General features: G+C 50.0%; 1 protein-coding gene across 1 annotated transcript; it reads left to right on the forward strand.

The window, feature by feature from the left end:
* Positions 1–2,272: 2,272 nt before the first annotated feature.
* Positions 2,273–31,008, forward strand: MINDY4B (MINDY family member 4B; the record flags this gene model as incomplete). Its single annotated transcript, XM_081301901.1, has 12 exons — positions 2,273–2,379; positions 2,611–2,638; positions 4,314–4,481; positions 11,471–11,590; positions 12,260–12,351; positions 14,847–15,012; positions 15,494–15,559; positions 19,080–19,150; positions 20,502–20,574; positions 21,112–21,273; positions 29,537–29,717; positions 30,866–31,008. The coding sequence occupies 12 exons, from the start codon at positions 2,273–2,275 to the stop codon at positions 31,006–31,008; spliced, it is 1,377 nt and encodes a 458-aa protein (XP_081158027.1).
* Between the last annotated feature and the right edge of the window lie 40,857 nt (positions 31,009–71,865).

Genomic DNA, 71,865 nt, shown 5'->3' on the forward strand with positions numbered 1-71,865 from the left:
AGCACCCAGACCAAGGGGGGGGGGTGGCTTCTCACACTCAGGAAATCCCAGCTCTCTCTCTTTCCCTCACTTTCCTAAGTAAATCTGTTTGTACCTTTATTCCACACATGCTTAAATTTCTTTCCACAATGTTTGTCAAAAACCCCACTAGTTCTGATTCCCCTGGGGACTCCTCAGACCTCCAGTGACAAAACTATGATTCAGACCCAGCAGTGTGGACCAGAGGCCCCCTGCCCCCTTGCCTGTCCTCTGTGCTCCTGGGGCCCAGGACACATCCTCACAGTGTGTTCCCTGCACTGCCTATGTTTCCTCCACCACAGAAGAGTGGGAATCGTACCTTTTCACCTTGGCATCTCCAAGTGCCCAGCATGGAAGGAACATGCAAAATATGCATATTGAACCCAACAGAATGGACTTGTCTAATCCCCAGGGTTTACGCTCCAGCCTTTACAGAATTCTATGTGAATTAGGACCCAGACATAGGCCAGAATTCACAGATTTAATAATGATTCTTAAGAAAAATGGTTTTCTTAGCTGTTTCCCTTTCCTGGTTTGGGGTTGTTAAATAATTTAAATGACAGATCTAGAATTTATTTTTTAATATGACTTTCTAAATAGGAAATGCCAGAACATTTCTCATCATTTTATTATTTGAGAGTAAGGATCATGTAATTTCTTATTTCCTTTTCTACACCAGGGGTGCCTAATAAATATTAAATACTGATGCTATCATTACAACTAAAGAGGAAAACAACAACACCTTCTCTTTAAAAATAGGAGGATTTATGGTTAGAAAAAAAATACAAAAAGATTTATTCATGCCCCTTATGTTTGCAACAAAAATCCTAAATCTGAGAGAGCTTTATGAACCTGTGAATATGAAATAGTTAAACCATCAACAAAAATTAGCTTAAGAAACTGTTGTCACAGGAATCCCAAGCTAGAGTGTGGACACTTAGGTCCACCTTGGGTTATTTGATACCTTTCTGTTTTAAGGTATTTACAATATTACAAATAACCAATCCCCTAGTCCCTCGCCACTGCAGCTAAAATACATCCAAGTCACCTCTTTGCCTCTTGACTTCTTAGCATTCCTGGGATTTTATATAACTCACATCAGAAATATCTATAGAGAAAACAACTTGCCACTAAGGAGGTTCAATCATGAGGTTCAAAAAAGTCAGAAGAGATGAGGAAAGTGTTCTGGTAACCAGTAGTGGCTTTTTATAAGACCCATCATTTTGGTCAAAGTCCCCCAGAGAAACAGAATCAACTGGACACACACACACACACACACACACACACACACACACACACACACTGGCTTGCAGGATCCAAGGAGTGTTTTTTGGGCGGGAGGGGGATCTGAATTCTGCAGGTAGACCAACAAGCTAGAACCCCAGACAGGATGGGTGTTGAAGACTTGCTTCTGCCTGGTCAGAGTGATGTGTCTTCCTGCTCAGAAGACGGCAGTCTTTTCCTGAGAACTTCAGCCGACTGGGGGAGGCCTGCCCTGAGATGGAGGGTACTCGGTCTCACTCACTAAGAGCCTCCTGATTTAAAAGTTAATCACATCTTTAAAAAAGCAAAAACCTTTACAGCAACATCTAGACTGGTGTTTAAGGGCACAGATGTGGGCACCACAGCCCAGCCCAGTTGACAAGCAAAATTAGCCACCACGGCCATCAATATTCCTCATTGTGCCAATTACTGCAGCTACAATTCTTTCAGCCAATAGGAAGATGATAACCTTTAGATTTCTCCTGGGACAGAGAAAACTAGTTCCTTCTTCAACCATGTGAAAGCTGGTATCTTCCTTGGCTTATGGAGTACACCACGATAGGTGATAAAGCTTTGGGGGCGAGCAGGGTGGCTTTCTCTCCCTTTGGCAATGTATTTCTGTCCCACAGACTCTTCCAAGGAGACTTCCAGGATAAGGAGCTATCACATTCCACCACAAGGCATCTCTCATCAACTAAATTGTCTCAGGTGCTTTGAGACAGTAAGTAATTGGAATCCCTTCATTTATAAATCTGTGTCCTGGATTAAACATTCATGGCACCCAGACAGTGCACAAATACACCGTGTTTGACCTCCAATGAAAGTTTCATCAGGATCTGACAGCAGGGGTTTCATGAGCCCTAAGCAGCAGGTGTACTCTCTGTGCTGGCCAAAGCAGGGACATCCCCACAGTCCGGCCTTCTGCTCCAGCCAGACCTCCCTCCCATCTAAACAACTCCTGCTTCCACTTCTTCACGTTACCCAAACAGATATGGAAGTCTCCAGTGGGGAGCAAAGCCCTCCAGAGCTGGATTTAGAGGAAATAACAAGGAAGATTGTATTTCTTGATAAATGGAGGGAAATCTTTAGTTATCACAGGTAAGAGGTGTTGTTCTCCATTTCTCCAGAGACAGAGGGGCTCGGGGTGTTAAATAATCAACTCTGATGCTTGCTGCATGAGGAGTTTCCATTAGAGATGCACGTTTGGAATGCTTGTTGGGGAGCTGTCGACAAAGACTTCCCCAGCGAGGCTGGGGCTTGGGGAGGTTCCGGAATGTGAGCTTCGGATGCAGTGGGTAATTTACTCCATGTTTTCTCCTTCACTTATAGGTTGGGAACCAATAATGCAACTCTGCAGGTAATTACTTTCCCCGGGCCAATGTGTTTTCCTCTAGTAGCTTCTTCAAACAATCACATTAACAGCACAATCTGCATTTATTCAATGCACATAATGTCACTCAGGCACTAGCATTTAATGCGTGAAAGCTGGAGAGACTAGAAAGCCTGTGAAGATTTTATCTGGTGCTTTCTCCCTTCAGAAATGTCTTCTTACTGTTAAGAGCTACTTTTCATCATTAAGAGCACCATATGGTTATTATTTTAGAAAAAAAGTAATAGAATTTGAAGTTCCTACACTTGTGAAATAACACTAGAATCTGACAAACCAGCGCATCCAATGTCCCTGAAGAAAAGTAATTTTGAAAATAGTTATCATCTTTATTCAGCATCTGACAAACTGCTTTCCTTTACCATTTTCAAATAAGGGAGAGATGACTGAATTCAGGTGTTAAAAAAAGGTGTTTTGTCATCAGTATATTAAAATCTCTTACTCAGTATAAGATGAAAGATGTTTGTACCTCACGTAACCTGCAGAGGTTGAGAGGTAATGGACTTTGTACTGCAGGCAGTACATCAATTTCTGAGCCAACACAGCATAAAATATTTAGGTGATTTTCCTAGCACTAATACATATAACCAAGCAATTGGATTATTAAAATTTTAACTGTAATGCTAAAGCATCTTGCTTCAAGTAACCTGTGATCAAAAGCCTTATTTGTGCTAAAGCCTTCTTAACCATAGTCTAAATTAGAATCTGGGAGATAATACTTCTATTTTCGTCCTGAAAGTATTAAATGGAGATAGCTACATTTGGGGGGATAAAACATTCAAAAGATAAAACAATCTCTGAAAGGAAAAAGTAAATAAGTGTCAAGTTATGCTCTACACAGGGCGGGGAAACCCCACTGGCACAAATGTAAAGATTTTCCATTTGATTTACAAAATGCATCTTCTCCCATCAGTAGCCTGTGCCTCAGATGCTGCGGTTCTGAGATAAGAGAGCATCTTTGCCTCTAGGAATACAGAAAAACGAAGAAGGCCGCATCCTTCACATTTTAGCTCCAATGGGGAAGTTCCTTTCAAGGTGTTAGTACCCATGTTGAATAAATCAGAGGAAGCGTGGAGGCTAACTTGTGCTGAAATGCCAGCGAATCAGTCAAGAAAAGTTAAAAGAGATTTTTTTAAAGGTGGGGGTGAGCATTTAAAGAAGAAAATTATTATGCTCCCTTATGGGACAATAGGAATCGAAAAGAATTGAACAGAGGAAACTCGATTCAGTTATTGGCCAATAAGCATTATGATGGGGGTGCCCCACGGACAGAAAAAAAGCAGCCCATGTTCCTAAGATGCTATCTTTTCCAAACAAGCGACGGTGACATTTACATTCTTCTCTAAACATAATTTCAAGTCAAGGCCTCGATAGCATTAATTATGTTTCCATAGTTACATTTCACCTCTCTGAGTCTCATAAAACTTACAAGAAACTCCTTTGACACAGACCCTGGGATTTTTAAAAAATATTTCCATCTCTTTTATCGCTATTTATTACAAATTTCAGGCATCTATAAAAGTGAGACAGCATTTTCTGAACACTGGTATTTCAAAGAGAAAGAGAAGACGTGGAACAGGTTATCCTGTCTTTCATCTTTATTCTGTTTGCTTTGTCTCTTTTGGGCGGCTGGCATTTTATACAGAACCATGAGGGGAACGCTGCATCTGCTGATGGAACTGGAGATGGGACAGGAACACCTCAGCCCAGAGGACAGGCACGTTGGCCACCCAGGGGCCTTTGTCCTATTCCCAGGCCCTCCGTCATCTCCTCAAAATCGGGCGGCTGTCCTATCTCCCTGACAGTGGCCACAGTAAGTATAGCTGGTCAATTAAACATGAAACAGGTCTTGGCAGAACCAGACTGGGAATCTCACCCGCTCTCGGGAGAGTGTTGTTGAAGATCAGACTACAGACGGCTGGGATTGGTGAAAGGAGAATTGAACTTAAGCGACTTATTGAGGGCATTTCCCAAGGACACGGGTGACAGTAGCCTTTTCCTCATGAACTCTGAAAGTCTCTCTTTACTGACTCCCTCAAAATGACAGTTATATTTGAGAGAGGGAGTTGCATTCAAATGTTCTCTCTGGAAGGTAGACTGGGTCAGTCCTCTAAGGAGCAGGCAGACCACGGAGCACTGGGAATGCATGAGTCTCTGGGCAAAGAAGGGGCATAGGAGAGGACCCTGCAGGTGTGGGGGCAGGAGGGGGCTCAGTCCTGGGACAGGAGCTGATCTCAGGAAGGGCTTCTTACTTAGGACTATTGATTAATATATAGATTTAAAAAAAACCCTGGAATTTGAGGATCCAAATGGATCTGGAATATTGGTCCCAGGGACTGTTTGTTTGATTCAAGTCTTGATCAGGATGAAAATGAGGCTGATGCAGAGAAGTAGCCAGGAGGTGAACCTAGAGATATCTCAGGGGTCACATAGGCCGAGTTGGAGGTAATGTCTTGGCAGATGTCCAAAGGAGCAGCTGTCGTGGTTGAAAAGACACAATTGGAAATGGGAAGTGAGGACAGGGTCAGATCAAAATAGAAGTACCAGGCGGGTGAGAGATCCCTCCAATTGGGTTCCTCTCCAAAATGGTGCTTTAAGTCGTAATGGAGCTCAGGCTTCCCAGGACAAGCCACCCAGGTTGGCGCCACCCCTCAAACCCCTATGACACTCTAGAGCCTCAGGCAAGGACCTTTCCTTAGGACCCTAAGAAGAAGTGTTGGAAGAGGCACTTCCTTCCCAAGAACATGCTCCCACACACCTGGCACACCTGCAGAGATGCCCCAGGACCTGCTCAGTCATTTGGACAAAGACCAGCAGCATCTGCCCTGCGCCAGGCTGCCATGTACGTGAAGTCAGGCATTCTGTGTGTTGCACACAGGGACCCGCTGAGAGGAGTGGGTGGGGCCAAACCCCTCAGAGAAACCACACAGAGCCTCAGGTAGGGCCTCTGGCTGCTGTTGGAGCTATGGCTGGGTGACCCCAAGTGCAGCATTTCAGTATAGCCTTTCCTGAAGCTTCCCAGATACACATGGGGACCAGAGCCCCGGAACTCCTTGGGATTGTGTGACCTCTCAGGCTTCCCGAGCCGCTCTCCACTGCCACACTTCTCTACAGATGTGCTGAGCCTCGCTCCCTTTCTCCTGTGAACACGCTGCCTCCATCCGCCTTCCTCTCCGGCTGGCAGGGGAGACAGGCAGACAGGGGCTCTCTGAGAGACTTTGCTGTGCTCATTGGCCTTGACACCCCTGGTAGGAGGGCGTGTCTTGTACCCTCCTTCCAGCAGTGAAGATAGTGACTCTAAGTCCTGTCAGTGCCCAGTTCTTGGTGGGCCTGCTGCCTACATGGTGCAGCCAGGAGGTCAGAGCAAGTAGAAACTCCAAACCAGAAATCCAAAATGCTCCGAAATCCAAAACTTTTCAAGGAATTGACATGACAGATGGACAATTCTACACGTGACCTCCTATGATGAGTCACAGTCAAAATGTAGGTGCATTAAAAATATCATATAAAATTACCTTTGGGCTGTGGGTACAAGGCCCATCTGAACTATAAGTGAATTTCATGTCCAGACTTGGGCCCCATTCCCAGAGGGTCTTACTATGTATGCTCAAATATTCCAGAATCCAAAAATCCAAAACACTTCCAGCCCCAGGCATCTTCTTTTTTAAAATTTATTGGTGCATTACAATTATAGACAATATTGGATTCATCATGACATACTCATTGTACACGCACATAACATGACTTGATCAATGTCACTCCCCAGCATGTCCACCTTCCCTCTCCTCCTCCCTCCCCTGACTCCTCCCTCTGCTCTACCCAGGCATTTTCAGTGAGGGATAATCAGCTCGTATGTGCATTTTACTTGATAATGTTTTAATGAAAAATCTTTCATAAAAATATATTCTTTGTTTATGTACAGATTTCTTATGGAGAATATCATTTAAAAAGTAATACACCTCTGAAAAATAGGCTACCTTTTATATGAAAAAAGAAAAACTATGATTCTATTTGGTATTTGCCTGTGTATTAAAAAAAATGAATCCCAGAAGATTTCATCAAATACCACAGGGGCTCAGAGGGTACAGGAGACAGGGATAGGAGGGAGTGTGTTCACAGCGTACGTTCTGGACTCTGGAATTTGAACCATGCAAATGTACTCTCTATTTTTAAAAACACACAAATCTTAAAAATAGAAAAGCACTCACAGATGTTTGTGAAGTCTTTTCTCTCCGTAGGAGAGCAGACACACACAGAGAGGTGCCTGGAGACCTCCCCAGTGGCTTTTCCAAGGTGATTCTCTCCCTTTGCAAAAGACAGGGAGACAAGATCCAGACCACTGCAGCCTGAATCAGGGGGATGTCCCAGAAGTAGAGATAATTAATCTTTTTTAAAAAATGAATTTGGACTTATTCCCATCATGTGGGCCAGATGATAGTATGTCCTTTAAATAGCAGCAGCATTAATTAAACACGCCCTGGACTCCCAGATGATGAGCTTGGGGTTCTGAATGTTTGTCCCGGGCGGGTTTGGAAGCTTGGCTGATTCTGATCCACATTTCAACAGCACAGCCACCTGGCAAGTTACAGAGCTATTGGGTCCTCCTGGTCCAGGAGAGACCTTTGTCCTTCTTCCCTTCTCCGAGGGGAGTAGGGGGACCTGGGACACCTGACCCTGGCACACAGTGGCCACTGGGACCCACTCAGATGCGGAGGCTGCATCAGTGGGCCCTGTGCCTGCACTGGCCTCATGGCTCCTACCTCCTGCCTTGGGTTGCCCTCCTGAGCTGGGCAGCTTCCTTCTGTCCCTCAACTCCTGGTGGAAGGAGCTCTGGCCAAGGCTGCTGGCCCTGTGAGATCATGGAGAGGGTGCGCCTGCCCCGCCAGAAGCCCTTTCTCCCCTCCCACCTTCCCTTCCCCAGCCTCCTCCATCCCCAGCCCTTCTTAGAGACCCAGCCTGGGATTTCTTTCCTCAGACTCTTATTGGCAACCAAGGACCAGATCCCTCATGAGCTGCAGCACCAGCCCATGGCAGTATCATGGTAAATCGCCAAGATGCCCAAAGATTGACTCCGGGAGACCCCATGAACAGAGCTGTCATAGAGGGAGGTCAGGCAGGAGTGGCTTAGCGGGCAGTGAGACAGAGCCTAGTGCCCTACACATGACACCTGGCTACCAAGTGGACCTCAGAGGGTGGTAATCAATCAATACAGGACAGAGGCTCTTCTTGCGCTTTCCACCTGCCTCAGCCCAGGAGGCTGACCTGTCCTCTCCATCAATGCAGTGCCCTCCTCCTCTGACCTCCTGTTGAGTCTGAGCAATGGGGAGCCCAGCAGGGAGACTGAGGGCAGGTGGGAAAGGGAGCCAGGTTGCCTAGCGCTGGCTTAGTCCCTCTGCTCTCCTGGAAGTCCCTTCCTGCTTCCTGTCCCCAGGCTCCTTCAGGTCTAGAGGTCACGATGACTCCCAACTGCTGCTAGGAAACCGCATTAGCACGGTGGTGTCCCCATACCCAGCCCAGCCTTGGGGAGGGTCCCGTGTTAAACTTCCCTCTGGCTGACCATCCTGGTTGGAGAGTGCCACCTGTCTGGCACTGGGATCCTGCTGGTCTGCACCAGAGACCTGCCCTCTCTGTGGATGTGAACTTGCATGCCACTCACTGCTCTGGGCCTCCAGTCCTGGAGCTGTAACATGAAAGGGCAAAATGAGATGCTTTCATTCAACGAATTCTTACGGCAAGCCCTCCACATTCCAGGGGTGACCTGGAATCTGAGAAGCCACAGCAAACGTGACAGCCAGGACTCCACCACACAATCAGATGGCCCAGCGCACGACTGGCTTAGGACTCGGGAATTCCAGAATCTCGGATTCTGGCAGTCCCAAATTCATGAGGCAAAGAGAAATCTAGGGAAGAAGCCTCCACGAGGGTTATTCTAACTCAAGTTGGGACTGGATGGGGACAGGTGGCCGTGGGAAACTCTCACCCCAGGGACAAGGGACAAGACTGTCAGGGTAGGAAGTTCAACCTCTTGGGAAGAATGACTTGGGACCCGTCTTCTGTGTGTGTGCTGGTGTTGTTGATGCCGATCACTGCTGTTATCATGGTCATCTAGACAGTGACGTGGAAGGCAGAGCCAGGAGAGGGGGATGTGTCACAAAGCACAAAGGGGGAACCGTGAACTGTCCCTGGACATGTTAAGCTGCAGTGATCGCTCCAGTCACTTACAGGCAGTCACCACACGCCTCCAGTTCCCGGGCAGCAGGCAGGCCTGCCATCAAACCTGTGCAGGGCGATCTTCTTGTGTGATGTGGAACAATGTCCTGCAGTGAGAGGGCTCGCTCTTGCCTCTGGTGGCCTGGCTGGGGAGCCTCCCAGAGGTGCAGCGGGCGGGTGGAGCTGAGTGGAAGGCAGCAGCTGGCAACCGAACAAGGAGTCTGGACGGCTTGCAGGAATTTTCAAATTGGATCCGAGTTCTCAGGCTTCCAGTCTCAACAGTCTTAATCTTTCACACTTAGCCTGGTTTCTCCTCCCTGCTTCCTGCCAATCTCTGGTCTTTCTCCATCTGTGTTGGGACTTTCTTCCACACAGCACAAGATGTCCCCGCAGAGACAGGCTGTGTTTTCACGAAGGCAACGACGCTTACATTCACTCAGCACTTGGGTTTCCAAAGCCCTTTTCCATACTCCTCCTTCAGTCCTAGCCATGAAGTGGACCAAGAAGGAGTCCCCACTTCTGAATTAGCAAGGAAGAAAGGTTTGGCAATTTCCCCACGTTCCTGGGGCCAGTAAGAAACAGAGATGGGCTTCTCGGCCCTTGGAAGTCCTCCCGAGCTGTTCCATCATCATGTCAGGGAAACCCTCCTGTTATCTTCGAGGCCCTCCCTGGGGCATTGGAGGCTGGTGGCCCTCTCCAGCCACCGTACACGCTGCATCTCTCCTCCCAGAGCCTCTCCTCCAACACCCTGGGCCCAAGACCGCTGCGTGGGTTTTCTGCAAGCACACGACCCGGCCCTCCTCACACTGAGATGCGCCTGCCTTGATTTCTCTGGAGAGACCACCTTTTCTTTTGAACTGGAAGCAAAAATGATCAGGAAGAAACCTGCAGCCATGAAACCAACCTGGGCCCGGCTCGGGAAGAGCGTTCTAGATGCATGTTTCTTTGTTTCCCCTTTTGAGAAGCAATCAGAGCTGCTCTCAGGCTCTGCTAGGAAGGTGGCACAGCTTGGACCACCTGGGCTCTGGGCTCCATTTGTTCACGCTCTTCAACTGGCTTTAGGGTATGGCTACAGGGACTTTCCATTCTCAGTGTCCACTCAGCTGTCCCTACCCCACCCCCACAAGGCCCTAGTCACCCTGAACTTCTCATTCCCCATCCAGGAGGCCCCGGGCACCTGCCTGGGTGTCTGTAGAGCCTCTTCCCATCCCCCTCCTTCAGACTGCTGCGTGGTCTGTCTCAGTGTGGGGATGTGTGCCTCTGCTGGAACGTGCACTTTAGGGATGTGACATACGTAACGCACCTCAGAAGATTTTGGTTCCTGGGGAGGGTGTCGTCCCTTGTGCATTGGGGCAGACCAGGGGAAAGACTGGGTCAAGGGAAGTCCTGGCTGCACCCCTTTACCTTTTCACCCCCCTTCCCAGTGGTGACGAGGGCCAGAGCTTTCACAGCAGAGGTTTCTTGCTGTGATCGATAAAGTTGCTTGATTTCCACTGGGTTCCTTATGGATGGCAAGAGAGCTTGACTTCCATGTAAGGAAGTGGTATCAAGTGTCCTTTTAAAACAAGGTTTCTAAATCACAAGAAGTCACCAACCTAATTACAGGTGTTGATTAAGGAGTAGTTGGCACACAAAAATGGTAGAAAACACAAAGTCGGCCCATGTAGGACCATGGTGGGAAAGATGTGGGACACGGTGGGAACCCCTGCTGTTCCCACCTAGGGCGGCCTGAGGCCAGGTGCTTCCCTTGCCTGGTGGGAGGAGGCTTGTACCACAGCTACTTCACAGAATCAAGTGAATGCAATGAGTGTAAAGGGCTTAGCCCAGGTTTGGCATGGGGAAGTCTCAACAGGTGACAGGGGCCGTTCACCAGCCTAGTTCAAATAACACCTCCTCCCTGAAGCCTTCCCGAGCAACTCAGCCTAAGGTCTCTGTCCCTCTGTCTCAGGGTTCTGTCCTGTACAGCACTTTGGGTGTCAGACTTTGACCTGACCGCACTCCACAGTAGCTCGTACCTGTTAAAGATGAGTAAGTCTTCAGCTGTGAATGGACCCCTCCCCCCCCCCGGCCCTACCTTTTTTATTTTTCATGAGTTTCATTGATAAAGACTTTTTCCTACTTTTCTGGGAAGATCTAAAAGGGCCTCTCAGATCTCAGTGTGTGGTTAGCGCACCCAGGACAACTTCAGAGATCCTAGCGGGAATGCTTGTTCACATCACTGGAGTCACTACTATGCTGAGGCCACAAACATGAGGTCCCATCCTGTCCTTATTTATTTATTTTTCCTGGATCAAGAAAGAAAACCCCAGAGATGGGAGAGGCAGGGATTATAGTCAGGGCTAGAGGGACCAGAGGCCAGGAACAGAGCAGCAGCACGTGGTGGACTCTGAGGGACATGACCAGCAGGGGACGTGAGACCAGGGACACGGCATGTTGGACACGCTGAGTGGACCCTAATGTGAACGTGCTGCCCCCACTTGGTGCCTGGAGACCTGGTCACGGACTGTGGGCGGGAACAAGGCCACTCCCAATTCGCCTGGAGAGGTGTATGGAGGACTCTTTTTGCTGACAGTTTATTTCCTCTACTTTCAGAAGCTGAGGCAGAGCCTCTTTGGAAACACCATCCACATCTTCAGCTATGACTGGAACAAGGCCTATTTCAAGTTCCACAGTCCTTTCTCTGACCTTGCGTTTGCTTTGGAAGTGGCAAAGGTAACAGCCAGATGGCGGTCTTGTTAGATCCCTAGTCTCTCTCCTTCCTTCTGTGTGCGCATGAACCATTACGACCATAGTGGAGACGCGTGCACAATTTGAAACGTAACCTCAAATGATAAAAGACTTCAACATCACCACACACTGCCTGGTTATGATAGACTCCTCACCTCCTCGTTCTCCTGTCTCTTCTTTCCAAGTTCTAAGCATCCCTGAAGATTCAAAAGCAGAGGAAAATCTAGAAACTTCCCTCTGGCTTGTTTGAAGTCTCAACAATTCCTGTGTGGTCACAGGCACACCAACGTTCCCAGGCCAGCTAGTTGCTTGCCTGCTCCAAGTCGGCAAGTCTGACTAGAAGCAGGGGCAGAGTGATGGGAGGATGGAGGGGAACAGGTTTCCAGGAACCCGTCTGAGGGTTCCACAAAGAAGCTAGTCATTGCAGATTCTAGCCGGCCACGGTACCCTGCTACAGCCAAGGGCAGGGGTGCATAGGGACAGAGCAGCGTCCCTTCATGAAGCCCTGGGGTACCAGGAGGGGGTGGGATGCAGAGCAGGGTGGAGAACCAAGTCCACTCCCAGGGCTCTTTGTCACGTCCACTCCGTGGTTCTGCTGCGGTGGTAGAGCCCAGCACACAACTTCGCCCTCACTGCTCACCCTCCCCATCCCAGGGAGGCCCCCGGAGCATTCAGATGGCTGTACAAGGGTCCATCATCAAACATCTCTTGTTTACCAGGAAGGACAGAGACTGCCACCTTCGCAGGTAAGAGCACTGTGAGCAGTGCGGAACAGTGACCAGCTTCATGGAGACCTTAATATGCTAAATAAGCATACTGGACAGGGCGGGTGGCCTCAGGAAGGACTTGTGCTCCTAAAGCAGAAGGCAGACGTGATCAGGGGCTGGCCTGCAGCACTGGGGTGGGGGGCCTCCTGCCGTCCCTTCAATGTCCAGTGGCAGGAATGAGGTTGACAGGTTTCATGCTCCACTGCGGACCACCCTGTCAAGCAAAATTATGCCCCAGGTCTCAGGTGAGCTCACCTGTCCATACTTGATGGGAAGCCGTAACCCAACAATTCTAGGGGGAACCACGGAGGTGGTTCAAACCTGTGAATGAAGACTCCATCCTCCTACTTCACCAGTCTAACAAGGGACCGTGTTTGGTGGTTCCCTATTTGCTAAAATCAACTCAAAACTTGTTCAAACTGACTTTATTCTTAGAGGTTAACAACTGCCCCCCATCATGTGCAGAGCCCTGTGCTGTGTGTCAGAGGAAATGAAAATCAGTAAAAGGCAAATATCTGCCCTCGGGCTAGATAGGTCATCCCCACCAGGAATGAAATGTATAATGTATTCTAAGGTCATGGATTGCCAGGTCCTGCGGAAGCACGGTGCACAGTGGGGATTTTTATGCCAGTGATTTATTCCGGGTGTGCCCTCCAGAGAGCCCTGTGAGAGAGCAGGAGAAGCAGGCAAGAGAGGAGCAGCTGAGGAAGAGCGTGGCTCCCAGGGAGGCCAGCCAACGCTGGGGGAGCTTGGGCACAAACGCAGCCTGCCCCACCTTCAGATAAGGAGGGGGCGCCTCCTGCCCAGCCAACCCTGGCTCCCGGCCAGCCACAGGAATGGGCACCCCTCCCAGTTGTCTGTGGACCAAGAGGCTCCAATCCTTTGGAGGAGGGTGAAAAATGGAAGTCACTAGAGTAGGACCCAAAGTGTCTGGGGAATGCACCCAGTGCCAAATGGGGGGACCCAGGGAGCCAAGATGGGACATGTGGGCACATGAGCACACACATGAACACACACACATACGCACACAGCACACACATGTGCACATGTGTACACACGCATGAACACAGGCACACACATGCACACTGTACACATGTGCACACATGTGTACACATGCATGAACACAGGCACGCACATGCAAACATGCATACAGCACACACATGCACACTCATACAAACACACACACAGCATGCACATGCACACAGGCACACACATGTGCACACATGCATACATGCACACATGCACACATGTGCACATGCACACATGAAGACACACATAGCATGCACACACATGCAATCACATGCATACATGCACACATATACACATGCATGTGCACACACATGCAGACATGTACACCCATGTGCACAGCACAGACGTGCGCAGACGCATGCATACACACACACATACACATAGACATGCACACACACAGCACCACACACGTGCACCCAGGCATGCACACATGCACACATACACATACACAGTTGCTACATGATGTAAAGCACTTAGCACAGCACCGAGTCTGTGGCAAACTGAACAACTGTGAAGGGTCACTTTCCAGGGAGCTGCTGCCCCCTGCGCAAGCCTCTCTCTCCCTCCCCCTTAACTCATAGCACTTTGTCCTCTTCTCATTCCACTCTGTGCTAGAGTTTTGGGCCCTCAGACTCCTTGTCACAAATCTGTGCCTTGCCACAGAGCTAGAAGGATTGTGTAAATCATCATCAAGCTCACTGTAGCCATGGCTGTGTGTCCCTCTATAGAGGCCACACTTGTCAATGTCACACATGTAGAAAGTAAGCAGAGTGACGTCACACAGAAGATTGGCTCCCATTTCCTGGGAAGGTGTGTCCTCAAGGGCACTCAGCTCAGTGGAACAGTGAGAAGCAGGGATTCAGGACCCCAACAGCCTGAATTCAAGTCACTGCTCCCCCACTTTAAAAATGAGGGAAGAGTGGCGAGTTACTTAACCTCTCTGTGCCTTTTTGTGGGAGCAGCAGTGGTATGTGCCCTAGAGGCTTAAGCAACCAGACAAGGTGACATACGGGAAGTGCTTAGTGCAGGAATACAGCGAGTGCAGGACCATCTGGGGGAGACCTCCTGTGCCACTAGGACGGGACAGATGAAAGTGGAGAGCAGGTCCAGGCTGGCCAGTCCTGGAAGAGGCTTTGCAAAAGAGAGGTTATGGGGGTTGCACTTGAAAAAGGCCCATCAGTGGGCTGAAGTGTTCAGGCTAACCCCTGATGTCGCTCAGGACAGAGGACAGCAGCGGCCCTACTGGGTGAGACGCAGGAGGTGAACTGGCTAAGATCCCTAGAGAAACCAGACCCTGCTGTGAGGACTCCAGTTGCAGCCACAGCTCAGGAGCAGGCTGGTGAAGGAACCCAGGCGATGCCGCTGTGTTCAGAGGGGGCATGACCATGGGGGCCCCACACACAGCAAGGTGCTGTTCCCTGTGCCTGTTCCCTCCCCTCCTGCAGTTTACAGGACCTGAGCAGGCAGCAGCAGGAGCGAGCCCTGGCCACCGTGCTGACTGACATCCTGTGGGTCTCAGGAGCCGCTCAGAAGGCCGTTGTCTGCCTGGTTACCGAGGACACCTATGTTGACTGGACTCCTGACTACTCCAGGGACAACTTCACCGAGAGGGTAAGTGCAGTCCCACCACGCGCAGGGCGTCCATGGAGACCAAATGGAGCCCTTCGATGCCCCTGGACATGCCTGCTGTGGCAAGAGGCACCCCAAAGAGGAGAGTGCCCAGAGCTATAATGACCCAAGCGGCCAAAGTGGAAGGTCCCAAAGAGAATTTCCTTCCAGATAATTCAAAATCACCATCCCTGAATGTCCATATCCATCATCCTAAAGATAGCTGAATCCTTCCTATGGGGGAAAATCTCTTTATTGTCTTACTGCTCGAAAATCACATGGGCTTAAAACTGAGCACTCCGAGGGCAACGGCGGTGGCCACCCATCCCTGCGTGTGTCTCGTGGCCTCGTGTAAGAACATGTCCGTAGGGCAATGTGATCTCGCTACGAAACAAAGATCTGCCTCGAGGAAATGACAGAGAATTGGCGTCCCTTGGAGGCACCTTCCTCTTCCTCATTATTATCTCCTGTTCCTGATTTGTAGCTCCAGCTGTTTGAATTTTCAGAGAAGGAAGCAGCTGAGAAATTCATCGGTGATCACTTGGAGAGTGTAAGTGTCTGAGGGCTGCGGTGGTGCCTTTGCCTTGGACCACCCTACAGAGATCCTCTTTCTCTTCTGAGGCGCGTTGCTAATGATGCTCGTTAAGAAAACCAGGTCATTCCTAGGGCTGGAAAAGGGCGGGATGAGTGGAAGAAGCCTGTTTCTCCCTCCCCACAACCTAGAAAGAGGCCAGATCAGACGGAGCCCCACTCACTACGGCCTCTTTCCTTGGCTAATCAACCCAGAGCACAGTACTGTAGAGGGCACAGGCCAGGATGTCTTTTGTTCAGACAGTCTTTCCTTATCCGAGGGGTAAAAACAGAAATGGTAGAAAACTAGGGAAGGCCCTTGTCTACGCTGCCTCCACAAGGACTTCGGATTTCGGGTAAATGACTGTCCTTAAGGTGGGAGGGCGGGAGCACAGACCAGGAGGCAGCAGGAGGAGAGGGAAGGGGCCTCTCAAAGACTCCGCAGAGAAAGAAACGAAAGCCGATTTCCTGAAGAATCAGAGACCTACCGTGTGCGGGAAGCAGGGAGTCAGCAGGACAGCAATGGAGCCTGAGGCCTGTCGGGTGAGCGGTGAGGGGACTGTGGTCTCCGTTCCCTGGAAGGCTGAGGAGGCCAACACGGGAGCTATGGCCATGTGTGGCTCATAGCTCTAGTCTGGATGACCAGCTGCTCAAGCCCACCTGCCCCCCTTCTCATGGGCCTGCTGTTGACTTGTGTGACTGGCAGGATGGTCCCAAGAAAGGTGTCTACTCCCTGCCCCCAGAGCCTGTGAATATGCACATTACATCACAGAGGAGAGTGACCGCGGCTGGTCGGATGGCTTTAAGATAGAGGGGTCATTCTGGATGACCCAAGTGGGCCCAGGCAGCCACAGGGTCCTCACATGGGAGAGGAAGTCCGAGAGGTGCTGAGAAGAGCATCGTCGCCCACGCTGAACGTGCAAGTGGGGCCCCAGCCAAGGCATGTGCACGGGTGTCCAGGAGGACAGGCCAGGGCCAGGACAGGACAAGGGATTCTCCAGAGGGAGTGCTGTCCTGCCAACACCATGATTTCAGTACAGTAAGACCCATTTCAGTGACCTCTGCAGCTATGACACAAGACATGTTAAATATTTTGTTTTGTTTAATTTCACATTTTGTTTTATTTGGTAAGGGGCATTGAGCATGCACGCTATCACCAAACTCCATCCCGAGCCCTGATTTAAGCTGTTCCATTTATGGTAATTTGCTAGAGTAACCAGGAAAACCTTATGATGGACTTTGACTCCTTGACATGAAATGTTGATCTAGGAGCCAGCTTAAGGACACTGGGTTGAGGACAGGAGACGGAGATAGAGTTATATAAACACAAAGGACCCACGTAAGAAGGGAACTTTTCAGCAAAAATCAGTAAGGACATTCCTTTGTGTTGCTAGCCTCCTCCGCTGACCCCTGGGAGACTTTCAGCAGGACCCACATCTGCTGGGAGTCCTAAGTGTGGCCTGGGTGGCATCCAAGGAGCACAGCTGGAGCTCTGTAGACTGGCCCAGGGCCCTTAGCAGAGGGGACTTTGCCCTGCAGGTGGGCATGGCAGGAGAGCCACCTGTGTGAAGCCCGCCTAGGCTACGGTCACCTCAGCCACCTGGGGAAGGGTTGGCAATATTTTCTGGGTGAGGGGAGCTTGGAGGCAGGCATATTGCCTTCTCACTGTTACCAGCACCACTCACCCAACCAAACCCATCACTACCAAAATGCATCCATCCTCTGTCCCAGTGCACGGGCCTGGATCTCCAGCTGGAGGCCTGTGGCCTACTGTCACCAGTTGGACTGTGTCCCCTCCGAAATACATTGAAGTTCCAACCTGCAGTATCTGGGAATGTGATCTTACTGGAAAATAGGGTCTTTGCAGATGTAGTAGGGTTCAGATGAGCTTGTTCTGGGTTAGAGTTAGGGTAAATAGTACTCCAATGACCTTGATGTTTGTAGGATTTAAACTTTGGATACAGATAGGTACACAGAAGACACCACAAGGTAACCATGCGAGCGCTTCCTAGGAAATGTCACACTTATTCCACACACTTTGGGACGGCCCAGGGCTGTGCTGCCGACTTTTGAATCAGCAAATGTCAAAAACAATCAGGAAATCCCACAGAAGAACTTGGGTTTTGGCTTTTCCTAGAAAATCTAGCCACACTGATCCTGTATGGTTTTCAGTTGGTGGAGAGGCGGAGGCAGCCCGCCCTGATAGATGAACTGCGACAGGTGAGCGCTGCTCACTTCCAGGCTCCAGAAACCTCCTGAATGTCCCCTAGATGGTAAAAGGAACTGTGCAGACGCGATTAGGGACCTTGAGATGGGGAGACTCTCTGGGTCCCAGATGGGCCTGACTCATTGTAGGCTTCCTCAAAAGGAAGGAGGGAGACAGCTTCAGAAGGCCAACGAGGCCAAGAACCCGCTCTCCCCTATAGCATCCCAGGGAACGCAGGCTTGCTGTCACTACGACCGTAGCCACTGAGACCCATGCTGGACCCAGGGCATAATTCATGTGGCTTAAAGTCACCGTGGCAGAGGTGGCAGCAGAAAGCTAATACACGGGTCTTTCCAGCTTGCCTCAGGCCCCACCCTGCCCACTTCTCCCACACTCTCGTGGTACGGTCATAGGAATTCCTGTCTGACTCTGGTAGCGCTGGAATTTGTTCTCCTGCCTGAGGGTCCTGGTCCCTGCCAGGTCACAGATAGCAAGGTGAGCAAATTAATCCACAGAGGGGAAGCACGTGTGTCTCATCAGGTCCCTTCTTGAGACAACGGCTTTACGAGGGGGGGCCTGGACCCTGGGCACCTGGAAAGCCAGCCAACAAGCAGCCATGCTGCAGGCAGAAGATGGACACTGGCCAGCTCAGGAGAGGCCCTGGACGTTGGGTAGGCAGAGGGATGTGATCCCAGAGATCGCAAATGATCTTCAAGGAGTTCTGAGCCGAACAGTAATGCAGCCCAGAAAAGAGAGAAGTGCCTTAAAGAGGGGCAAATACTGACCTCTCTATGGAGCTAGAATGACCCAAGACAAAGAGAGGCACGTGCACTCATTAGTTCACTTGATCTTTGCAACAAACCGAAGGAAAGGTTTTTGGCTTTTTTTTTTTTCCTCTTATGATTGCAGACAAAACTAAAAAAGACTGGAGCTCAGAGAAGTCAATACTTAGGAGTAGGTAGTAGGAGAGAGGCCTGTGTGACTCTGTTTCTGCAAAGAGGGACACGGCCAGAGAGGGCAGGGAGGCAGGCCAACCTGGACAGCACTCAGGGCCTGGGCAGGATTAGAAGAGCATCACCTTGGAAAGGTGGGAAAGAGAGCATTTGGGGCTGGGAGGCTGGTGGTACCATGGTTGCTGCAGGAAGGAGGCTGAGGAGGGAGGCTGCCCCTGAGAGTGGAGTCCCAGAGCGGGAGGCCAAGGGTGCCCCTGTCTCAGCAACGAACATCACGCCTACAGGGACACAAGGCTGCTGTGTTTCTGGACCAAAGTGCTTCTCTTTTGTTTCCCAAACAGTTCAAAGGGGAAGGAAGTCGCGGCATTGTCCTGTTTCTTTACAGCCTGATCTTGTCCAGGACGTTCGAGAGGTAAATGCTGCCATGCCCCAGGTGTTGGGTGCAGAAGCGGGACCATGTCACTGTGCCCTTGGGGTGGAAAGCATTCCCACGAGCACCACCATTTCCTAAGGCTCACTCTTCTGTGGACACCTCGTTCCAGAGGCTGGCTCAGCCGTGTGGCAGGGCAAGCAGAGACCGTCAGTCGAGGACACGGGTTTTATTATTTAGATCCACAGTAAATATGCCCTCGGATATCCACTCCATCTCGGTGGCATGCAAAGCCTTGCTCGCGGCACTGTGGGCAGCACAGATAAGAAAAGACGCAGCCTGACTTCCTGCAGGCTCCCCAGGAAGGGCAAAGCTAGGCTTGGCGGGTAGCAAAGTGGGTCCTGACAGGCGGCACGGTGTGAAGACAGTGTGGGTGTGGGTTCCAGAGGGGAGGCCTGCTGCCAGGGCACCAGGGAGGCTTTCTGGGTCAGAGAGGAGAGGCCCAGGAGGGAGGCTGATAGCCCGGAAGCGGTGTTCTTGAAACTTGTCTTTCACTTTCCACTATCACATTTTTGTGGTCTGTGCTATTATTTGCTTAACAATTTTATTTAAATTAACACCCATTTAAATATTAACCTGTTCCTAAACATTAACATTCTATCCACTAATATCTGCCTAGACTAATAAATAAAAGATAAAGCATTAAAATAAACACATCACTATTAAATGTCTTAAGTGCTCATATCTGTACCATCTAAAAACACTGCCCAGAATTATATCTGGTGCCACAGAGACACTGGCCAGCCTTGACCTCAGGTCCATTCACAGCTGGACATGACCTCCAGTTCCATGAGTAGCTTCATCTAAGGACACATGCAGCTCCCATATCAGTACTCGGTGGCTCCTTGGGTGACAGCAGGAGCCGCATTGTACCTGGACCCCTCCCAGCCCAGATCCCTCCCAGCCCCGACCTCTGCCCTTCTACAGCCAGAAATGGGCTCCCCAGCCCCTCTGGGGCGGCACTGGGGCGGCATGTTCAGCCCTGCCTTGGGCCAGCACTCTCTGGCGTGGTCATGTGTCACCACCTAGAGCCAGGAGTCCTTGTCACACAGCGCAGACAGCTTCCCTAGTGAGCCCAGCATCCACCCAGAGCCCGACACAGGGGTTCTACAGTGCCGGACATGTGTGTCTGTTCTCTTCTCCCCTGCCACTGGCCACACGCCCCGTCTGCACCCACAGCTCCCCGACTTTGCAGTCCTGGCCTAGGATTTCCCTGGAGGACGTTGGAGTGTGCAAGGCACATGGGAGGGGAAGTGACCAGGGCCTCATCACTGCCGCTCTGCCCGGGGCCGCTGTCGATTAGCCACATGCTGATGGCTTCCCCCTCCTGTAGGCTTCAGGAGGACCTGGACTCAACCACCCCACACCTGTTACAGCCCAGCGCTGGAGGCTTCCTGTGCAGGCAGGTGCGTGGGTAGACTCTGCCCTTTTATTGCAGAATCTGACAAAGGCTTGTTCTCCAAGTGAGCCCGTTCGCTCCTTCAGCAAAGAGACATCACATCGTTATCTTCTGGAGCCCAAGAAGATGGTGAACTGAGTCTGTGTCAGGAGCTGCCGTCCAGTTCCTGTTTCAATCCTCCCTAGTTACCTTGAAAGCTCCAGGACCCCGTGATTCTAGAAACATCAGAAAGGGTCTTAACAGGAATCACCAGGAATCCCTAACATCAGAAAGGAAAGTTTAAAATCAGTTTAAAAGAAATGTAAAGGGAGGAGGTTAGTAAGTTCAGAGGGGGCTCCAGGTAAGAGGGGGCTGGGGGGTGAAGGCAATGGACTATGGCTTTAGCTCTACCAAATGATTAAGACATGCTTATCTAGAATTATGTATTGTATGGCTTCATTTTTCAGTAAAAAATGCTTATTTTTAATAATTTTTAAAACTAAAAATTTAAATCCTTATTTCATTGCCACCTAAAATGTGTTTGTGAATCATGCCACCTCCCCAGGCCATTCTGAACATGATTCTCACTGGAAGAGCAAGTCCCAACGTATTCAACGGTTGTGAGAAAGGGGAGGCTCAGGAACTGCTTCACGGAGTCCTGGCCCGCAGTGACATTGGCTACCTGCAGTGGGGTCAGGATGCTTCCCAGGATGACAGACTCTCAGAGGTGGGTGCCCCGGATTCTCAGCTTTGCAGCTAGCATGTCAATAGTGTGACAATGTTTAAAGTCTCTCTATCAAGGCAGCTCTGAGCTCTTCCTTACTATACTGTGTTTCTGTATACTTCTGACCCCCCCACACACACACACACAAGGACACACACAGGACACATGGACACACACACACACAAACACACATGGAACCATGGACACACGAACACACACACACACAGACATCCAGGGTCGGCATGGAGATCTCCAGGTCTATACTGGACATAAAGACTGTAACCAGTCTACACAGTGGAAATGGAACTATAAAACCCTGTATTGGATACATAATCTTGTGTAAGATACTGTATGCATTTTAGTGTACACAGCGTACAGGTAACCTAAACAATACATGTAAACATTTTTTTAAACAATGTTTGAAGTGTACAGATAAGAGGACAGCCCCTCTTATCCCCAGGAGCCACAGATCCCTTCTCAGAGGTAAACACCTCAGCCATGGGTCCTCCCTACCCTTTACTTATGCAAATGGACATTCTGTTCTACACATCAATGAGAGCCTTCCTAGAGACACTGGGAGAAAGGGACCCCACTTAGGGAACCCTGTCCAGCCTATTTCCAGGGCTGGGGGGCTGAAAGGCGCAGCCCCTCAGGGGTTGAGTGGGACAGGATTCTGCAGCGCCAACAGGGAGGAGGCGAGCTGTCGCCCACCACCCATCGCTGCTGCTGTGGGACGCCTCCACTAATGTGTCCATCCTAAACCCAGCAGCCAGGCCAACTCCATGACGCGACCCTTCTCTGGGTGGTCCTGGGACAGCGGGGGAGCCTCAGTGTAATGCTGCCTGTCCTCCAGGCCACCCTCTCCCCTGCTCAGCACTGCCTGCCCTTCAGCTCCCCTGGTTGCCCACGGCATCTTGACGTCCATTACTTCACCCTCTCTGCCCCCACTGAAGTGTCCAGTTACCTTGTCTTTCATGAAATAAGCATCTGGTCCCGCACCCAGTGACATCAAGAAAACAGTGTCCGACTCTGGCAGAATTGGCATGTTTTGGGTGCAAGTGTGCTGTGAAGGTTCCCTTATAGCTCCTGAGTTGGTCATCTAGGCCCACCATACAGAAGATGAGAAGTGACAGACGAACTAAGGACCTAGTCCAACCCCCCCCCCCCCCCGAGTCCCTTCAGACCCGCTTCTTCCCCTCCTCTTCCCCACACGCCTCCGTCCACTTGGAGCCTACTCTGCACACTAACAGGGACATCTCCGCTGGTCCACGAGCCTCTCGCTTCACTGCGTCCAACAGGCAGCACCCACGGCTCCTGGGACACTGCACTTCGAGTACGTCCCCGGCAGAGACTGGACTCATCATTGGGATGAAGTCCCAACTCATTGTTTCCAGACAACTTTGGAACTCACCTTAAAATCTCACAAATACAATGAGAGGAAAGCTAAGCCAGAAATAGGGGATATGTAGATCCCGTTCCACACATTTTTCTTCTCTTTCAACCCTCTGTGGCCTCCTGGCATCTGGTACCTACCAGAGCCCAACAATACGCCAAGATTTGGTTGGAGAGAAATGGAGGCTACATGGGGCTGAGTTTCAAGGAAGGAGAACCCAAAAATGACAGCAATGATTTAGCATTTTGTTCAATATCACAAAGCTTTCAAAACACTCTTAGATAATCCTCGAGTTCTGTCATGTCTTTCCAAACCCTCTGCTGTTATTTGCTTGATGTTTTTTCTTTAAATCAACTCACTTTTAGAATTTGGGTCTAACCTTTTCTGCAGCTGTATTATAAACCCCGTGCTTGGTGCACTCTCCCCCCAGTATGTATTTAAATAAGTAAACAAATATTTTAGGCAGGAGGATCACAAGATTGAGACTAGTCTGGGCAAATTAGTGAGACCCTGTCTCAAAATTTAAAATGAAAAGGGATGGGGATGTGGCTTAGTGGTAGAGCACCCCTGGGTTCAGTCCCCAGTACCGTAAATAAATAAGCACATACATAAATAAATAAATTCATTCCTGGTGCCACCAGTCATGCCACATGCCACCAACGGACACATACACCACATTTGGAACCTGGTATAAAGGTGACAAAGCTCCCACCGTGTGTGGGAAATCATCCTGGCTTGGTCATCAGCAGACTTGACCGCAGGCCTTGCCCTGCCACTTGCAGGGATGTGCCGTGGACCAGCGCTGACCCTCTCTGAACCAGTTTCCAGTTCTGCACACACCTGCCTTGCAACCAGAGAACTGAGTGAAGAGCAAGTGCTGTCATGAACTCAGAAGCCACTGGAAAGCTTCATGTGCTCATGTAGGACTTCCTGATAGATGACATAAGGTGTAACGTGGAAGCTGGGACCCTCAGCCTCTCCTAACTGGGAGCTCTGTCCAGAAACAGAGGGGCCATCCTGGGCCGTACGTGGACGCACACCGGCCACTGTAGAGGGATACAGGTGACAAGTGCCGCAGGACACAGATGTGGACCTGGCTGCACACTGGACTCCCCAGAAGAGCTTTGGAAACTGCCAACACCTGGGGCATCCCCAAAACTGTCCACTTCAAGAGTGCGAGACTCGTGCAGCCCCCCAGGGCCCTGCGTTACCAATAACTGCTAGACAAGGACCCTTGCATTTTTATTTTGCACTGGGACCCATGAAATTTGTAGTCATTTCTGCCCAAAGACAGTTTTTTTTTTGGTCTGGAGGACACTGGACACAGGAGATACTGATATGTGCCAGGGTCAGACGTCTGTTTCTAAGCGGGACCTCGCGACCTCAGCACTGGAACGCCCAAGCACCAGGCTTCTCTGCCTGGGCGTGGCGGGGGGGCATCCTGGGCTATCAGCAGTGTCCTCGCCTCTAGCACCACGCCCAGGTCACCACCAGAAATGTCTCCAACATTTTCAAAAGTCCCCTGGGGGTCAAAGTTGCCCTGGTTGAGAATCACTGCTCTGAGAAGGGCAGGGCGGAGGGTTCAAATCCATTTGGGCTGGGCAAGCCTGACCCACGGGCAAACCCAACCCTCGGTGGGAACCCGACCCACAGTGCAAACCCAACCCACAGTGTGAAGACCCGGAAGCTAGCATCTTACCTGAGCTTGCTGTCAGCTTCAGAAGGCTGCCAGGTTTTTGCTCCTTTTAACATTTACCAAGCCTCGGGAACAGCCTCAGAACTTATCCTAACTGAAAACTGTACAGGTGTTTGCAAAATGAGTTGCTCTGAGAAGAGGGAGAGAGGACTCAGCCAGAGAGTCAGCAGTGCCCAGGGACCAGCCCTGGGTTTTTCTGGAACATATTTCTTTCTACACAAGTCAGCTCAGACCCATGGAGCTGCTGAATCTTGCTCTAAAGAAAATCACCTGCAGTCTAAAATACCCTCTAATAATAAAGAATAAGCTTGCCAGGACCTTAAAGTCATAGCACAAGATCAAAAAAAGGAGCTTTCCTGCTGGCACAAGGGCAGGATGTGCCAGACCATGGGTTCCCCGGGGAGGTTTATCCAGTCGTGTCTGTGTGCACTTGGGGTTTGGTTCCAAAAATACGGAATTCAAGAGCAACCATAGGCTGATGGTTTGCTATCTTACAAACATGTTAAGCACATGCATGTAAAGTTGGTTTCACCTGCAGACAATTTTTTTTTATTCCTTACATATCAGTTCATTATTTGGGATAAAACTGATCCCTAACTCATATGTAGTATTGAAGTAGCTCCCTACACACACGCATGTGTGTGTGTTCTCTGCCTCACTGACACGTGGCAGTTAAGGGAAGTCTATACGACGGCATTTTATTCATCCTGGGGACAGCCACATGCATAGAGACCTACTGTGTTCCGGCTTCCTGGGGGCCATCTGCAATGATCTCCGATTTCCTTTAATCCTCACTTCCACTCAAAACTATAATCATCGTTACTTCAAGTCCCAGCGTGGTCATTCGCCTTAGAGATAAGGAAGACCAAACTGTAGGACGTGCAGGAAGTTGCCCAAACTCACTAGCCAGGCACGCGGCACAGTTAAAACCCCATTAGTTCTATCTTCATTCAAAGCCCCAATTCTGTTCCCTCTTTCGCGGGCTGTTTTCTGGTCAACGATAAGCATATGCCTGCCAGTCCCTAGAATTCCACTTCACCATCAGCCCTTTCACAGTCCCTTCTAAACACAGCTCTGTATTCTACAGTCTGTAACACGTCATGTGCACATGGACTGGTGTGGGCCCAACCTTGGGACAGTGGTCAATCACGGCTAGGTTTCAGAGGGCATGACCGTCGTGCTCAACCAGCAGGGACTTCATCACTGGCTTCAAGGCTAATGCAGTTGTGAGTTCACCATGATCGTGAACTTCAGGGGCCTGTGTACAGGCTCTGCCTCCGTCAACTCCGGTTTGATGGGTCACACCTGTCAGGAATGTGCAACTTCTAACCACAGGACAAGCTTGGTGGTACTCAGAGATGTGTTAACCAGAGACCCCAGTGGACCAGACGACTAACACTGCACAGTAGCCCAGCGTTGGCCTGAGACACATTGCCCAGCCAAAGTCTACCCAGGGAAGACCGCAGCTCCACGGGGCTGCAAAACAGTCTCCCTCACATGGCAGGATTGAAGACCCTCCATTGCAACTGCCCTTCCTTTCCCCTGAGGCACGGTGACTCCACCCAGCACCCATGATGTGCAACTGGGCAGGTAGGTGCTTTATGGGTATGTAGTGGCCTGTCGAGGGGAGGTGTGACAAACCTGAGTGTGATATTTATGTACTGTACTGATAACAAAAACCTAACGTAAGAAAGGTCTCTGAGTTTGAGAGGACAGCTCGTGCTCTCTGTCATCGGGGCTGTGCTGCCTGATGGCCTGTCCTCCCCCACCTCTGTCTTTCCCAACTCCATCTCTTCTGATTCTGCAATCCAACTGCAGAGACTACAAAAACACTTGTCTTTCAACCCAATGTCACAGTCCAGTGGGTGACATTTAAAAAAAAGAGAGAAGATGGAGCTGTCATTTGTTGACATGGCAAGCCCCCCAGAGCCCACCAGACTGACAGTTCCTGCAGGACGGGGCCAGCTCCCTGCAAGATGAGGCTCTATTTTGAAGCTTCCCTGTTACTTTCCTATTGGAGGGTACAGGTTTGTTTGTGAGGTTCCAGTACCTAAGCGAGAACATAAAGCAGTTTGAGTCTAACACCATCTGGAAAGCCTTGGGAGGTTCACATTATCCTCACACCTGCCGCTGAGAAGAGAAATCAACTCTCATTTTTGGAAGGGACTGAAGCCATTTAGGTCTGGCCCGAGTTAGTCCCCAGCACCCTGGCAGCACTTGCCACGGTCCCAGCGGTGCCCTTTCCCTCTTTACATTTCCCTTTAGAGAGTCTGGTAGGGGAAATCCAACCCTGAAAGTACCAGCTGGAGCTGTGCTTGCTGCACTCTGCTCTGGGCCTCTGAGACCACACCCTGCAACCACTGTCCAGTTTGTCTTCACAACATACCTGCAAGCTCGGTGAGGGACGAGACACGGACTCCGTGTTCCAGGTGGCAGAGATGAGAGCCAGGCCGTTAACTGTTATGCTCAGGAATCGTCACCGGAACCCAGAGCAGAAAGCATAACGTGGCCAACACCTTTCTCCCCTTCAGATTGTCAGCCTGGGGCCTCAGGCACTTGGTCCCAAGCTCGTCACGCAGCAACACGCTCTGAGCACCATTGCTCTAGGCCACGTAAAAAAGAATTACATGGACTCAGTTGCGGCCTTCTCTGTGTGGAATCTGTCCATCCTTCTTCCTGTCCTTCCAATGCTACTTTGGTCTGAAGGATGTGTGGTATGTGAAGCTTGGTCGCTGTGTGCACAGCAGCTACGGGCTTATTGCACCAAGAGTGAACCTAAGGAGAAAGGTGTCTTATTTATAGCACCTCTGTATCCCAATTTAATTTCCTGCTCACCATGGCAACATGCACAAATTCAGACTTGGTGGAATCTCATCAATAAAACATACTTGGATCCTGCTTTGGGAGTAGCTGGTAAACGGTGTCTATCCAGCAATACAAATGCTTCAAATGGAAAATTTCAGTCCAGCTGCTCATGTGAGGGGCCATGTCTGACTGGCTTGGGGCAAGAGGTGTTTTGTTGGTTTCTGCAGGACCGGCGTAAGCCAGGTGTATTCTCATGGTCATCTTCAGGCCCCCTCAGGGAGTTAGCTCCCCATGCACCATGACGGTCCCAGATGACAGTCCCCTCTCCACCACATCTCCCCAGGTAGCCATGGAGTCTGCCTGCTCAGGGGACAGCTGGTCACCACGGGGGGCCGGAGGTGGTTGTACTTGGACTACTTAATTTTCCTCCTCCTTGAACAATATCTGGGGTAACTTTGAGTTCAGGAAAGAAGCTGTGGCCTGAGGTGGCAGTGCGTGGATATGGGCCTGGAGAGGTGCCGTTGAAGTTCGCCTCCCTATGATCATTCTATGAAATAATGTTTCGTAAGTGCATGTTCTATTTCATCCATCCAGGCATAATGTACAGGGACTTCCATTGACTTGAAGCCAGACAGAATGTCCACCTGAAATTCCAGTGGAATGACAGTTGGTGACAAACAGCCCTCCCTCCATCTCCCAGTTTATCCACGTTTTCCAACCTTAGCAATTCCATGTCCTTCGTATTGTGTTTTGATTATACATGATCTTAATGCAGGGAGAGGAGCAAGAAACCTAAGAAAGGTGGCTTATTGTGTTCCTGATGACAAGTTTCAAGTGAGCTGCAACTTGGGCTGGACGTGTGATCCCAGTCACCAGGGGCAGCTTCAGCGGCACATGCTGCTGCATTCTGACCAGCCCCAGGCCCACACCCACGCCCATGCCCACGGAATATGCGGGTATGTGAGACACTCAGTGGGCCTCAGCCAGGAGGAGGAGAGGAGCACCCACCAGGAGCACGTTCTGATTGAGGTGCTGGTTCTAAGACCACCAACTAAAGCTAAGGTCATTTCCTTAAAGCACGGTAATAGAATCTTTCTCTGGTGGCTAAAAGCAAAATGCTTAAAGACGAAAGCCTCTCTGATTCATCCACTCACCCACAACTGAAGAGCGTGAACAGAAGAAAATGAAGGAATTTGAACAGAACTATTGAGAAATCAAAATGTCAAGTTATTAGCCTTTAATACTTGGGTTTACAGAGCATGTAATAATTTTCCAAAGCTGGATATTCTATAAAATAGAATTTGTTCCTGAACAAAGAGTAAACTCTGAGGACTGAGAAGAAAAAAAAACAAAATGGCAATGTTGGTCCTCCCATTGTAGGATAGAACCAAGCTAGAGGGGGCGGGGAAGGAGGTCTTGAAACTTCTGGGCACTGTGTGGAAATCATTGTTTATCTCTTTATGTAGAAGCTAAATTGTCCTTAACATTTTAAAAAATTGTCTTTATGAATTCTGAAGGAAGTCTTCTTCAAAATAGGTGTTTCCCCAAGTATTTAATCAAAATGTAACTATTTTTTTATAGAAATACACTACCTTATCCTGGTACCTCCAGGGGCCACTGAAATACTCGGGCCACTGCTCCTGCTCCTTGGCCCCGCCGTGTGCTGGTGTGTGAGTCTAGTCACCAGCCGTGGGAATTCAGGAACTGACAGTTGCCTGGAGGAAACAGAAAACAAGCTGGTTAAACCAGTGAACATGGTGTCACGTGGGGTATGACCAGACACTGCCCTCGAGGACACCTTCCCAGCTGGTGTAGCTGGGAGCCTGCTGCGTGTGCCGTGGTCTGCGGCCCACTGCCGTAGCTTTCCCCTGCCTGCTAAGCGTCTCTCTTATGCAGCTGAAGTGGTGAGCAGACACCCGGCCACCTGCTGAATGAAATGCTGTCCTGTCTTGGGAACAGAGCAGAGGCCCTCCTCAGTGACAGAGTCAGGGTTCTCTGACCTCACACTGCACTCCCATCCTGGGCTGTTCTTTACCTTGCCTTAAATCCAAATGAAGACTCCTCCACCCCTCCACGAGGCCACCAAAAGCAGTTTGAGAATATAATCCATTAGAGAGAAACTGCAGCGTCCCCCTTGCCCCACAGAAATGCGGAATCCTGCCTGAGGACAAGAGCTGGTCCCTGAGGAGGACTCAGGCTGGGCTTCACAACACAACACACACCACCCCGCACAGGTGTGCGCACACACACACACACACACACACACACACAGAGAGAGAGAGAGAGAGAGAGAGAGTGCCTCCGAGTGATGGTGTCCTGCCTCTGCGGGGTGGTGAGGCCCACATTTCCTCTCCTGCCCCTCTCCCCTCCAGGTGGGCAGCATGCTGAAGACCCCCAGATTCCCCATCTGGCTGTGTAACATCAATGGAAACTGCAGCGTCCTTTTTTGCACAAACAGGCAGCTCTTATCAGACTGGAAAATGGAACGTGTCTTTGATCTGTACCTCTACAGTGGTCAGCGCTCGCAGAGGAGGCCTGCGCATCTTACCGTAGGTGAGCACTTCAGACCTGGGCCTGTGGGCTCTGCTGGGCCCACAGAGATGCAGCAGCCATTGATTAACACCTGTGTGGTAGTCACGCTGTCTCTGCAGGAAAGCGCTCGGGCTCAGTCCTGAAAGGAAGCCTGGCACAATCCCACAGGTCTAAACCCAGCCTTCAATGTGGGCATTCTACACCCTGGAAAAGGAAGGGGGCACGGTAGGAAAACATAGAGAAACAAACAACTTAGGTACGAGAAAACACAAAGGGCAAAGAGGCAACTTTCCAAATAGCCTTGTCCAGGACCTTTTATTTTTGCAGTATATAATGCCTGAGGAGAGACATTAAAAAAAGAAGAGAAGGGGAAAAGTGGGGAGAGGGAGTTCCAACTGGCCGATTCTGTGTCACAACCAGACATCAGATGATCATCCAGTGACAAGATCAGACAGACAAACTAGGGGTGCATTTCTGTTCAAACTAGCTCAGAAGGCACCTTGGAGGGCTTGCCCTGGACCAGAGTCTGGCTGGCCACAGGAAAGCCCTCGGGGGATGAGGCACAGTCCCCACAATCCTCATGAGGTCCTCCTCACCACTCTATCGTGCACTGGCCCTCGGACACAGTCCTGAAGCAGGCAGGCTGGAGTCTGTATCGGGCAGCCCTGGCTCTCTCTCTGGAGCCTGGCCATATCCCAGTCAGCACTGGGCACCCTATCCTGGCATTACATCATCCTCCATTACTGTCACTGACTTGGAAAAGTAACCGAGTGACCATCTTATCTGTGCAGCTTCTAATTCTTTTTCTTTAATTGTGAAAAACACATATTAGCCCATTTAATTTAGGGTGACATTGACAAGATGTTCCTTAAAATATATTGCCATTTCTAATTTAACTTTCCTCTTTGAGGAAGCCACGGTGTTTTTATTAGCTCGCAGGCAGCCCACACATTCTGTTCTGGGCCCTGTGTTGAAAGCTCCCCTCACATTAACCCATGCGACTCCCCAGAGTGCCCCGGGGTGGGTGCGGGCCTCCCTCCACTTCCCCAGCTCTAAGGCCACATCCCCCAGGCCCACCTCCTGCCCAGCCTCCCTCTTCTCCGTCTGTCCTGGCCTCCTCGGGAAGGGTGTACATGGGTTGGGGTAGATGCTGGTGTTCCTTCCCCCAGATACACACTCCCATCACTGGGAGGGGGGCGGACGTGAAGACGGACACAGACCCGGAAGACGGTTCTCTCCCCTGGAGATGGCAATCAGAACCAAGTGGAGAGAGGCCACCATCACCTGGAATGGGACTGGTCCCTTTTTCTAAAGAGAAAACCAGGTTGTGCAATAAAGTCTAAGTCTCTGAACTGTTGGGGTGCAAAAGCCAGGGTGGGCGTGGGTGATTTCTACATTCCCGTTATGAGCCCCATTGAAATTACCACGAGTAGCCTTTGGTTTTCTCCCTGATAAGTCCCCACCCCCGGCAGTGCCATCGGCATTGGTATCATAGAGAAACAGCACTCGCACCAGGGTCTGCCCAGCGGGCCCTCAGCTCCTTAACCTCACACCTTCCTTTCACCCAAAGGACGATAGGAAGCCTCTCCTGCGCCTGCTCTTTCCAAGTTCCTCTTCTGCTCTGGTTCTTCACGGGGACTACGGGAGCAGGCAGCCAGCTTCCATTCGGGGGTGATGTCATCGGCAGTATGTCATCCCCTCTCAGTCATGGCAAGAACCCAAGCCTTCTCGGAGACTCCTGGCATGGGGACCGTTCCCCTCCAAGGACATGCTCGCCTGCCTACGTGGGCGAGTTCTTGTCCTCAAATGGTAAACGGGCTCCTTGGGCTGAAAGGGAGCTCCTCCTGGTGGGCTGGTCACTCTGGCCAGGTGCAGGGGCCCCAAGTGGTCAAGGGGAGCCGGCCAGGAGACACCCTCTTTCCATCGCGGTATTGCTGCATTCTTTCCAGTGTTGAATTTGTTTCTTTTTCATAAGATAAATATTAATGATATCAATAAACAAAAACTGAGGCATGTCTTATTCTCTGTAAAATAAGATCCTGGATAAAAATGAAACCTCTCATGTCAGTGTTTAAAGAGGAAACTAGTTCTTTTAAGCATGGGGTCCCTCTGTTCTGTTAAGTGCCTTCCTATGTTTTGAAGAGATGGAGTCACACATATTCTTTCTAGAAGATGTCCCTGGGAACCACCTAGACCTTGCTGGTCTGCCAACTCACAGACTCAGGGCTTAGAATTTGGAAACCAAGGGTCAGTTTCCAAAGCACGACTTTACTGCACTCGTTGTCCACATTAATTATTAAGTGCATTTTCATTTGGCTCCAGAACAATGTTTAACTTAAGGAACATGCAGAAAATGAAACTTCAAGGTGAGTAATAAATTATGTCAAAAGAGAAAGGCAATTTGGCGTGGATTGCTGATTGCACTGTCTTTATCATCAGTGTTTTCATTTGGGATTTTAACACATCAGATAAATGAGTGAATCCCTACAGACCCTGGTCTTCTTTGGTCTTAGACGTAGCCATGTTGCTTTTGCTGAGCTGCTGGCCTGTGAGGGTTTAATGAACACTGGGTTGTTACTTACTCAATGTCCCTCTTGGTGTTGACAGCTGGAAAGCTTGCAGCAGAATTAGGAATCACATTAAGTGCACTGGTGAGAAGCACTTAACTCTAAGAGATCTCACAGGAGCCTCAGACAATGAGGACATTCCTTTCTACAAGAATGGCCTAGCTAGGAGGCCCACAGCCCTTAGCTCAATCCTGCTCATCCTCTGGGACTGAACACCAGACACTGGGCAAAGAACAAAGTCAGGGTCTGCAGAGGACAGCAGAATGGCTGTTGGTAGGTGACCACCAGGTCCCTGGCAGCAGCATAGACCCCACAAAAGGCATTTGTAAAGCAGTCTCACCCCTGTTACCATATTCTGTTTCTTCCCTTATTTCCCTTTGAATTTTTAATCTGTTCATAATTTATGTTAGTTTGCCATATGTTTTATGTTGTTGTAATCTCTGTTAAATTATTCCCAGAACAAGTCTATAAAGAAGTAAAATAATGCAGGAAAGATTAAGTACCTATGTTTTATATGTAAAGATATAATAATTATGATATGTAAGGGTATTAATCACTTTGTATGTCAATGTGGGTGAAGATGAGTTTTCCTCTTATAAACAGGGCACCCAGCAATACTCGCATTTTTTTGAGGTGAAGCTGTATTATTTAGAAGAAGCTAGAAATTTCCTCAGGCTCTGAGTTCACCTTTGAACTTCTGAGTTTTGAGAAAAATGACTCAAATTGTCCTTTTACCTTCTCAGACTTAAAGCAGGAGAAAATTATTTACTTGAAGATGGAGATAGTAATTTTTCTGAATAGTGACCTAAACCAAATGTGTCTTTAATGGAGCTTGGAGGAGATGGCAAATATTTTTCTTCTGTAAATATTAACATTAGACTATTATGTCCCCCTGCCCCCAAATCATTACTTGTTCTTCAAGGAACAGCATGGATCATGTTTCCAGTACATGCTCACCTGTGTCTCAGGCCAGGTAGGACCAGGGCAGGGACAACAGACCTGAGGTTCCCTGCACCTCACCCTGCAGAAGTAACAGAGAAGCTGGTGTCACACTGTCCAGATCTGTGCAACCTTTGGCCACACTGTGACCTTGATTCAGGTAGCACACTATGGACACATACGTCAAATGTCGCAATAGCCTTCAGGCCTTGAGACTAGACCAGCTGTTGGCTCATTCCACCAGGTGGCTTAGCATTCCCCTGCGCCAGGCACTGTGGGGTTCTGGGAAATGCGGGGAGTGAGTCAGACACCACTTCTTCTCCTCCTCGAGCTCCTGTGCTCTTCTTTGATGGCACTAACCCACTTTAGTGGGCACACACTTGGAAACCCGGTGAGCATTCCAAGGGAAGGGACTCTGGACGTGTCCTCTCAGAGTTCAGGACTGATGGCCAAGAAAGGCGTCTCCCAGGAGGATCTGGAGGCCTGGAGAGGCACCTAGGAGAGCAGACGGGGTGAAGGAACTGGAGCAGCTGCTGAGCTGGGCTGTAGAGCAGCGCTGTAGAGCAGGAGGAGGAGGCTGGAGAGCAGGAGGAGGAGGCTGGAGAGCAGGAGGAGGAGGCTGGAGAGCTGGAGGAGGAGGCTGGAGAGCTGGAGGAGGAGGAGGCTCTGGAGAGCAGCAGGAGGCCTCAGACCATGGCGCTGAGGTGCCTGGGAAGATTCTAGAGGCCTGAGAAGATCTGCATTTTGAAAGGTGCCTCAGTGTGGAAAACAGAATAGCAAGAGCCCAGACGGATGCAGAGACCAGCTGGGCGGCCGTCCCAGCGGTGGAGCCAGTGATGGCCAGAGCAGAGGGCTGGTAAGGAACACCTGAGAAGGCAGGACAGGCCAAGGTGCCAGAGAGAGGGAAGCAGGGGTCTGGAAGGACGTCCAGGCTCTAGTGGGAGCCGTGGCAGGTCACACCTTCACTGTTTGGGCGCAGGAAGGGAACAGCAGGCTCAGAGGGGAGGAAATGCCAAGTTCATGTCCTTCACTACACAGGGAGCTGAGAGGAGGGATCAGGAGCATCTAGAGCAGATAAACACACCCGGGAGTCACAGACAGTGAGTCACAGGATGGCCTGGGGTGGGGTCACATACAGAGAAGACCAGGCAGGCAGAGAGCCAACCTGACGCTGACCCGAGGATCCCAGTGTCCCTCAAGTCCACGAGCCCCGCGGGGAGGCCAGAGAGATAGCCAGGAGGCAGGAGGAAGCCCGAGGTGAACTTGACTGAACCATGGCAGGCATTCCCCTGCCCATGCTGGGGGAGGAGGCAGGCCCAGGAGACAGGAGAAAAGCTCTTCCCAACCCAAGCCCCCGGCCAGAGCTGGGGGCCAGGCACAAGGCCTGGACCAACACTGGGGAACCCAGCCAGGTGACAGAGAGCTGCAAGGAGCCCAGACACCACAAGGAGAAGGGAAGGCTGGGTTTCCCTGGTTATGACAGCATCATGCTGGACTTAGGTGATAACCCTAACCTGTCGTTCTCTGGGCGAGAGAGGGATCTGCCTCACCCCAGGGGACTTCCCAACACCCGGAGAAGCCAGTCCTACAGTGGGAGGGCCTCCTGAGGAGCCCAGAGCGACAGACCAGCAAGGTGTAGTCAGGGCCCAGCTGAGGGCACAGGTGACACAACAGGAAACGCAGCAGAAAAGCCCAGCCTCAGGGGAGGCCACCTAGTGGACAAAGGCAGGTAACACCACTGCCCGCAGGCTGAGGAGGGAGCAAAAGGCCACCCCACCTCAGGAGAAAATGGCAGTGACAGTGGAGCACATTTTGGCATAAAAACAAAAGGTATTGGTGGCCATCAGGAGCTATCTAAATAAAAGGTGACTTTGGGAAATGACTGTGTTAAAAAGCCATCAGAGAGGATCACATTTGAATGAATTCGAACAGTTATTTTCAGAGAACGGGTTTAAACTTAACCGTGTTGAATGTGTTCATATCACGTCTCTGTCCGAGAAGGGCCTGGGGTGGCTGATAGCTGTGAACCTCGTGGAGAAATTGGTATCTTAAGTAGCTATTGCTGTTTCTCCAGTGGTTAAACCAACAACACCCCAAACCAACCAACAAAAAAACCTTTCCACCACTGTCCACAAGGTGGAGCTCTGAGAGAGGCTTCATCAATCTCTCCCCAGCCAAACCGTCCAAGGCAGGATGGCAATTCAGTCACATGCACGCACACAAATACTCACAGACCCAGGGTGTCTATAACATTGGTGTGGTGGATGCTTAGTCTTCGAGACACCTAGGATTGGGATCCCTGAGCACAGGGGCAGGACAGCTCTGAGGGAGGCACCCTCCCCTGCTCCATTCTACCCAGGTGGCTCCATGTCCACAGCCGCCTCCCTCCTAGACACCGTAGCCTGTCTCACCTGGCTTCTTGTCCCCTTCCAATCCTTGCTCCACAGGATAATCAGTGATCTTTTACAGAGTCAAGTCTGATTATGTGATAGCAACCCCATCATGGTCACTAGTATACACTTAGGACAAAATACCTAAAACTTCACAATTTCTGCAACAGCCTGAAGGATTTGGCCCCTGCCCCATCTCATGCCAGACTCACCCGGGGCACTCCCTCAGATCTCAGCTTAAGCCACCTCTGCCTCCACCTCCATTCCCATTAGGCCCCAGTGCCTGTCTCGGCACCTGGCCCTTTCCCTGCCACTCTCTGTGATTGGCAGTTGCGTTCTCATTTGTGTGCTTCTGAGCTAAACACCCAGCTGCCCACTGACCAGCCAGGCTCAAACAAGGCCATCTCCAGACCCTTTTACATACTTCAGCGTTATCAAGGATCCCAAAGGGCTTTTATTTACCTGGGTTAGATCTACTGACCTTTATTCCATTAGAAATCAAAACAAAAATTGGCTATTATTTAATTTAAAATAATAAAACTTAATACATACTAACCTTTAAAGGTATGTATGAGACACAACTATATTTTCCAAAGGAAAAAAGTCATGAAAAGAGGCATTATTTTACATTTCCATAAACATTGGGGTTTTTTTTATTTATTTTTTGTTGTTTTTTGGTGTGGTGCTAGGGATTGAACCCAGGACCGCACTCATGCTAGGCAAGTGCTCTGCCTCTGGGCTACATCCCCAGCCCCTTTTGCAACTTGATTTTGAGACAGGCTCTTGCTAAGTTACTCCTCCAGCCTCCTGAGCAGCTGTGATTACGAGGGAGCGCCACTGCGCCCTGCCCTTAAACCCTCAATGGTCAGCTTAAAACAGGACAGCTATATTCTCACTTCTGCCTCCTCATTCCAACTGTTGTGATATGTTCTTTTAGTTGAAAAATATGAAGAAAATTGGCCTCAGATATTCAAGGAAAAGGAAGGAGGAATTTGATGGCTCTGTGGCTCTCCCTTGATACTACACCAAAACTCTGTAGTTGTCATTTCTTAAGGGTCAGTTGCAACATGGAAACTGAAATCACCTGGATGAACTTTGCAAGTCTGTTCCATAAAAATCCATGAATGTATCTGGCACTTTGAATGGATCTTTCTCAGGCATTGGTCATTTGGGAAATATTGCTTCATCAAATTATGAAGAACATTGCATGTTACAATTTAATACCAAAATCTTCACATTAGTAACTTTTACCACAGTCTCCTTAGAGAAGTCTTGGAGTATTAGAAACTGACCCCAGGTATGTCACAGGACTTGCAAATCAGACATACAGGCTTCATTCTAAGAAAAAAATCCCAGGCTGGTGTTTATTGTTATTGTTGTTTTCTGTTAATTCTCTCACCTAATGGTGCATAATTTTTTTAGAGAAAAATCTGATTTTCTTGTGAAATTTTCTATGGAACCCTAACACGCAAAGCAGACAGATGCACAGCTTCGCTGCACAGAGCAGAGTTGGGGACCTGTGTCTCCGTTCCCACCCACGTGACCTTTCCCTTAAGTCTTGTAACCCCCCGGCAAGCCACAAGCACCCGCTGTCCTTGCCTGTGGAACTACTCAGATTTATTTTGGTGGGAGAAATCAACACAAACTGGCTTTCTTGTGAAAGAGGAAAAGTGCTGACTCCCTCTTTGACAGGCCCAGGAGCAGCCTGCTCCTCAGCACCGAGGGGTGGAGGCAGTCCAGCATTGTCCCTGGGCCTGGCCTCCCCTGCTTCTCTGCTCTGCCGTCTGTCTCCTTTCAAAGACAAGGCCCCTCCGACTAGCAAGACGTCCACCTGTCATGGTTTGGATGTGGGGTGTCCCCAAAGCTCCTGTGTGACACAGCACAAGATCCTGAGCCTGATCAGTGTGCTAACCCTGATAGGGGTTAACTGGGGGGACCTGGAGGTGGGGGGTGTGGCTGGAGGAGCTGGGTCCCTGGAGGCCTGCCACTGGGGTTGGAATTTAGGGGTGGTGAGGAGAGCTCTCCTCTCGCTCTGCTTCCTGGTGCTGCTTTCCTTTGCCACGCCCTCCCATGATGCTTTGCTTCACCTGGATCCCAGAGCTGTGGAGTCCACTGAGACCCCCGAAACCACGAGTCCCCAAGTAAACTTCTCCTCCTCTAAAATTATTCTTGTTGGGTCTTTTGATCACAGCAGAAAAAAACAAAAAGCTGACTAAACACCCCCCAAACCCCAAAGCTTTCTCTTTCCAGCCTCTTTGGTGGAAAAAGCAACTCCCCTCAACTACACCACGGAGCCCTGATCATGCTCCTGCGCCTGCACCGGTCTCTGTGGCCAGGGAGGGATAATCTTGGTGTGGTCATTCTCTAGTCACCTCAGCATGCTGGAACTGGGGATGGACTCCACTCCACCCACATGCTTTTGACTGAGAACAGAATGGACAATGGACGGTCAGTGTGTTCTTTGAGGAAGGCGATTGAATCTAGGCTTCAACCTCTGTGCCCACCCTCAAGACCTCTGGCTCTTGCCTCCCCATTCCCCAGGGCCACTCCAGTCCCTGCTTTGGCTTCCTGTGCCCAGTTCTTGGTAGCACCCACGGATGATGACCCACAGGCAGACTGAAGCCTCAGCAGAACCCAGGGCAGGCTGCTGGCAAGTGAGACCCTGTTTGCAGGAGCCAAGACCTGATCCCAGGCCAGGAGCAGGCGGTGAGCCCCAGGTGGGTGGGGGTGTGGACAGAGCCAGGTGGAAGCCATGGGGTCTGCGTTACACAAGGAAGTGGGGTGGATGGTGCTGCCCCCACAGGCTTGTACCCCCACTCACTTTAAAATTGCTCAGTCCCTTCTGTGCACGGTAAGACTGTAGACTAGGCTTTAAGATCAGACTTTGCCATTTTCTGAGAAACATTCTAAAAAATTTTAAAAAGGGTAATGCTTACCAGGCAGTAGCTTGGGGACCGCCTTTACTCACCAAAGTCTTACACATGGACACACTTTTAGCACTCATCACAACTTAACACTCTGATAAAAACTTGTCTTGAAAGAATAGAAGGGTGTGTGTTGGGGGGGGGGTGGCTGCACAATCTCCTAATTGTGAAAATCTCGTGGTGATACATGAGCAAACTTTGAAAGGCTAATGTACCTGTTCCAACCTCCTGAAAGAAGTGCATGGGAGTTTCCAGTCTGCACATTCTCACTGATACCTGCACCACTCCATGGGTGACTGTGTCACACTGTGGCAGGTCCCTGGTGATGGAGGATGAAGTTGAGCACTGTCCATGTGCTTTTGGCCCTTGTTCTCTCTCACGTCCCGTGTCTGCTTTTCTACTGGGCTGTCTCGATTTAGTTGTTGATTTGTAAGATTTTTTGCTTTTTCTGTGGGGACTGTACGTATGGCAAACATCTTCTTCTCTATGGACCTTTCACTCTGTGAATGTCTTTTGATAAAAAGATGCTCTTATTTTGGTGTAAATTTGTACAGAGACTTTGAAAAGGGGTTCTGCTCCCAAGAACCAAAACCTGGAAACAACCCAATGCCATCGACAGCAGAATGAATAAGCAGAAACCACAATTCCAGATAACTGAATAGTACACATCAGAGAGAGTGAATGAGCAACTGCTGTACACAGCAACATGGACAGACCTCATAGCATAATGCAGGGGGAAGAAGACAGACAGGAGACAGTACATGCTGTGTGGTTCCATTTGTATATAATACAAAAAAGGAAAAAACAATCTGTGCTGATTGGTCAGGAGAGTGGTCACCTTTGTGGTCAGTGATTAGAAAAGGTTCAAGTGGGTTGCAAGGTACTAATAATGTTACATTTCTAAATGTTGGCTACACAGGTATGATCAGTTTGCAAAAAGTTAATCAAAATTATACATTTAAAATGTATGCTTTTTCTATATGGATAATATAGTGAATACAATGATTTTTCTGAAATAGGGCATTTGAAGGTAGACTTATAGGTCAATGGAATTTGGGGTCCAGAAGACTTAATGGCCAATTGACTTTTGACCAAGAGGCCAACACAATTCACTGGAATAGTCTTTTGAACAAATGGTGATGGGACCACTGGTGAGGCGCATGCAAAAGCACAAAGTTGGACCCTACCTCACACCATATACAGGCTTTGGCTCAAAGTGGATGATAGGCTTAAATGTCAAAACTGGACTATAAAGTTCTGAGCAAACAATACGCACATAAACCTTTGTTATTTGAGGTCAGTCAGGTGATGTTTTCTTAGATACATAACTAAAAACACAAATGAAAAGTTGAACTTCATCAAAATTAAACTTTTGTATTCAAAGGATGCCAGCAAGAAAAGACAACCTACTGACTCAGAGGAAATATTACATATTTGATAAGAAACTTGTATGCAGAATACATATGAAGAACTCAAAACTCCATAGTAAAAAGACAATCCAATTTAAAAATATCCAAATTATTTGAAAAGACATTTCCCCAAAGGAGATAGACAGTGGCTAACTAAGCATGCGAAAAGATTTCAACACCATGAGCTGTGGCACAGGTTCACTAATAACCAATCCAAAGGAGACCTCCCACTGCATCAGGACAGCAGGGTCAGCCCTGTGCCAACCACCAGGAATAGGAGGAGGTCCACTCTCTGCCCCCTGCATCCTGAGCAGCAGTTGTACTGTCTGCTCAGACCTGGTCAGATAGGACAAACGTGCACACGTTTTGTAAAGCAGATTTGTTACGGATAGGCAGCCAGGGAGAAAAGAAGGGAGGAAAAAAAATCATAAACATCTGGTCCCCCAAGGCTGGGGAAAGCTGGAGTCTCCTCTGAGCACCCACTTACTCTGCAGCAGAGAGACCCAAAGGTGGCCTGCCTGGGTTATGCACCTCAGGGAAGATGATTTGCTGGGCTACAGCATTGAAGAGCTTCCTGCCTCTGGGGAGAGAGGGACCAAGCCCACTGTCCCCGACAGTCCTTCCTCTCCCATCTTGGGGTGTTGTATTCCTAACATGTTCTTCTGAAAACTATGAGCAAGTTCTTCTGAAAACTATGAGCAAGAAGACAGGGAGGGGACCAGGGCTAGTGACAGCTATCTGGGGACCATCCTGCATTAGCATCAGGGAATTGCAAATCACAACCACATGAGGTCCACTTTGTACTCTCCAGGGTGGCTGTGATATGAAAGAAGACTATGGGAAGGACAGTGGAGAGAGAGGAACCCTTGGACAATGCCAGTGGAAATGGAAGATGGGGCCGACTTTCAGAGCAGTTTGGTAGTTCCTCAAAATAAGAGGAAGTGACCATGTGACCCAGAAATCCTACTCCCAGATATGTACCCAGGAGAAACAAGAACATACATTCACACAAATGTTGGCACCTGTATGTTCCTAGCAGCACTATTTATAATATCCAAAATGCAGAAACATCCCCACGGTCCATCAGCTGATAAGCCAATAAACCAAGCAGTTGTCCATACGGTGTGACGCCATTCAGCAACAGAGAGGAACGGCTCACCCGCGTGACCACACCACGCTGCTCCAGCATGGACAAACTTCAGGGAATTACACCACGTGGAAGACCAGATTCTGTATGAACTCATATGGAGAAAATTATCAAAATAGGCAAATCTAGAGAGGCAAATCCAGGGTAGTGAGTATCCAGGCTGGAGGAAGGAGTGGCAGGCAAGGGTGGGGAGAAGATGGGAAGAGGCTGGGGCAGTGCAGTGCTTCTTTTCGGATGATAAAAACATTCAAATTAGATTATAGGGATGGTTGCATAGCCCCACAAATACATGAAAAATATTAAATAGCGTACTTTAAGCAGCTAAACTTAATGGAATATAAAATGCATCTCAATTTGCTTTTTAAAATGGGCTATTTACTAGGGGTGCTGACGGCGTTCATTGGAAGAAGGCACACAGTAGGTGATAGGATCTGATGGGTCGCAGGGATGAAGTGCACTCCTTTAACCAGCATCATTGTGTGTTACCAGGCCAAGGGGTGGGGCAAGTCTCACCGCCATCCCCTCTACCCAGTGCTGCCATGTAGTTTCCTAAAATAAACTGGTGTGAGGTCTGTTTCACATCCTAAATCAAACCTCCACTCCTTGACCAAGTCCCTTCACCTCTATTGGCTTTCTTCAGCAGGGTTGGAGCTCCACAGGAGGGAGCCCTGGACCCTTCCTCTCCCCAGGACACTTGCCCTTCCTGTCCTTGTGCCCGCACCTGCCAACCACCACCCCCGTGAGAAGTGCTGCAGGGCACACAGGGTTACCACACAGCCGCAGCCCAAGAGCCTGCACCTTCAGAGACTAATCAGACTCACAGGCAGAAAGACAGGGCACTGGGCAGAGCAGCAGTTGTCGGGGTGCAGGGGGGGCACCTGCTTGACTGCTGCTTACAAGCCCGACAGAGTTACTCGCTGAGCAATTTAAAGTCACAGGGAGTGCGGGGGTGTGCAGATGAGCCAGCCAAGGGAACTCAACTGTCACCGTACAAAATAAAATCGCCCTTCCCTCGGGTGGCTGCGGGCGTCTCAGAATGCAAATAGGCTGAACCTGGGAGGTGTGGGTGTGTGTGTGTGCCTTGTCTTCTCTGCACGGATAGCCCAGCTCAGAACCACATTTTGTGCTTCAGAGCTTGAATTTCAGGGTAATAAGAAGCAGAAGGTTGCTAAGTGCATGTCATTTCTGCATGGTTCGTAGCTGCCCCGGCTATTCGGAATCTGTCCCATACAGTGAGATTCCCACTTAGAAAAGAAATGGTACACCACGGGAAATCCTCAATGCTCATGACGACTCTGTCACTTCTGCCTGTGCACTCAGAGCTAGCTGCTAGAGGAAAAGTATAGTTATGCAAGAACTTAATAGGATCAAGGAAATAAGACATGCATCTGGATACATCAGTGTCTTGCTTGTCCTCTCCTGCCACGCCATGGTCAACAGAAAGAATGTCACACCAAGTGAGTGGGATTTCTCCCGGAAGAAGCCATCACAGTTGAAGTCACTGGCGCCAGCTGGGTGCCTCTGATCCTGTTTCCTCTGGTCATGGTGTCAGATTCCACAGGTGAAGGGCTCAGTCCCCAAGACTGCCCCTCCCCTTAGCTTAGATGCCAGTCATAAGCCCAGCTACAAGTCGGGGTTCCTCCAGACTGCTTCCTTAGGCTTGGTTCCTTGGCTCACAGAATTCAGGGGAGGCGCCTACTTTGATTGACAGGATTATTATAGAGGACAAGACGAAGGTCTCAGATGCAGAGTTGCACAGGGCCAGGTTAGGGGAAGGGTGCAGAGCAGGATCGCTAATGGGGCGAGGTCAGGGGAGGGGTGCAGAGCAGGATCACTAATGGGGTGAGGTCAGGGGAAGGGTACAGAGCAGGATCTAATGGGGCAAGGTCAGGGGAAGGGTGCAGAGCAGGATCTAATGGGCTACGTGGGGGGCCCCCCCGCTAGGTAGCTCCATTCCTGTCCTTCTGGGTCCCTTTGTGTAGGGACCTTCTTCCAGGGCATGAGACAGAACCCTCTGGAATGAGGGGGCTTATGACCCTCTGCCAGCGTGGGCCAGCGGCGGTTCTCATGTCCAGCTCCAAGACCGAAAGGCTAATGGGTGGGAGGATGGCAGGGCCTGGGATCTGCCTCTAGCTCCCCTGGCCTGTCCTGGTGAGGGGGTTTTGAGCCAGGAACTGTGACAGAATTCTAGATATATGTCACGTGATCACAAACAGCCTCTGACCACCTGTTTGGCTCTCAGTGTGACCCCCTGTCCACTGATAGATTGCCAAACATCCGCTGGACAGTCATTCTGACCCACAGGCCATGCCGGGCTGTCTTGCTTTGCTGTTTTTGTTCTGCTGTTTGTTGTCCCAGCTCCTCTTCCTGGACAGCTGTCCAGAGATCTCTGATGGTTTTGTCTGTGTGGAGTCTGCTGCCAGGAAATAACTCACACCCCCAGGCCTTCTGCCCCTCCTCCTTGTCACACAGGGCCTCTGGAGTCCTCTTGGCTCCAACATGCCTCCTGTCCCTCAGCAGCGTGAATGGAAGGTATCCTTTGGTGGTCTGTAGGCAGAGGTGAGGTTGAAGAGTGTATGTGGGAGACATGGGTTGGGGAGAGCTGGGTGGGAAGAGTTGGGTGGGGGAAGCTGGGTGTGGGAGAGCTGGGTGGAGGGAGAGCTGGGTGGGGGGAGCTGGGTGGGGGGAGAGCTGGGTGGGGAGAGCTGGGTGTGGGAGAGCTGGGTGGGGGGAGATGGGTGGGGGGAGAGCTGGGTGGGGAGAACTGGCTGGGGGGAGATGGGTGGGGAGAGCTGGCTGGGGGGAGATGGGTGGGGAGAGCTGGGTGGGGGGAGAGCTGGGTGGGGAGAGCTGGGTGGGGGGAGAGATGGGTGGGGGAGATGGGTGGGGGGAGATGGGTGGGGAGAGCTGGGTGTGGGAGAGCTGGGTGGGGAGTGATGGGTGGAGAGAGCTGAGTGGGAGAGAAAGTGGGCCGGAGCTCCAGGGTGTAGCAGGAGCAGCAAGAGGCATCCAGTGGCCTGGCCAGGGTGCACTCCTTACAGAAAACCACGGCAGGATCTCCTTGGGCAGAAAAGCTGTAACGAGTCTACCTCGTCATTTTGTAAGAAAAAATGTTTCCTTCCCGCGCTTCGGTTTTCTCATTTTTGATTAACTACAGCCCCCAACCTATTTCTAAAAACCACTAGGAATAGAGCAATATGTTGAGTACTTTAGGGCTCTTTGAGACAATAGCAAAGTGATCTTCAAGGAAAAAATCAGTGATTTGAACTTTAGATTGTTTATTAGTTAAAATTTAGGAAAAAATAATTTAAATAAAAATCCTGCCTTGAGCAAAAAAGTTAGTTGAAATTTGTTATATATTTTTGAATACAATAAGCCCAAGCCCCCTAAGGACGAAGCTTTGCAGGGTCCGGTGTCCCCTAGCGTTGCTGTTCAGGGCCCTGCTTCACCCACGGTCTCCCTCCTTCCCACTCCCACCTTGCCAGTTGTAAAAGTGCTAATTACCAAATTACAAAAGCAAGTATTTCACACCTGAAAGTCCTGACCGTGAGTCTGGTGCTGTTAAACCCTAAGAAACATTCTGGCTGTGACCCAATTCCTATGAAACAAGAGTTGTGTCACCTGGTGAATCATCACCAGAAATTAAGTTTGCTATTAAAGTGTTACAGGGGATGGCTTGTGTGCAGCTCAGGAGGGAGGAGATGGCTGCTGTCAAAGGCCGGAAAGCAGAATTCAACACGAGTGGCAGGGGGTTCAGACTTGTGGAAAGGCCAATGTCCACTCGGACAGCACCAGTCCTCCCCAGGGCTCCTGCACCTGAGCCCCTCCCTCACCCCAGGAGCCTCGCCTCTCTTCCTCCCACCACCCTTAGCAACCTGAGCATCAGGTCAAATCCCAAGAGGCCTCTGCCACTGCAGAGGAGGTTAAGACCTACCCAGGAGTCCCCCCACCCAGGACCCCATGGGCTTCCTCCCTGGTTGATTGAAACCCCCACTTAAAAAAGCCTCTGTGTAGAGGAAATACTCAGAGTCAGAGAGAACAACTCCTAGAAAAAGCACAACAGGTTTCCAAACCGACTCACCTCTGCCACCGTGTTTCTTAGCTCATAATCAAAATAGCACTAGAGTGCATGTAAGTGGGCACCAGGTTTGTGACGTGCTCTCCCAGGCATCAGCTATGGCAGGCCATCCAAGACCCTGATGGCAGATTTGGCAGCCTGATTTCCAGGTGAGGAAAACAGGGAAAGTCAGCAAGCTCCCTGCAGTCTTTCTTAGTAGTGAACTCAGAGCGGGACTTGAATTGGGTACTGAGCTGTGTGTTGAGTTGGGTGTTGAGCTGAGTGCTGAGCTGGGTGTTGAGCTGGACACTGAGCTGGGTGTTGAGCTGGGTGCTGAGCTGAATGCTGAGCTGGGTGTTGAGCTGGGTGCTGAGCTGGGTGCTCAGTTGGGTGTCGAGCTGGGGGCTGAGTGGGGTGCTGAGCAGGGGGCTGAGCTGGTGTCCAGCCAGCACTGGGCCTCCACATTTCCCATTGCCCTGCTGCCCAGCACTGCTCCATCAGTAGAGGCTCAAAGCTCTCAGGTGAAGGGAGGCAGGGAGAGGCCAGCCCACCTTCTCCATGGGCCCTCAGACCAGGGTGCTGACCCTGCCTCCAAACGGCCCACTCTGAGACATGAGGAGTGACAGGAAGGGCCCCATTCCAAGCCGGGCATGGCATGCCATCTCTCAGAACCTGCACGGCACCCTCTAGAGTCCCTGCAGATCTGGAGGTTTCTGAAAGACTCCAAAGCTGTTTTGTTTGCTCCAGCAAATGCTGGACCTAGCAGGCCGAGCTGGACCACTCTCAGGCACTCACCCCCACACTCCGTCACCACGGATCCCAGGCGAGAGCTCCTGGGCAGGGATCTTGCTTTGGTCACTGATCAGTCTCAGTCCCTCGTCCCGTGCCTGGCATGCTGTGTGCAGATGTGTACGGCAGCCCCAGGTCCTCTAAGCTTGTGCATCCTTCCAGAATCACCGCTCAGCACCATGAGCGTGGACGAGGCCATAGACAAAGCCCCAGAACAAAGGGAAAAGTGGCAGCGATGGGAGTGGCCAGAGGGGGCTGTGGCCATGCCAGGGGCTGCTGAGCTGCAGGGGACACTAACTCAGTGACAAAATCATCTTCAAAACAGCCGCCAAAGGGGGCGGGCTTGAGCATTATGTAACAGTATTTCTTGGTTTAAAAAACACCCCTAGATAGTCTTGGAGACAAAAACTGTCCATTTTGGTGATAAAGCAAATGTATATCCTAATGTACAACTGAGATCCCTAAAGGAAACAGATGCTGCCAGACATGGATCACAACCGCTGACCTTGGCACTTAGTAAATAACCAGGGTCCCCCACTGGGATACCGCGCAGCCCTGAGCACACATAACCTCCACTGGGGGCCTGGGAACGCAGCCTGGCCGCCGCACGTGGCTGGTCTTTTCCATGCACCGCACCCATCACCCCAGAAGCTACACAGGAAAGGAGGAAGGTGGGAAGAAAGGAGCAGAGGCCAGAGGGGGGGATGGGCAGGATAGGTGGACTTGAGGTGCTTCAAGAGCGGGAAACAATGTTTAAACCTAGCAATTGACACATAGAAATCAACTCGGCGCTCTCAGGTGTTTGGTAAGTATAAACACTGGGCTCAGAAGCCCTTGCTCAGGACTGCTCAGAGCATCACTGGTGACCCAGTTTTTAAGCCTGGAGTGTGGTACATTTACTGATTTGTTTAGAAAACGCTCTACCAGGTCCCCGGTGGTCAGAGCCCAAGGTGGGTTCCCATGTACTGGGAGCAGGTCTTGTCCTGCCCGCTCCCCTGGGCCCACGGCCGGTCTCCTCCCACCCCTAGGTCAAGCCTCATTGCCCTGGCAGCTTGGAAATGGCTGCGCTGACCAGTCACCCCACAGGACTGGCAAACACTGTACATGTGGACCTTTTCTTTCTTCCACTATCCAATTGTTACACATTCTCCAGCACACTACTGCTCTAGGATGGTGGCCATGGGTGGCCTGGGAAGAAGAGAGTGACAGGTGTCATCTTCCGAGGGGTTTAGCCAAAGCTCTCTCTCGCTGGTAAGTAGGACTGGAGGAGGATTGTGGGGACAGGGGATGGAGGGGCCTGAAGCTCCTGGGCTCATCCTGGGTTGGAAGGCACTGCAATGCCACCCCTGCTTACTGGAATTCAAGGGAGGGAGACCCCAAGCAGGACCCAGGGTCAGGGAGGGCAACGAGGGGATCACACACAGTCACTCTGAGACCCACACCCGCTCAGACCCAGCTCAGTCCTTGAGGATGCCCTCATCACTGCAAGCTTTGGGAACCCCTGACTGTAAACTCGAAGCTGAAGTGGAGCACCTGCAATGTGTCAGAGGGCACCAAGTCACGTGTCCCAGAGCAAAGAATTGGTCTTCAAGGCAAAACCCAGATAGAGTAGGAAGCCGGGATGGTAAAGGAACATGGGCAGGTGCGCCTCCTGCCTGGCGTTCAACATCAGGACTGAACTGCTCTGGCTCCTCCCACACACAGGGCAGGTGACAGGTTGTAGAACCAAATCCAAGAGGAAGACCCTGGGCTTCCCGCTGGCAGACATGGATCACGACCGCTGACCTCAGTGCTTAGTAAATAACCAGGGATGATAGAGGGAATATTTCATAAGTAGGAGCACAGGATAGATTCAGGGGTGCAGATGACCACCATTGATAATGGTATTACGATGACTGCTTCATAACGCATTATCTCCTCGAGTAGATTAAAGAGTGAAGCAAAAATATGCCCAAGAAAAGGGTATCACTGCCAGCCTGTGATTGTCCTCTGAGGCTCATGCACTGTACCCTCCAGGAAGTCCCTGCACCCTGAGGTTGTCCGCTGGGCTCATGCCCTATGCCCTCCAGGGAGTCCCTGCACCCGCCAGGGAGTCCCTGCTCCCTGAGGTTGTCCTCTGGGTGTCAAGCACTGTCCCCTCCAGGGTGTCCCTGCACCTGGAGGTTGTTTCTGGGGCTCATGCCCTGTGCACCCCAGGGACTCCCTGTACCCTGAGGTTGTCCTCTGGGGCTCAAGCACTGTCCTCTCCAGAGAGTCCCTACACCCTGAGTTTGTCCTCTGTGCTCATGCACCACGCCTTCCATGGCAGGCTGTCCTCTAGCTCTGCCCAGGTTCTCCTGGCACCAGTCACAGTGGAGAATGGAAGCAGTGCAGCTCAGCTGGGATAGACCCCAGGCTGAGGACGGTGGTGGACTGAGTGGCCAGCCACAGGAGACAGGAAGAGTGGCAGTCAGACCATATGCCCAGACTGTTCACTGCAGCAGCACCACAGGGCCATTAGCCCCGCTGCTCCCTGCATGTCCCTGCCACTGCATGGGCCAGTGTGACTAGAGCTGGCCTTTTAATCTTTTTCTTAAATTTCTTTCATGTTAATTTATTACAACTGAAGTAAAAATAGAAGCACATTTGGCCAACAGGTAAAAGATCAGACTTGCTCTGAGTGTTACTTAAAGTGGGGACACTGCAGCCAGGTGACCTTTGTGGCTGTTTTCTTCCTTGAAACTCTGAGGGGCATCTTTTGTGAGGATGAGGCAGGGGAGGGGGCCTCTCTGCCAACATTAACCTCCCTCCAACCCTGGAAGCCATGCCCATGCCGATACCCGTGGCCCCACCTCACTCTGGCTCCTGGATGGCCAAGGCTAGCTCCTCCATGACAGATTGACGCAGGGGCAGGAAGCACTCCAACACGGGCTTTAATAACTCTCTTTCTACATGCTAACATGGATCAACGCGATCTGAATTGAAATGTGTGGCTGAACAGCTCTCTGAAAATGTCCTGTGCCTGCCCATCTGCAGAAGTTAAGCCTCCTTCAGGGAAAGGAGAAAAAGTCCTCATGTGGATGGCCTCTGTCCCTCGCCATCCTCACAGAGATAACCCAGAGAAGGATTTCTGTCACCATAGAGTAGAAATGGAATTTGGACAAGCAGGGTCTTCTCCAGAAAATGGAGACGGAGAGCAGAGTTTCCCACAGATGCCCCGGTATTTATCCAACACCCCATCGTTAGCTAAAGATATCCCAAGTCACAAAGGCACTGAAGATACCTGACCTACGGAACACCGTCGCTTAGCAACAGAGTATGCTGGAGAGCACCGGTCATCCACCCTCCTGCTGCTGGCCGGCTGGGAGTCCCTGGTCACTGCTGCTGCCCAGCATCAGTGGAAAAGAGCCTACCACACACCAGGAGCCTGGGAAAAGTTCAAAACTGGCCAAGTTGTAACAAATGTGTTGCCATTTTACCATCAGAAGGTAAAAAAAAAAAAAAAAATTCTGTCCAAACTACTGCAAGTCCAGAACCCTCTGTTCATTTTTGCTTTACTGGGGAGTGTGACTCTCTGGGGCTGGCCTGAGGCTCAGCAGAGAAGGCAAGCAGGGCAGCTGGCTGAGGGGCTTTGGGCTCCTCGGACAGGTACTTGAACTCTAGCCCTGGACCCAGGAGGTCACTAGTCCAAAGGCATCATCCCCGCCCCTGGATGCAGCTCTTCCCTGGGTACTGGCCCCGCACTTGAGGTTGGCACCAGCTGGGGCTCCACAGCTTCCTTCACCTCAGCATCAACAGGGAAGTCCCAGGACAGAGGATGAGGGGTCTGGGCAAGGGTGGAGCTGGGCATGTCCGGTGGCACTTGCTGCAGACTGGTCATGGCCCTCATGTATCTGGTCACCACCACAGTATTGGACCCGGAGACGGGAAGGGAAGCAGGGAGACAGAGTCTCTGCTAGAGCAAAAGTTGCAAAACTCGTAGAACATTGACCTCCAGAACATTGCCACTGTCCCGTTGTTTGGCTCCAAGGTGCGCAGAAGACATTTTAGGCATGTGAAGCTGGTCAGACAGCTGGGGCGGCTGGGGGTCAGTGCTGAGCTCTCTAAGGCTGTCAACACGTGAATATGTGGGTTTTTATTTGGTGTGTTTTGACTCAAAACAAAAACCATACTTATTTGTGACCTGTTTTCTTTACTGAGAATAAGTGCATTATCTTGAGCTGGGGTTGCACAGGCGCGGTGCCATGGTTCGGATGTGGTGTATGTCCCTAGAATTTCATGTGTTGAAGTCAAATCCCCACCATGAGGTACTGGAGTGGAGACCCTCTGACTATGCGGGGGAGGTGATCAGGACTAGATAGACTCATCAGGTGGAGCCCCAAGACCTGACCCGCCAGCTGGGCAGGGAGAGGCAGACAGCCCCTAGGAGACGCACACCCCCTGTACCTCCTGGGGACAGCCAGCAAGGCCATCACCACATGCATCCCCCAGTGTTGCACCTCCAGCCCCATCAGCCAAGCAAGTCTTTCTCCCCACCCATGGCCATGTGCTCTCAATGAGAGAAAGTGGACAAATACACACAGGGGATGGCCACATGCAGAAAACACTTGACACTACCATGCGGGCATCCTAACCACAGCCTCATCAGATGCACCTCCACGGTGGCCACTGAGACGGCGGGGTTTCATATCCTTGGGCGTGCCTAGGAGGGAAGCCCGAGAGCAAGGCTTCATGGCTCGCCCTGTGGAGAAGTGTACTGTGAAGCCCAGACCTACCATGACAATCAGGAGCACAGGCTGCCACAAGTATTTAAGACAGACACTTCAAATTCCCCCACAGGGATGGGGATACAGCTCAGCTGGTGGACTGCTTGCCTCACATGCACAAGGCCCTGAGTTCAATCCCAGCACCACAAAAAAGAAAAAAAAATATATGCTCATATGTATTTAAGACAGACACTGAGCCTGACTGATTTTCCATCTCTAGGTTATGCATAGGCTCCCCCACACCTTACCTCCACTTACTTCTTTTGGACTCTCTGTGAAGAAAAGTTGAAATTCACAAGACGCAAAGAACTGCACAGGGTTTTCTTGTACTTGGTGACCTTCAGATGCTCCAAGACTAAAGGATTCCAACCAAATCCCTTTTGCAATAATTTTAAAATACTTATGAATACATTTAACAAAACCTTCTGACCTTTGATTTCTGGATGAGGAGTCTCTCAGGAGTGGTGAGTTATGTCTTGTGGTCTTGCGATTCCACCAATTGTAAAGGAGCCATTTGGCGGGCAAGATGGAAGGAGAAAGATATTTCAAAATATCAGATTTTATTTTTCATCTCGATGAAAAATTTTATTGAAAAATTAACTAATACACTAACGCCCACATGTACTTGTAAAGAACCTTCCTGCCCACACTCCTTAGTGGTACATTGCAGTTGTACACAACGATGGGATTTGTTACATATTCATCGGTGCACACAACAATCTTAACCTTAAAAGATCCCCACAGGGCTGGGGATACAGCTTAGCTGGTAGAGTGATTGACTTGCATGCACAAGGCCCTGGGTTCACTCCCCAGCACCACAAAAAAGAAAAAAAAAAGGAATTCCCCACAAACCCTAAATGGGTTTCACTTACATCACAGAATGGTATCAGAGAGTGGCCATAAAACAAGACACTGCCAACAAGGAGCTGTATCCATCAGAGGGGGAAGCTTTGGTTCCATGGAGTCAAGCTGCCTCCAAACCCAGGGCACACTGGGCATTGGGGACCCCAGGACTTTCCTGATGGGGGCTGGCCTGCCCATCTGCCTCCCCACACTCAGCCTCACATTCAGAACTGCCTGAACACTGAACCCAAGCCCCCTCATCCTGGAACGGGTGGACAGGGCTGGTTGGAGTGCGGGAGGTGGCGGGGACCAAGCCCACCATGCCAGCACCAGCCTGAGGCACCAGGAGCCAGGCTGAGGCAGGCCAGGTGCACCAACTGGGCCCAACACAGAGCCCAGCCTGGTGCAGATGCCCAGAGCATCTGCAGCCTGGAGAACCCATCACAGACATTAGCCTCCTGCCTCCCAAAGGCCGTGAGGCGGGGAAGTGGGCAGACCACGTGCAGTTAGGTGAATCTGAACTAGCGGCACTGGCACTTTTCCAGGCCCTGACTAACATAAGTCTGGACCCACAGCGTTGACCTGAGTGCTATATAAACCCTGAACGAGTTTGGGGAAACGCAAATCAAATCAAGATGGCGCCTGGCAGTTTGCCAGGAGGAGTGGTTTGTGAGGCAACACCACCAAGCCATTAAGATGGTGAGGATTCCTTATTGGCTGACTGCTATATCTAGATGATGCTAATTGAGTCAAGCTGTGTGTAATCAGTTAGGTATATATACCTCTGCTTCTCCACAATAAAGCAGCTCCTGCTACCTTGGGTGCCAGCTACCTTGAGTTCCTGCTCAGTTTCCCCCGCAATAAAGCAGTTCCCGCTTCACCCTTCAAGTTGCTTGTCACCTCCCGGTTATTGTGCCCAGCAGGACTGCGGCAAATGGTGGCCCGTACGGGGAACTCCGGGACACTAGGGGGTAAGTGACAAGGTAAGCTGCCTGTCCCTAGAAATAGATAGGACGGGAGGAAAGCTGCTCGCCCCTGAGGAAGCAGATAGGGCGAGAGGACGGATGGCCATTTCAAGAAAACAGAAAAAATTGATACAATGTGTTTTTGTTTTGTTTTATCTTGGTGTGTTGTGTTGTCTTTGTTACGGAAATATGGGATCAGAAGTCAGTAAAAATCAAACTGAAAGGGTGTTAAGTAAATTGTTAAAGGAAGGAGGCACCCCAGTAAAACCAAGAACAGTTAGGGCATACATTGATAAAAGCCCAGGAACTCTAGTCAGAAAGAGGAAGAAAGTTCAGAAGAGGAAGGACTATCAGGGAAGGAGTTACAACAAAAGGCTGCTTCTAACCACTTTTCGTCACCAGAGGGTGTGTGAAGCGGCGCAACGAGGCAGCTGCCATGTTCGAGAGCCAGTCGTGGCGCAGCAGGGACTTTTCAGGCAGTGGCGTTGGTGGCCGCCAGCCCTTCCCCACCCCCCGCCCAGGGAGCAGGATGCCACTGCCTGGAGCCCGAGCCCAGACCTGACCTGGAGGCACAGTCTCGCAGGCTCTTTCTTGCTCCCTGTGCGGCCCAGTGTCAGTTTGAGTCCTGGACACTCCCCAGGGCCGTCTGAGGTTACCAGGGGACGGCAATAGGGAGAGAGAATGGCCTTCCAGCGCCACCTGAGGAAAACAGCTTCCTTCAAATTGGCAAAATAATGAAATGAAAAATTTGAACATTTTAGCTTTGGATGGGAGCATAAAAATTTGCCAGCAAGGAGCCAGCAGGGACTCAGAGGGCTAAATTCCCCCCAGGGTCCATTTCAGGATTGGCCCTGCTTTATTAAAAAAAAGGGGTGGGGGGGACAACCCACCATTCTCAAGCCTTCTGAGCTTTATAAATGCAGGGTTAGCAATATCTCAAATCCATAACAGCTGAACTCCAGTTTTCAATTATGTTGATAGCATTTACCTTCAGATGCTTTGGTATTTTACAACTTTCACCACAGCTGCATCAGCTTACAGTTATTATCATTAAAGGTCCTCACCCAGTGATTGTCTGGAGTCGGGGGTCTCAGGGAGAACAGCAGCCAATTTGGATTCCAGAGAGACTAACTAAAGCGGTTTCTACAGACCAAAAAGAAGATGATTTGTCTCAAATCCATAACAGCTGATATCCAGGGCTCCAGTTCAGCTATCCTTACATCTGTGACAATGTTTCTCCCACACCTGGAGGCTAATGAATAATGAGCACCATTAAGGCCTATTTCAAATGTAAAAAACCTTGAGGCTTACTTGTGGGAATACCTTCAAACCCATATGCAAGTTACAGGAAGAAGGATGAGATATCAAAAGAAGAGTCAAACCCAGGTGGTAGCCAGGATGCATTTTTCTATTTTATTTTTTGAGCTCATACAGACCTAGGTTAATGTTTTTCTGATCAGTTTTATTTTTTGATCAACTGTGGAGTTTTTAAACATTGCAATGGAGATTTCACCTGTGAAAAGCTACAAGGCCTCTACTATTGTGTTATGTGTGCACACCTGTGTTATGTGTTGTATGTATGTGCGTATGTCCATATATCATTTGAGGAGCGCTCATGAGAATTTAAAAAATGGATCCAAATATCTTTTATTCACATGATTTAAACAGTTTAATTTAAATTGGGTAAGCAGATGAAAGTATAGATATCTTTAAAATTAAGCTTACGGGGCTGGGGATGTGGCTCATGCGGTAGCGTGCTCGCCTGGTATGTGTGCAGCCCGGGTTCGATCTCCAGCACCACATACAAAGATGTTGTATCTGCCGAAAACTAAACAAATAAATATTAAAAAATTCTCTCTCTCTCTCTCTCTCTCTCTCTCTCTCTCTCTCTCTCTCTCTCTTTAAAAAATAAATAAAATAAAATTTAGCTTACAAGTTTTTCTAGGTGTTCAAAATGTTGATGTCTATGAAATAATCTACCTAAATTCAGAAATTTACAAGTATTGTTTTAAAATATGAACAAAAAAGAAGGTTAACAGATCTGTTTGTTTACTTTCACCTTTCCTTTTCATTATTTCTAATTTTTTTTTTCAGGATAATGTACTAAATTGTTCAGAAAATTGTTTTCTTAGTGCCTGCTGGAATGCTACACAATTTTCTTTAGCCATCATTGCCAGAATTCCTACCTTCATCCCAGTCCAGTGAAGACAAAAATAAAAGAATTTCCAGTATTATTGGAAAACCAAATGAGACTTCGGGATTACAGCTACCATCATCATAGCTGTTGCTGTTTCTGCTGCTGCTACTACAGCTTCTGCGATAACTATCACAACAAACTGTAAAAACTGATGCATCAATGAATAATGTAACTCAACAAGTAATGCTCAGAGAGTCGATTTATTTTAAGAAGAAATAGATATATTAATGGATTCCTCTGCTTTAAGCTGCTTTCAGAACTTACCTGGACTGTGTATCACTTATATGCATTATGAACTAATCTATGGATAATTGTCATAGTACCAGGGTATCTTTGCTGACAGTGTCATCAGTGGTACAATTTTTCCAAGGGCTTCTTACTTGGAGCCGTCAACTGGCTTGGTATCGTGGCATTTTGTATCCTCCTCTTTCTGCTTGTGGCAGGTTGTTTAAATGTGTTGGACCGGTAGTCAAAGATGGGTAAGATCCAATTACAATGGTAAAAACCTAAGCCAGGAGGCTGACGATTTGAGGTCAGACCATCCAATGACGGGTAAGGACCATATGTAATATTGGACAACCTAAAACAGGCATGGTCCCTAAACCACATACTTGTTTAATAAAACAAAAGGGAGGAGATGTTGGGGACCACAAATCAAGTCAAGATGGCACCTGGCAGTTTGCCAGGAGGAGTGGTTTGTGAGGCAACACCACCAAGCCGTTAAGATGATGAGGATTCCTTATTGGCTGACTGCTATATCTAGATGATGCTAATTGAGTCAAGCTGTGTGGTTAGGTATATATACCTCTGCTTCTCCACAATAAAGCAGCTCCTGCTACCTTGGGTGCCAGCTACCTTGAGTTCCCTCTCAGTTTCCCTGCAATAAAGCAGTTCCTGCTTCAACCTTCAAGTTGCTTGTCACCTCCCGGTTATTTTGCCCAGCCGGACTGCAGCAAACGAGAACGCTGGCATGCAACCCACCTGGGGGAACTCTCTTGTCTCCACCCTTGAGCAAGTCCGGCTCTTTCACACTCACTCTTGCTGTCTGTGGATTTCTTTCTTTGAATTCATGAGATAAGAACCCAGAAGAAATTGGCGGTGAGCTTCTGGGATCTGCTGAGACCCTGGAGGGCAGAGCTGGCCATTAGGAGGTGCAGCCCGCTACTTTCCAGCTCGGACAGCTGCGACCTCGGGGCTGCGCTGGGGGCATCCCCTGCCTTGATTGCTGTTGACACCATAAAAGGCCACTCGGCTGCAGAGGCCTGAGGCTTACATAGACCCACCCACCAGCAGAAGCCACTCTACTCCCATCTCAAACTCTGGTTCCAGCAAGAAGACTCCTGCCTGGTGCAGATGCCCAGAGAACCCACTGCCTGTCTACTCATTCCCTTGAATGATAATAGGACAGATAATTCTTAAAGGCTTTAGATTTTGTAAAATCTAAAATAAATTGCTACTTAATAAACTAAACCTCATGTTGACATCACTCAACACGGCACAATCTTATATCCACGATGAACACCACCATAAACAGATTTCCCCAAGAATGGATTAGTGCCATCTGAAAAGCCAAAGGGGACTAGCTGAGCTCTGCTTGCGCTCTGTCCCTCTGCCATGTGAACACACCTCTGGTGCCTTCTGGAAAGAGGAGGTCTCCGCAAACATCATGCCTGCCAGCTCCTTCATTTTGGGCTTCCCAGTCTCTGGAACTCACCAGGCCTCTGGTATTTTGTTACAGTGTCACAAATGGCCTAAGGCATATAGTAAGACTAAGGGTTTTCTCCCTGCACTTGGCCTTCCAGAACACACTTCCCAGGCCCTGTGTGGTGAGGTCCAACCCTGTAACTCTGCTCTGGCCAGTGGTACTCCCAGGTGGTGTGAATGCTCACCCACCAGCAGAAGCAGAGACTCTACTTCCATCTCAAACTCTGATTCCAACAGACCCTGGTGGGTCTGTGAAGGGATGGGAGCCTCGTCCCCTTATTCTCTTCCCGCTTCCCTCTGGCTTGAACTCGAGTGGATGTCATGGTGACGGCCGGTGTAGGACCTTGTAGCAACAGCCACACCTGCAGGCTGGTGGGAAGAGACAGAGGGGCCGAGGCCCTTCTCCTGGTGCTGCTCTCTGGGCTCTGGAAGCCTCCGCCCAGACCGTTAGGTGAAGAAAAGGCACCCACTGTGCATCCTATTCAGGCCTAGTCAAGAAGTCTCACTGCCTGTCCTACTAAGTAGCAGGAGCTCCTAAGACCTGCAAATCCAGAGGGGGTCAGGGAGATAAAAAAATGTAGTTCCTGCCTAGAAGAAGCTGTTGGCTGAGCGAGGAGAGCCGGCTGTGGAGGAGAGTCCTCGTGCACACACACAGGGAAGGAAGCACCAGGGAAGAATTAACTTCAGCGACCATGGGAGGCACCCAGAGAAGATCAGGGTCCCAGGAGAAGGTGATATGGAGAGTATTCTGAACAAGAAAAGGAATTTATACGAGAGGCGAGAGAGAGCATGGTCCTTCAGGGAGGAAATGTGGAGCAGGGATTAGGGATAGGGCCTGCAGCCAAGCTAGTTGACAAGTTTACCACTTAGCTCTGTCACTCTAGGTGAGTTACTTCTCTGTTTCCAGAGTTGTCATTATGGCTAAGTAAAATAAGCTGTGTAAAAATCCTCAGGACAGTATAGAGCATGCTCAGTAAAAGTTTTAAAAAAGAAAATAGTTAAGTATGACTGGAATCCAGAGGGCAAAGGAAAGCATCATCAGAGAAGAGTCTGGAAGGGGTGGTTTTCAACAAGATCAAAGAGTCTGGCTGTCACCCTGAAGCTCCTACAGGACTCCTACAAGATTTTAAGCAGGAGGCTGACACTGTCCGAGAGATTTCTGCTGGACAGAGTGCAGTCTGGCCGCACAGTGACACACGGATCAGACAGGGTCAGGCCTATTTTCCAGAGGAATCCCACTCACTGTGCACAAAGAGAAGCATTCCACACATGGTGTCCCTTAGACAAATATTTTCTGTGGCTCCTGGACAGCAAAAATGGGTGGACTGAGTCACAATTTCCACCTGCTATGGCAACTCCCAAAGTCGCCTGCTGGAGGCGCTACCGTGCCCTGGCCTGGAAAGGACAGCACTGCTTCTGCCATTGCTCTCCTGCAACAGCCCAAGTTCCCACTTTCTGTCTCGCTAAGAAAAAGTCCCCTTGGTGGTAGGATCAAGAACATCATCGCCCCAGGCTAATCTATTGCAGAAGGGCCCGCCCCAGACAGGTGCGGATACTGTGAGCTCTTCTTCCTCGCCACCCGGCAAAGCTTTCTGCCACTCGATCTTTCCATAAAGCCATCAGGAAGAGCCTCAGCTCTCTGCCCATTGGCTGTCACCCTTCAGAAATCCCGGCATGTGGCCCAGAGAGCAGGGAGTTCAGCGCTGCACTGGGGGTTCCAGAACCCCTCCCCCTGGGGCTGACGCCAGCTCAGTCATGCTATGCTCTTCTTGCAGAAACTGGGGGGTGTCAGCACAACTGTGAGCCTTTTCCTTAAATAAAGAACACCAAATAAGGCCTGCATACTTCCCTGTGAAGTATCTGCATATCTGCACTGAAGGAAAATAAGGAACATATGTGAGTCCCCGCTGGAAAGTGGGGTGGGGCTTTCCTTCCCAAATAAAGTAAACTAAAGTCACCATGAACCAAGACATCCTGCGTGGGAAGCATGTGTGAGCAAACTCACCCAAATTCTGAAAACGCCTTTTACCTCCACTCTAGGAAGACAATAAAAACATGTTAGATAACACCCCTTTTTCTAAAGGTATAGAGAGCCCCTTTATGGTCATTTGTCAGAAACTCAGCCTTCAGGGCCTCGCCCCATGACACACTGGAAGACCTGTTCTGTTCTGTTTTGTTTGGGATAGGACTTGAACCCAGGGTGCTTAGCCATTGAACTACTTCACCAGCCCTTTTTTAACTTTTTATTTAGAGACAAGTCCTCACTAATTTGCCTAGGACCTCGATAAGTTGCTGAGGCTGGCTTTGAGCTTTTGATCCTCCTGCCTCAGCCTCCTGAGCTGCTGGGATCACAGGTAGGGGATACCATGCCTGGCAAAGCCTCCTTTTCAAGCAGAAACTGGAAATGGGACCAATAGTATCTGAATATTCTTAAGACATTACGTTTGCTAGGTGAAATCCTTTGGCCTGATATCTTGGTATCCAGAAACATGTCCCATTGTGATCAAATGACAGACTCGGAAGGGCTGGGAAGCATGGGAAACGGCCCCTCACGCTGTTCCTCATGCTTTGGGGCCAGGACTGGGACAAATCAGATCTGGAAACTCTCCTGAGACCACCTGCTCCTAAGAGAGTTCTGTGGCCAGAGAGCAAACACCCACAGTCTCCTGGAGAAGCCTGATCCAGAGAGCAAGACACAGGCCCTGCACAGCTGAGGGTGTGCCTGGGCAGAGAAGAAAGTGACCAGAGGTCCACCAAAGCTGCCAGAAGCCAATAAGGACCTGGGAGGACAAAATGGTGAGGAGGGCTAGGCATAGGACCGGGGCTGGACTTGGATGTCCAGCAGAAATATCCAGAAATAGACCCTGAAGGTACTGGATTATGACGTGATCCCAAATATCAAGACAGATGAGCATGTCATTAGGCTTGGGGGCCATGAGATCCTCTCCCACTGATGCCAAGGCAGGTCCTGGAAACACAATGAGGACCCTGAACCCAAACCCCAGCACGAAGCAGAGACCCTCGCCTGCTCCGTGGCACCTGGGCCTTGCCTGCCCTGGGGTCTGGCATCCTGGGCTGAAGGGTGTAAGCCGAGTCCAATCCCCACAAGGAGGCTCAAGGGATAGGCTCCTTGCTCAGCTCCTCGGGGCCCGTGTGATATGCCCAGCAGCCTTCTCACTACTGGGCCCTCGATAAACAGGCACCCACCTGCCCCAAATCATCTTTGGCTTAGACATTTTGAATATCATGATGGCCAGGCACCGAAGAAGAAAACCACAGAAACACGCAGGGCACACACGGCCCGGGAGTTCTTTGCCTATGAAAAGGGTACAGGTGCCATCGCAGCCGGCGGCCCACCTCCCAGGCCCCTCTGGTCTGCAGGTCCACCTTTCCACGTGGGCAGTCACGGGCAAGTCTCCGAATTGCTGGAGATGGCCTTGCCTCTCCTTAGCCGGGCAGTGTGCCGTTGAGTCCCACACCTGGCCACCCCAACCCCGCTTCTCCATTACTTAGTTCTAATTATTCGGAATGACCGTTTCCCCGCGGCACACCAAGGAGAGAGGAGCACAACCTCTTCTCCCCCGAGAGCCTCTGTCTATCCTCAGCCTCCACACACTCAGAGACAGGGGGGCCCCCCGCCGCCTGGGACCCTGATGGCCTCTGACAATGGCGCTCTGGCAGGTGACCTTTCAGGGTGGGAGCAATGGAAAAGACAATCCGGGTGGTTCCACTTCCCTTTCCCAGGAACTTACCAAACCTCGGTGATCCCGCGTTTGAAAAGCAGAGACTGTTCATTCACAGGTTGGGGAAGCTTCACGTCCTTGTTCTGGCTCCTCGTCGTGACTCCTCACGCACTGCCACCATTCTGAAGTTGATTATGTACACGTATTATTCCTTCCTCTAGATTGGCAAGTTCGAGAGGGCAGGGACAATATCTACGGTCTCTTTGGGGACCAAGCTGGAAAACATAAGCTCACCCACACAGATTCACATGCACCCAGTGTGTCCAACGCCCAGCACAGTGCTTTCCCCTTATTTAACAACACTGGTCAAATGGCACTCCTCAACCATTAAAAGCAAACAACAAAGTGCATTAGATCAAAGATACAGTGACAAGATGTAAGACTGTCGGTGAAGATTGAACCCCAGGGGGCCAGATACAGTTACACAGCTATCTCTATCATAGGGGAACAGGTAGAAAACACCAAAGCGTTTTCTTACTCTCTATAGCAGGTTTGATTATTGTACAGTAAACATGTATCATTTTTACAAACAGAGAAATATTTCTAAGCATAGATATGTAAACTGTTAAACAGCCACAGAGACACTCACATCCAGGATGCTGAAAACATCCAAGTTCACCCCTGTGGGCTCCCCAGTTCGAAAGTGACAAGATGCGATGAAGATTCAATCACACGAGCCTCTGCCCTGACTCCAGGGTTGGGCTCAGTGGGTTTCTGGCTTCGCAGCAGCACAGGGTACTTGGAACCCAAACCTGCAGGTGATTCTGTGCTCCTATCCACAGAGGCCACCAGCCCTGACACTGGGAAGAAGAGGGGTAGCATGGACCCCCAGAGCCTCTGCTGTCCCCAGTGAGGAGCCTCTGCTGTCTCCACTGGGCCTGGAGCCTGGGCCTGGGCTTCCTCTCCTTCCTGCACTCCAGGATGCTTGGAACTGCCCTCCTGTTGGTGCCTGGCCATTGGTAGGATTCCCGGGATTGTACTGCTGCATCCCGACCAGCAAGGTGGGATGGCTTCAGTTGCACCATAATTTTGTCAATAGAGTTGACAAACTTAAATCTATGCCAGTTTTGCATCTCAGCAGAGTGGTTAAAACTGTTTCTGTTTTTTCTTGTTTTGTTTGGCCATCTTTCAGGGCCAGGGCTATGCCTCACCCCATCACTAAATTGCCAGAGGTCTCCTGACCCATCAATGTCAGTTCAGGGCCTGGTCCAGCTCTGCCCAGATCCGCAGCTCGAGCCTCCATAGGGAACGGCCTCCACCGCCTGCTCCCTTCTTCAATCCCGGCTCTCCCTCTCCAGCTTCTCCACGAGCTCTCTGCTCTCACTGTTGTTTTGTATGAAGCTAAACAGTTTCTTTATGAGCTATTTGCAATTGGTTTTCTGTGAACTCTTTGTTCCCAGCTCTTGTCTACTTTTTATTTTAATCAGCCTCTTTATTCTCAAAGGGTGAATCATCTGAGGGAGAGTTTCATAAGAGCAAAGAGAGCATCAATTAGAAATTCTAAATGCTAAAAATAACTTTTTCATGTATTTCAACACAAGCAAATATTTTCTGCTCTTCTCAATATGAATCCCTAGAACTTGTCATTAGCTAGGAAAAGAGGCAGCCAGGAGCAGTCAAAGCAGTAGAGGCCATTAGTGCTGATTCTCCTAAATGCAGCGAAGATATTTCCCAGATCAATCCATCAGATTTCCAAGACTGGAATTAGCCAATGGATAGCATCCATGTAGATTACGAGCGGTCTACTTAGAACATATTTTATTATAGACCATGAAACATTCATTTTAATTCAAATAAAATCTTACTTCATCTTACAAAATGTTTAATATTTGATCTGCTATTAATACAACATAAAAGTATACACTAGTTTTGGACCAAATAGTTTTGAACTGTATTTATTCTTCTTAATTATTAAATAAATTGGAAACATTCACTTATAAGGTCCAAAAATTAAATTTATTTGAAATGGTCATTCTAAATCCTAATATAATTATTCTCAGGACCCGGACACTGGGTCCTACGCTCTCCCATTCAGTCACAGGAGGAAGGCCAGGACAGCACGTGGCAAAGCAACTTACAAGTTAGCCACAAATTGCACTGCCCTGTTGTAAATTTAAAAAATTTCATATTGATTTTAATTTATATATAACTCACTGCACTAATTGGGGTTCTATCAAAGAAGCAGGACTGCTGAGATGGAGTTCCTGACAGGCAGAGAGCTGGACAGTTGTGGGAGCTAGGGATGGCACAGGCCAGGCCCTTTGTCTTCCAGGCCGAAGGTGGACAGGCACAAGGAGGGAGGGTCTGGGAGCAGGGAGCAGAGCAAACCGGAGCTAGCTAAACCCCAGCAGGCTCTGGCACCCCTGATCATGGCTCAGAAGACAGGGCCCCCCTCAGACAGCTCACCACAGTCTCGGGAGGCCTTGGAGGCTATGGGAATGGCAGCTGGAGACGCAGCTGTGGCCTTTGGCCACCCAATGAGGTGAGCCAGCCTCCGAGGACTGCAGAGAGGAGGCCGCCCCACCCCAGCCTCCAAAGCCCCAGTCTCCCCTGGTGCCACGCTCTATCTGGGAACACGCAGGGAAGGCAGGTCCCTCAATCTCTCACGCAGTCACCCTGCTGCCCTGCAAGGTGCTCAAGCCACACAGCCCCAGATGAAGACAAAAGGAAGCCAAAGCTGAGCCCAAGTGAAACAAGCATCCTGTACACAACCAAAGGCAGCCTCTCCTCCCTCGGGGAGGACGCAGGGCCTCTGCTGCCTGTGGGCGTTCATTCCCCAGGGGCCTCACGGACCTCTCTTGCTCTCCACAACTTGACCACTGACATAGAAAGTTCAAAGCTTGTCATGCGTCTTGTTAGATGATAAAGAGGAATAAAATGATGGCATTTGCAGGTAAATTCTCCATCAAGCTGGAGAATATCCTGCTTAGCAAAATAAGGCAACCTCAAAAATACAAAGGCCAAATGTTTTCTCTGATTTATGGGGGTGCTGATTCACAATGGGGGGGAAGAATAGAGGTGCTTTGGATTAGGCAGAGGGGCGTGAGGGGAAGGGAAGGGCATGGGGGTAGAAGGAAAGTAGAACGAATTGGACCTTATGACCCTACGTACACGTATGACTACACAACCGGTGTGATTCTGCATCATGCACAACCAGAAGAATGAGAAGTTACACTGCATTTTTGTATGATGTGTCCATGTGCATTCTACTGTCATGAAAAACTAACTAGAACAAATAAAAAAAATAAGGATGGGGAGAAACCCCCCCCCCCCACACACACACACAAATTTTTGGTTAAATATTTCAGAATGAGAAAAAAATGCCACACAGGCTACAGGTTTGCAAGGGCCAAGCTCAGGGCTCTTGCCTCCGCTGGCCCCGATTCCTCGCCAGGTGCAGTGAGCAGGTCGATCCTACCAGGTCAAAGTGACTTGATAACGAGGCCACCGCTTCCACAATCCAGCTGGCAGGGTTTTCTCAGTGGGTATTATGATATCCTTTGAGGCATTTGGAGTTAATTGTTGGCTGCCAGCCCTCCTTTCTGGCAAGACTCCTTCCGCTCACATCTGCTTCTGGACGGGAATAAGTGATCTGGATTCTTACATCAATAAAACAAAAATAGGAAGCACTGATGCTAAATGGCTCTTTCTAGAAATAAATGATATTTGTTGCATGAGTTAGATGTTTCCTTTTATTTAATATGCATTTATCAACAATTATAGTAAATTTGTTGTTTAGGGGTTTTGATGTTTGTTTCTGGTGTCAGGGATTGAATTCGGGGGCCCTTTACCATTCAATTACATCCTCAGTTCCTTCTTTAAAGTTATTTTTTTTTTTTATTTTGAGAGAGGAGCTCCCTAAGTTGCAGAGGCTGGCTTAGAACTTGGGATCCTCCTGCCTCAGTGTCACCGAGTTACTGGGATCACAGGGCGGTGCCACCACGCCCAGCTATATATGTTAGTTTGATCAATTTTACACACACACACACACAAAAAAAAATTTTAATGGCAACCAATTAAACGTTTTTGTTTTTTTTTTTTTTTTTTTTTAAAGAGAGAGTGAGAGAGGAGAGAGAGAGAGAGAGAGAATTTTTTTAATATTTATTTTTTAGTTCTCGGCGGACACAACATCTTTGTTTGTATGTGGTGCTGAGGATCGAACCCGGGCCGCGCGCATGCCAGGCGAGCGCGCTACCGCTTGAGCCACATCCCCGGCCCCCAATTAAACGTTTTTAATAGAGCCTTAAGGTCACAGAAAATAAAACGAATCATAAAACTTACATTTATGCATACATATTTGTTGCAGAAAATATCATAGGGGAATCAGTAAAGGGCTTTTGAGGATCAAAATGTACAATGTTAGGATTTAGTTCTGTGGAATGAAAATGCAAGGTAAAGGAGAAAGAAATAAGGAAATGAAATGTCCTACTTTAACTTCACGGACGCGTTCACATTAACAAGAATCTTGCTTGTGTGTTGTGAAAAGAGGTTAGCAGGCGTGGAGTCTTCATAGTTTCGAGATGCCATTAAATATATTTAGATCCATGCATCAGTTTTAATTTAAAATGTTAAATACCACATGCTAAAAATTATATTTCTTGCTACTATATATATCTGTAGTGAAAACATTTTTGATGTCAACTGAAAGATGACCAATGGATAGACGGGTTTGTTTAGATGTATCCAGGCAGAACATGGGTATCAGCTAACACCTTCTGTACCCTCCCTGGTTACCACTGTGTTAAGCTCTTCTCCTGATTCATCACTCTGCTGGTGACGCTCTGAGGTGGGCCTTGTTTCCCCCATTTTATAGAAGAAGAAGTCAAGGAGTAAGAGGGACACCGTCACCTACAGTCTGTTTTCAAGTGTTTGAACACACAGTGTTTTATGAACGTGTTTGGTTTATGCCACACGCTGGACAGCCGTGGCCTTAATCAGGGGCATGCACTCTAGGGGTGTTTCACTTGCATTTAACCAAAGGTCCCACTCAGGAGGGCTCTGTAAACCTCAGCTATTTTATCTCTAAACAACTTGAAGCTTTTCACTGGCATAAGGGATGTTAAATGAGCTTCTGTTGATGGAATCAATAGTTTGCTCGACATGTTTGGATGACTACTGTAAAGAACCCACTTGTGCGAATGGAATATAAGAAACTTTAGTCTGATCAATGGTCCCCCAGCTCAATTAAAAGGTGCTGCTGTTTCCAGAGGATTCCTGTCTGCCTGTCTCCCACCTTGTGGGTCACGGGGTCCCTACACGAGGACAGGATTGCTTTGTCCCAGTTGTGCCTCCTCTGTGAGGACCTCTGTAAGGGGTAGAGCTGGTACCCCCCAGGTGAGCATGTTTGGGCCCCTCTTGCCAGTCAGTGCCTCTGGGCAGCAGATCTCAGCCTGAGACTCTCAGCCTGGAACATCCACAGGGAAGTTGCAGGAATTCGTATGACATGGTCCCCACCACACATGGAAGAATGCCCGAGTCTCCCAAGAGCAATCTGTGACTTACCAACTGACTCAGGTGGATTGGCACCAAAGGCTAAGAAACCTTCTGAGCAGGGCATACCCTGGGAACCCGAGACCATCTGCCCCTAAAACCTGCCCTCCTCACCATCCTGGTCCACAGTTGTCCTGGAATCACTGAGGCAACGATCCGCAGCTTGGAGGCGGGGATGAGGGATCAGGGAGCAAGCTGAGTGGTGATCTTCATGCTGCCTTCCGACAATTTGACACTTTGTTGAGCTTTCTTCCAGGAAAACCAATATTCCGAAGTGTCAACTTAGCTGTGCTGGTGAAACACTTTCCTCTGCCCAGCCACCGGGGGCCTCACTCTCCCCTGCTCAGATGACCACACCTGGCTGTGGACAGGGCAGCCCTACAGGGGATGCTCATTCCCGAGGGGGCGAGAAGGGCAGTCCAGCAATCAGCTGTCACAAGACTGTGACAGTCTTGCTGAGGAGCTTTGTTCTCTGTCACTGAGGCAGGCCTGACATGATGGACCACGAGGAGTCCCAGCCTCTTGGAACACACGAAGCCCTGCTTCATCATGACCCCAGACTGTCAAACGCCAACTCTGCCCGCGTCCCCACCCAGGGTGCATGACATCTTGGGAAGGTCCCACCTTCAAGCTGTTGAGTTGTTTTAAAGGTCAGGAAGTTTGCACCTCCTGCCTGTGTTGGATGAAATCGCTTGAAATCCAGTCAGGCTATGGCTTCATAGGGAGGGAGTCTGCTCTGTCCCCCCCCCAGAGAGTCCCCTAATTTGGAGCACCTGTCTCCTGTCCTTGGAGGTCCTGCCAAGTGCCTCTGGCATCTGGGGTGCCCCCACAAGATGGGGGACTCTCTGGTCACCCAGAACACTCACATCCTCTGCCCACCAGCCAGGGTGTCTACTCCCAGCCCCCTCAACCCACCATCTCCCTCTGATTCCCCTTGGCCCTGCTCAGGGAGATTTTAGACACTGTAGCAAGTGCCCTGCTCAGTTGCTATCACTCAGGAAACTGTGACTGTCATGAGCTGGGGTGGCCCCCAGTGTCCATCTGAGTTCCAGAATGAGACCCGTGAATTAGCTGCCTCACATGGGTGGAGAGGCTTTGCAGATGTAGTTGAATTAAGAACCCTGAGGCGGAGAGATTGTCCCGGATTATCCAGGTAGGCCCAGTGTCATCTCCAGGGTCCTAGAGAGGGACCTCGACGGTCAAGGCTAGGAGAACACGATCCCCTGGGGATCATTGCCTGGGCGTTAGAGTTGGGTAGGAACAGACACACACACCACAAGCCGGCGGTGCCCCACATCTGCCCTCCCTGCTGGGCCCACCTGCCCACTCCGAAGCCTACAAGGTGCTGTCAGCCTGCACCCAGAACAGGAGAGCCCCGGGGTGCTGCAGGCTGGGGGTCCGGGCCCTTCCCGCCTCCTCTTACTACCCCCTGCAGAAGGTGATTGGCCCCAGATTTTGAGGCTTCTTGACCACTTCCTCTGTGAATGTGGGGAATATAAGACGATTCTTCCTCAGTCAGGCGTCCTGGCCAGGCAGAGTCTCTCTCGGCCCCCATCCCTCTGGGGTCTGATCTGACACATAGAAGGCCATGACACTTTTCTCTGAGAAACCTGCCATTCTGCAGGGTTGGATTCCTCTTCCCCCGTTCCGTATCTGGATACCCGTATGGGAATTCAGGACTCTTCCCTAGGAGAGAACATGGACTCATTCCTTTGTAATGGGATTCTGACCAGTCAATAAGGTATGGGACGCCCCTCTGTGCATCTCATACCCTGCCTTCCATCACCCCGGCCTATGACCAGCCAGCAGTCAGAACAAGATCACCCACAGCTCCAAACCAAAAGTGCTGCTGAGATTCATCCCAGGGCCAAAGGGCTCTTGTAGGGAGGGCTTCCTGCTCACTCTCTGCCCTCTGCTGATTGGCGTAGCACTTAAAATGCCTTTGACTGCAAATAATTTTAAAAACAAAACAAGACAATCACAACAAAAGTCTGCCACACAGCAACATCTACGATAGGGAACTGGTTAAATGAACAGAGGTGGGGCTGGGGGTGTCGCTCATGGCGGAGCACTTGCCCAGTGCTTGCCAGACCTGCGTTCCATCCCCAGCACCAATAAACAGGCACCCAGAGGTACATGTTCACCATGGCAGTTACATAGCTGATAAAAGACATGGAGACACTACATACTGACGTGAAAATATCTCTGGCCCATAAGGTTACTGAGGAAAGGTAGCTGTGGCGCAGTTTATCCAATGTTGACCCTTCTGAAAGAAAGGGGGAGGTATTTTCCGTCATCCCTCAGTATCCAAGAGTGGCAGGACACCCTCCCCCACCCAGCTCTGCAGGCCTGTCCCTTGGACAAGATGGCAGGTCTATTCACACAGCTCCACACCCTCCCGTAGAGTCAAACTCATCCTTAGGTGACCTATAATACCCACATAAACGCCACGTAGATACCTACTGTACTGCATTGTTTGGAGAATAATGACCACAGAGTGTCTGTCTGTTTGTACAGATGCCCGTTGGTTGGATCTGCACAAGTCCAACCTAACGGTGAAAGGCCACCAGCATGGGGCCTGTAAAAGGACAACAAAGAGGATGTGAATGAGGACAGGCGAGGGGGGGACTTCCCATGGCCAGTCTCAAGTTGTCTCCATTTTCAACCAGGTGATGTGTTATCTGTAAAAAAAAAAAACTTCTAAAATTTTCGGTTCCATCAGATGTTGCCATTTGGAGACTCTATGAAGAGCATATGGAAATTCCTCATACTGTTTTTGTCACTTTTTTAGTAGGTGAAATTATTCCAAAATGAAAAGTCAGCAAACCCTAAAGATGGTGTGGGAAGGAAGGAGCCATAAAGAAGGAGCTCTGGCACCAGGGCTCGCTGCAGAAGTGTGCCAAGCCCTGTGGGCGCGTGCCAAGCTCTGTGGGCACGTCCCCGTTCCCGGCCACCACCCAGGACTCCTTTCTCTGGGCTCTGCCTTCCTGCCAATGCTTTCTTGGCCTCTCCCCTCCCCCCTCCAGAGGCCTTGGTTCCAAGGGACAGGCTGGGGCAGCGGCAGCAGGACATCCACTGCCTGGTGGTCAGAAGCACTTAGCAGGAGGACCACAGCAGCAGCAGGGGTCACACTTCCTCCACAGCAGGGACCACGCAAATCAAGTCCTCTTGCTGCAGGTCAACAAAAATAAAAGCCTTTCCTGCCCCAGCCTGTCCACCAGACCTGGCTCCTGGCAGCCAGAGGCCTCGGCTCAGTTACCTCCGTGTGGAGGTCCAGAGAGGGTGTCCCTCCAGGTGCTGCCCCCAGGTGAGCTCTCCTGCCACTCACAGCTGCCCTCTGAGGTCCAATCTGAGAGTCCCAGGGACACCCCTGAAAGACAGCCGTGAAAACAGTGCCCGCCTCCAGGCAGTGGGCACCCAAGTAAAAAACGGTTTTGACTCTCTGATGTATTCAGGCCTAATTGTTTAGCCCCAAACTCCAAGCAATCATCTGGACTTAATTTAGGATTTTTTCCAAACTAAAATAGGCATTGTTTATCTTTTTCTTCAAGAACAGGATGGCCAGGGTGCGGTCTATGGGCAGAACTTGGAAACTGCGCAAGTCCTATGCTAAGCAGCAGATCCTCACAGGGCACAGGACTGTTGCACTGGGGCTGTTGATCAAGCACCTACTAAGTGCACAAATGCACATGTTGAAAGCAAAAATAACCGAACTGGGGACAGACCCCAACAGATCAGCAAGGCTGTCTTTATTAAGCAGTGGAATGGCCCATTTTCAGGAGAGAAAATGGCAACTGGTTACAAGAGGGGTCTGACTTTTTTTTTTTAAAGAGAGAGAGAGAGAGAGAGAGAATTTTAATATTTTATTTTTTAGTTCTCGGCGGACACAACATCTTTGTTCGTATGTGGTGCTGAGAATCGAACCCGGGCCGCACGCATGCCAGGCGAGCGCGCTACCGCTTGAGCCACATCCCCAGCCAGGGGTCTGATTTTTTATAGGGTCTAAGTGAGACCTTAATCACAGCAGACTGCATCCTGGGTTGGGCCATCAGGGGGAGCAGTTAGTTGTTGCTGGGAAATAGTGGAAGTCCAGAGATGCCTGCCCCCACACCCAGGGTCCTCCTTTCTCCCTGGGGGCTGCTCTCCATTTCCTTCGCACTGACCTTTTACATCTTCATAGCAGCTGTTTAAAGTGCTTTTGTCCCCTTGCAAAGAGGAAGAAGAGGTTTGAAGGGATTAGCAAGCCCTTTGCCCTCTCGTCAAGCCTGAGACACCGCCCTTGTCTCCGACACCACCAATAAACAACAAGAAAACACCGCCAACGCACCACCCGCTAGAGGACCCGCCAGTCAGTGTTACCTGTGCAAGACACGGAGCTCAGATCTGGGCGCAGAACTCCTCGGCAGCTCTCTGTGAACAGGGCAATTCCAAACCAAGGTCAAATTTATTCCTCTGAACAATTAAGATGTAAAGCAAGCCTGATTATCTCCATTTCCAGGTGAGGAAACGGGCTCAGAGTAGGCAAGCCATACTTGTAACTCCACACAGAACCCCTGGCTGCTCAGGTAGCATTTCCCATACCAGTCAGTTTCTGCTCACCTCAAGAAGGGCCTTGGTTACTGGTCATTTATCAGTGGGGTCATCTGAACAGGACAGAAGCCACGGAGGAGATCTTCTATGACCCTTACAATCCCGTCACCTTAAATATCTTACAAACACGCATCTTCTAGGAACAAAGCTGTTGTCCTACCTAAGCATGATGCCACCGTGGCTGGGGTGGGTTTTGTGGGTCAGGGTGGCCCAGCTACACCCGTGACCCCAACTCTAACCTGAGTGTTGCTAAGAAGGTAATTCACAGATCCGGAAGTCCCCAAGGCCCACAAGTTCAGGGCCTGGTCACAGCCTGCGGTGCTCTGGGAGTGGGAGGATCCTGTAGGAGCCGGAGACTGTGGGAGGCTCCAGCTAGAGGCTTTGGAGACTGTGGGAAGTCACATAGGGCGTGCCCTGGGGGGGACATACTGACCCCACCTGCTTCCTGTCTCTCTCTTTGCCCCCAGGCACCCTGAGGAGAGCCACCCTCCTCTGCCTTACCCTCCCACCATGACGTACTAGGCCACCTCAGGCCCAAGCCCAAAACATCTGAAAGCCGTGACCAGAGTCAGCCTCTCCTCCCGAAGTCAATGATCTCAGGTACTTTGCCATAGTGACAGAAAACTGACTAGCACCCATGGTTTCTGCCCTCTGTAATTCGGGTGAGCCTGGTTCAATCAGTTGAAAGGCCTTAAAGGCCATGGGGAGGCCTGCCCATATGAGGAATCCCACCACACATAGCGACTCCACCCCTGCCCTTCCCAGAGCTTGCCGGGCCAGGCCCCAGGGTCACAGCAGCCAGGCCTTTGCAGTGTGTCTCTTGATACCAAGTGTAGAGGTCACGAGTCGTCTCCCTGGTTAGACCTTGATACCAAGGCTGGAAAGTCACCATCAAGCCAACAGCACCTTCCTTACTGTTCATGGTCAGTCTGAAGCCGTGGGAGGGCCTGAAACCACATGCAGGACTTGACATGTCTCTGCGTTTTGTGGATTTTCCTGGGGGTGGCGGGGGGGGGGGGGGGGGGCGGCTGGCTCTCACGGGATCCTTCAGAAGTTTGTCACCCCTGCATGATCAGGAGCCACTGCATCAGACACCTCTTCCTGGGCTGAGTCCCAAAGAGACCCTCTGTGATGGGTGGGGAGTGGCCAGCAGCCCCAGGATATTCCAGGGTTCCAATCCCCTGGTTCATGCTGGGGACATGGCACAAGGTTTTACAGCACCCCTCAGACCCCTTAGGAACAAGGACAAAAGGAGCCCCGTGAGTCTCCTCATTAGTGACTTGGAGCACCAACAACTTAAACTTAGCCATCCTTGAGGAGGCAGATGTGGAGAAGACAAACACAACAAGGGTTTGCGTTTAATTCTGATCACACAATATTTTGAATAAATACTTGGCCTAAAAGGCTGAATAATAAGCTGGCCCTTTGGCCAACACTCCTTCTTGCCAAGATTAAAAGGTAGAAGTTGGCAAGTGTCCGCTATCCATGGTGGGAAGGATGGAGGAGTTGTTGACTGATCAAATTGGAAGGTGCCAATTAATGTCAATCAAGATTACAGAGAGCAGAAAAAGCTATTTATAGGGTTTTTTTCCCCAACAAAAATAGTGCATTCGCAAGCAGTGATTTTTCCCCTCCTACTTATAGTTTCATTAAGTCCTTGTAAGAGATCT

The sequence above is a fragment of the Spermophilus citellus genome (assembly GCF_964194105.1).
Source record: "Spermophilus citellus genome assembly, chromosome: 7".
In the NCBI taxonomy this organism is placed as follows: domain Eukaryota; kingdom Metazoa; phylum Chordata; class Mammalia; order Rodentia; family Sciuridae; genus Spermophilus; species Spermophilus citellus.